Source organism: Cottoperca gobio, chromosome 21 (assembly GCF_900634415.1).
Source record: "Cottoperca gobio chromosome 21, fCotGob3.1, whole genome shotgun sequence".
NCBI lineage: Eukaryota > Metazoa > Chordata > Actinopteri > Perciformes > Bovichtidae > Cottoperca > Cottoperca gobio.
The window spans coordinates 12,931,549-13,003,637 of NC_041375.1; the positions used below are offsets into that span (position 1 = coordinate 12,931,549).

Consider the following 72,089-nt stretch of genomic DNA (forward strand, 5'->3'; position numbering starts at 1 on the left):
AATCATGTTAGCCTATCCTATGCATTTTGTAATATCTGCACATTAACACCGAATTACAGTTTTGTTGTGCTGAATTTGAACTTTATATGGTCACTTGCAATGTTGCAGCAGTTTCAGAACAAATTCAAGGTCTGATTTCTTGCAATCAGTATGTTGCGTCAAACTGCATCATACTTTTTTCCTTGTTTCATGTAATATTATTATTTTTATTATTATTATTATTATTATTATTATTATTATTATTATTATTATTATTATTATTATTATTATTATTGCATTGATAATTTCATACCATTCATTAAGTTGTATCAAAAACTAAATTGATTGCTGGACTAAGTCTGAAACGCGCATGCGCAAATCAGAGGAAATACTCTGCCAGCTCAGCTGACAACAGCAGCAGCTCTGCAGCCAGATGATGATGGCAGACTCTGGAAGTAACGAAGAAGTAGCTGTGATCGGTAACACCGACATCACTTCAACAGAATCCGAGAACAACATTATTAACACGGTCGTACATTTTCTGATTCTTTATGACAAACATTTTGGGAGTTTTACAGCCTGTTTTCACTCGAGAAAACTTTCCCAAACAGGCCTAACGTGAACCTAATGTTAGCTAACCTAAGAGGACTTTACTGACATGAAGCAACAGAGACTTTTCCACTCACCTTTACAAAAAGCTGTTATAATGTGTATAATGTTATCCGGCTTCAAAGCTACATTTAGCTACTAGCTTTGCAAGGTATCGCTAGAGTAAGTGAGCTAAAGTTGCTTTTGCTAACAGTGGCTCGAAGCTACTTTGTAAACTTTACTCCTGACGTTAGCTTGCTAGCTAGCAAGTCTGAAAGCTAAGCCTAAAGTTTAGTTAAGTTTAAATTAGCCATTACTATTTGTGTCCTGCAAGTCCAGTCTTAAACACCGTGGTTTCCCAGTGAGAAAGGACTATTTCCGGATACAAAAGCAATGATTTGTTTAGTACTTCATGGTGGTAGTATTGTCATGTCTTGTGATCTGCACACGCCTGTCATATTCCTTTGGAAAGAAGCAGTGTTACAGTAACGTTACATTTTAATTGCTAAACAGCAGCATGTTCCTTTGTGTCCATCTGTTTCCACGCTTGTCAGTCTGTTTAGAATATAATTGAATACTTTATTGTTAACCAGAGTGGAAATGTATCTCTTGGTCCATGCAGTCCCACACTCAGCACACACCTGTCTGTTAACCTAATTTAATTATTTCTGATGTTCCCTCTTATATATGTCTCATACCTTTTTTTTTTTAATCTTTTACTCTCCCTTTCATTTACTGTATTTTTTTCTCACTCTTACACATTATTTTTCATTGTCTGTGTAGATGGTGGAAAGAGGGACACCTCTGTTGAGAAAAATGGAGATAAATGTGGCGGAGGCAGAGAAAAGAACAGGGAAGAACACGGTTAACATGCAGGAAACCTATACTGTCTACCTCATAGAAATACGGTAGGTGAAAAAACTGCCTGATTCTCTGTTGCCATTTAATGACATTTTGTTGTTTATGAAAAACCTATTGCTACTTTGTGCAATATTTATTCACCCTAATTGCGACATTAGTGTTACAGCTTATGCAAACAACTTAATACAGGTGACGCACACATAACATTAAAAGTACACAGGACAGATTTGCTTTATTTTTCATTATTTATTTCATAGTGTCCTTAGAGTAATTAAATTAAATACTTCCTTGAAGTGATGCAGTTTGGCAGCCTCAAACAGGGCTGGGAGTCTCTGGGTATTATTATTTGATAGGATGTTAATTCTACTGCTGCTGTGATTTGATTGCTGAAAGAGAAATTTGCCTTGTGTGCGTATGCAAACGTTAGTTAAACTAAACAAGATCAGGGAGCAGAATGACTTGCACTGATTACTTCACTACCTTGTCAGACCCCCTACTCTTCCAAATTAATTTGTCTTCATTACTTGACTGTTCAGATGGCACTAAGGGAGCTCTCTGAATTTTAATTAAGTAGTTAATTCCTGAATCTTTTAAAAGGTAATCACAATGCCTACGACAAGATTATTTCCCCCCCACCCCTACTGAGAATAGGCCACTGGCAAAGTCGAAGGTAGAAGTGGTGCGTTGCTCATTTTATCTCAAGTTGCTTTGAACAAGAACAGTAGCTCAAATGTCCTAAAAACGTACTTTATGACACCTGATAAAAACACTGTTTGTTCCCTTCCTCGGTCTGCAGACCAGCTGAAACTGTTCCAGAGGGGGGTACGCCTGCCACACCGGACGCTTTGTGGAGACGCTACAGTGAGTTTGAGTTGCTCAGAACATTCCTCCTGGTCACCTACCCCTACATCATCATCCCTCCACTACCGGAGAAAAGGGTGAGTGACACATGCTATAGGTGGAAGGAGAATTATAGTTAATAAAAAAAACTACTTCATCTGTAGTTAGTTAATGACATTTATTTAGTCTTTCTTTCATAGTTTGCTCTCAGTTTCTATTCATGTTTTCTTTTTTCTCTCCCTGGACTGTGCCTCTTGTAGGCAGAGTTTGTGTGGCACAAGCTGTCAGCAGACAACCTTGACCCAGACTTTGTTGAGCGACGGAGAGTCGGCCTGGAAAACTTCTTGCTGCGTGTTGCATCACATCTTGTCCTTTCCAATGACAAAATCTTCTTCCTCTTTCTGACAGAGGTATGCACTCAACCATTGAATTCTTCTGCCATACATATGGAGATATGCACACTCTTGTAGTCTAACAGGGATTTCAAACTGAAAATAGCACTGTGGCTAAACGATGCACGAGGCTGCACTGGAAGGATATTCTTCTAAATCACTGTTTGTCTGTTAGCATGGAACTGAAAATGACTGTTGCTCTGGTTAACTTCCCCAAGTTTAAAAATCCTTCCGTGCAGAGACTTTCTATTTGATGCAGCTTTAACTGAACTTCCATACTTGTGTCTCTCCCTGTAGCCTGTAGCAACATGCTCGATCCAGCGCAGCCCCTTGTGGTGTTTTGTTGTTGTGCGATTGTCTGCTTGAAAGTGGTTCATAATCTTATCTATCATGTGTCTGTCATCTGTCCTCAGGAGAAGGGATGGAGGGAGGCGGTTTTGGAGACAGGCTTCCAAGATAAGGTACATTATCTCATTCACACTTTAGTCGGATAGTATATTGAATAACTATTTTACAAACATTCCGTCAAGTTCCTCTTTTGCTGGATTGCTTGACTAAGCTTTTTGTTGTGGAATAACATTGTCAGTGTTTCAGTGACTTGTTTTATGATAAACTGGATCATATCAATAGCACCTCTTCATAGATTTTCCTGTATGCAAAATAAAACGCTCTTTACGTGTGTATGATTCTGTTCCTCCCAGGTTGACTCCAGACTAAAGTCTCTGAGTGCCATGTTCAGAGTCAAGAACCCTGACAAGTAGGTGTAAAGCAGACAGTTTACTTTCATTAATTTATCTATGAACAAATTAACCAGGACTTATACAAAGACTAAAACACAAAAGGAATTCAGAATTCAGTTCAAAACGGTTTCAGTTATGATCCATATTTTGTGTTCTCCAGGCGATTCACAGAAATGAAACACTACAGTGATGAACTGAACACTGTCATCTCTCAGTTACTGAGGGTGCGGGCGGTGAGTTTTGGTATATGCAAAACACACACAGACACACACTTATATTTACATGTCTGCTTAGGTTTGGCTATACTGTTGTGTAACATGGGCATCCATATTTAACTAACATTTAGTCTGCCAACTCCTGACAAAAATATTAGGGTCTTTAGTTTGCTAGATTTTTGACTTTCTTCATCAATTACTTGAACTCTTTCATTTTGTCTTCTTGGGAAAGTAGTACACAGGCAGCTTGTGTGAGCTCCTCTTCTGTGAGTGCTGCCTACATTTATTCATGAACCAGTATTATTCTGGATTTATTTTTCTGACTATACATGACATAATAATGATTTCAATGTCTTTATTCTAGAAAGTAGCAGACAGGCTGTATGGAGTTTACAAGGTCCACGGTAACTACGGCAGAGTCTTTAGGTGAGAAACACTTTAATGATACTGTATTAAATTGTTTATATACATCTATGAATATGTATTTATATATATATATATATATATATATATATATATATATATATATATATATATATATATATATATATATATATATATATATTTGTGTGTGTGTATATATGTATGTGTATATATATATATATATATATATTTATATTTATATTTATATTTATATTTATTTATTTTATATAAATATATATTTATATATACATATTTATATACGCACACACGCAGCCTTCCCTCTCTACTGTCGAATTCAAGTTAAGTACCCCCATTGTTGTGTCTCTAGTGAGTGGAGTGCTATTGAAAAAGAGATGGGAGACGGACTACAGAGTGCTGGCCACCACATGGACACGTAAGTACACCAAAGATGCACCCTCTCACAGACTGAAACTATACACTTAAATGTGTTCACTCAGGAAGTGATCGACTAGTCATTAAACTGAGCACATTCTCACACTTAATGCTTTTTTCTCATTGGTTCATTTATAAATGCGACTTGGTTACAGGTATGCTGCATCAATAGATGATATTCTAGAGGAAGAAGAACACTATGCAGACCAGCTGAAAGAATACCTGTTCTACACTGATGCTGTCAGGTAAGTGTTTAATTTAATTTAGCTAATACTCTTATTAGTATAGATCAGGGATGGACAACTTTGAGGATAGGGAGGGCCACTTTGCACATCCACCCCCCCCTGGAAATTGACTCGCTTGCCGCACAAAGTGAGATCGAGGGCCACATGCGAGCCACCAGTTGCCCATCCCTGGTATAGATAGCCTGTCAGCACACTTTATTACCATTTGGTTTGAAGAAATATCACCATACTGTATGTGTTGAAGTTAAAGCATCATCACACAGAAGTATATTAATCCTGTTTGTGAGTAATTATTATCTAGCTATCTCTCACCAACTATTTTGATGATTAGATTTCTTGTGTAATTCATTTTCAAGCAAAAATACCTGAAATGTTTTCTCTGTTTTCTGATGTTTCATATATCAAGGAATGAATTGATAAATCATTAAAATAATCTGAAGATTAATTGGTAATGAAAATAATCGTTATTGCGGCCTTAATTTGATGGACAAATGAAGGATATGCCTCCTGATTCAAGGGTGTTGCTCATTGTTAATGTCTGACAAAGGTAATGTGAGAGGTGTAGAGATGAAACCCTCACTTTTCCACAATCTGTTTTGCTCATAGTTTTAATGTTAATTAAAGCTTTTTTTTAGGTCAAGGTTTACAGTTTGTTAAGTACGCCCACTTGTTGTGCTTCCGCCTCATGTTGCCATTGTTTATTATCTTTTTATTCAATGCAATGCATCATGCAGCAGCGATAATGCAAATAGCAGATGTAAAGCATCCTTCAGCAGACCTGTAGTTGTCAATGAGCACTGATGTTAGGGCTCCTCGATTGGACTGAGATCAGTGTTACATCCTCTTTTATTTTGGTGTTTTGAAGCCAGCCATAACATATTACTTTACTTTTTGTAGTGGTGGAATCGCCATTTCTGTTTGATGTAATATTAGTATAAAGATGCAGCAATGTGATAGGACGACACATTTGGAGTTTAAATGTGATTAACTTTTATTTTTGTTGTATATGTGTTTTTGAATAAAGATCAGTATGTAGGAAACATGAGTTGATCCAGTATGAATTGGAGACGCTAGCTCAGGACCTCGTCTATAAGAAACAGCAGAAAGAAGAGCTGGCTACTGGGGTAATGCACTAACACCATCGCCTATTAGCGCTCACTTTCTCCTACACATTCTAGGACACACACACACACACACACACACACACACACACACACACACACACACAATGACCGTGTCAAGTCAATTGTCAAATTTGCGCACGATTACTTACAAGCAATATAAATGAACAGAATCAGTCATGCATTCAAAAACACTGTTGTGATTGGATGAAAACGTGTGCGTGTGTGTGTGTGGCAGACCGTACGTGTCTTTTCTCTGAAGGGGATGACCAGTAAACTGTTTGGCACAGAGAGCCAGGAGCAGAGGGAGAGCAGGTTGGCAGCCCTGGAGCAGAGTATCCGGGAGGGAGAGGAAACGCTTAAGGAGAAGAACACAGAGTGCCAGTAAGCTCCACACTAATGAGTCAAGCCTCCACATTTTTCCGAATTGTCTTTTGAATTGAATCCACTCTTTGTCTCAGGTGTCTGCTCGTCGCACTCTTTTCCTCTGTCTGGAAACACATTATATCGTCTGGGTTTTTAGTCGCACAATTTCCCGTTAATTTGTGTAATGAATTGTTTCACCCTCAGAGAGAAAGCTATACATGATCATCACAACTTTGTTGCAGCTGCAGGAGAAAATATGCCTGATTACTTTTTTTTCTAGCACAAAGTGGTGGAGGGAGTTACTCCCTTTTTAAAGTTTGATTATAGCTCAGGTATAATACATACATACATACATACATACATAATGTTTTATGTATGATTAAAAAGACATTACTCATTTTGAAACATTGTTTGTTCTAATTCTTCTGCCATGTCTTCTATTTTTCCTGCACCGACTCTTCCACACAATAGCGTGTGTTTGTCTTTGTGATTGTGTCTTCAGACAGTTTGTGGGAACAGCCTGGGAAGACATTGAGCGTTTTAAGGAGCAGAAGGACAAAGATTTGCGTGAAGCACTAATCAGCTATGCCATTATGCAGATCAGCATGTGTAAGAAGGTATGCGACTCCTTTCCACAGTGTGTTTGTTATTGTTTACTTGCCTACTTAAAAATGCCAGCTGTTTTGTGATGTTGATTTTGCAGCAGTTCTGCTCCCCATCTGTTTTTTTGTCATTTAAAATTGTCTTGTTTTTGCTTTCTTTCCCTCAAAACCGCTCTCTTGTTGTCCGTCACACCATCACTGTCTCAGGGAATCCAGGTGTGGTCCAACGCCAAGGAGTGTTTCAACAAAATGTGAGCCAGTCTCCAGCCAATCACCAGAACAATAGTCGATCCGATTGTTCAGAGTGAGACCAACAGCCAAATTCTTAAACTGCAGTCTTATGGAGATGGACCATGGGTGCCTAAATACTGCCCTCACTTTGTTTGCTACACTGAATGATTCTTTTTCATTCTTTTTTTCCTCACACACACATTTTTAATTTAGAATAAGTTTCCATGTCAGTCATTTGGTGTTTTAAATCCAAGTGTCTTAACGCTACAATTCTCTTGCCATTCAGCTGATGTGGCTTTCATACTGCACATGATCCAAATTTCCAAAAACTTCTTCCTCCTTGTTGCACAACTGACAGCATGACCAAGAGGAAAATCCTGCACTAATAATGCATAATAGTTGCACATTGGGAATGGCTGTGCAATGTATTTTGGTTGTAACATTTAGTTAGCCTGACAATAAGGAAACTAGTCATGAGAAGCTGTACATTTCAGTCAGTGGCTCATTTGACTGTTAGGGTTACCTGCCTTTGAGAAATTGAAACAAACTGTTTTGTGCCTTTCCAAGTTTTACTTTTATAGATTATGACACTTTTAAAGACATTAATTGTCACTCCACTAAAGGATTTAACTTTTACTTTAGAAATTAGCCTGTCATCTTGGCTGAAGTCTGCAAATATAAGAATATTCTCTCTGCAAGAGCATCTATAAACTGTGTCCCCAGGCCTCCCTCTTGTGTTAGATCTGTGCATTGAAATGAAAGGGCAGATGTTTGGGAATCAGTCTGAGAATCAGCCTCAATTAAGAGATCTAATCTTTTGTATTTAATAAAAATGTCAGATGGATCAATCGGAAACAAGAAGTCAGAATTGTAAGGAACACGGAACACACTTCAGGAAGTAATTACACATTCGCTTTCTTTTCTTCTTTTTCCTGAAATTCCTTTTGATACACTTCATGCGGAAGTCAGTCTTTATGTTGTTATTGATCGACAACCAACCAAAGTGCCTATGACCAAGTACTAGTCTGTATATTACAGATCACACGGGGAGCACAGGAGAAGGGTTAACAAGCTGTGGGTAGTTTTTGATATTGATATTGATTCTTTTTTTTTCTTTTATGCCAAAAGCAAAGAACCATGAGTAAGATACAGTCATGAAGGCATCACAGTGTTGGTTACAGTGGAGCTTCTTTTTCTTTAAGTCTTTAATGGAGGCTTTTTTTGATGACTGAAACAGGCACCCACACAAACTGCTTTTGTACAACAGGGGAGGGAAAATAATGTATTTTTGCCCTCTGCCGGCTGTCAATGTGCCTCACCCCTTTTTCTGATGTAAAGTTACTGCACTAAATAATAGACGTGAGTTCCAAGCATGCCTCAAGTAAATGTTTAAATAGTGGAAACCTTTAACTACCGAGAAGTCACATTTTGGCTCAATACATATGTTATACACAATACATGTGCTATGGTTGCTTCTTTAACGATATCCACCTGAGCACAGATTTGTGCAAAATGGTCATGTAAAAGTTGTGCAAAAGATTATTTTCCATCAACTAACCCTTTCAGAATAAATCATCAATTTACTTAAATAATCCCAAATTGAGGCTTTGTTTTTGATATGTTTTATAATAAACATGTTTAATGAGAGATTGTTTTTATGCTTATGTAATCATTGTGCTGAGACACTAATAAACATATTTCTTTTTTAAAACTATTTTCGTTGCATTTTTATAATGTGCAAATGAGCTATGATGATATGCGTCGGTGCTAGTTTCACACTATGTACAGATTGCTGAGCCAGGATGCTTGAGGACTTTTCATGTTTGACACTTGGTCACATGGCTTATTGTTTGTTTTTGTGGATAAAAGAAAAGAAACTGGCTTTTAATGATCACGTTCTAAAGGTCAGACTATTGTAATTCATCTGTTTCAAAGTCTCTCTGGGAACCATCACCTTATCATGGTGGAGAGGTTTGTGTGTCCCTATGAACCTGAGAGCTGTGTTGTCTGGAGCCTAGTGCTCCTGGTAGGGTCTCCCAAGGCAAATTGGTCTCAGGTGAGGGGCCAGACTAAGAATGGTTCAAAAACGACTTCATGAAAGAAAGGAAAAGGAAAGGAGAGACCCTGCCCGGAGGAAGCCCGGGGCCCCCGTCTGGAGCGAGGCCCAGAGGGAGGGCCCGACAGTGAGCGCCTGGTGGCCGGGTTTGCCACGGAGCCCGGTCGGGCACAGCCCGAAGAAGCTACGTGGTGCCTCCCATCCATCCATCCTGTGGGCCCACCACTCATGGGAAAAACCGCTGGGGTCGGGTGCGCTGTCACATGGGTGGCAGTGATGGTCAGGGACCTCGACGGACCAGACCCGGGCAGCAGAGGCTGGTTCTGGGGATGTGGAACGTCACCTCTCTGTGGGGGAAGGAGCCGGAACTAGTGCGGGAGGTGGATCGCTACCAGTTGGATCTGGTGGAGCTTACCTCAACGCACAGTCTTGGCTCTGGAACCGTACTCCTGGATAGGGGTTGGACTCTATTCTTCTCCGGAGTTGCCCAAGGTGTGAGGCGTCGAGCCGGGGTGGGGATACTCACTAGCCCCCGGCTGAGCGCCGCTACGTTGGAGTTTATCCCGGTGGATGAGAGGGTCGCCTCCCTACGCCTTCAGGGTTATGGGGGGGAAAACTCTGACTGTTGTTTGTGCCTATGCCCCAAACCACAGTTCTGAGTATTCGGCCTTCTTGGAGTCCCCTACTGGAGCCCTGCAGGGGGCTCCAGTAGGGGACTCCGTAGTCTTGCTGGGAGACTTCAACGCACACGTGGGAAACGATGGAGACACCTGGAGAGGCGTGATTGGGAGGAAGGGCCTCCCTGATCTAAACCCGAACGGTCGTTTGTTGTTGGACTTCTGTGCTAGCCATGGAATGGCCATAACAAACACCATGTTCGAACATAAGGATGCTATAAGTGCACGTGGTACCAGAGCACCCTAGGCCAAAGGTCAATGATCGATTTCGTAATCGTATCATCTGACCTGAGGCCGCATGTTTTGGACACTCGGGTGAAGAGAGGGGCGGAGCTGTCGACTGATCACCATCTGGTGGTGAGTTGGATCAAGGGGTGGGGGAAGACTCTGGACAGACCTGGTAAACCCAAACGGGTAGTGCGGGTGAACTGGGAACGTCTGGAGGAAGCCCCTGTCCTGGGGATCTTTAACTCACACCTCCGGCGGAGCTTTTCATTCCATCCCTGTGGAGGTTGGGGGCATTGAACCTGAGTGGGCGATGTTCAAAACCTCTATTGCTGAAGCTGCGGTGATGAGCTGTGGTCTCAAGGTCTTAGGTGCCTCAAGGGGCGGTAACCCTCGAACACCGTGGTGGACCCCGGTGGTCAGGGAAGCCGTCCGACTGAAGAAGGAGTCCTTCCGGGTTATGTTATCCGGGAGGACTCCGGAAACAGTTGCAGGGTATCGAAGGACTAGAAGGGCGGCAGCTTCTGCCGTGTCAGAGGCAAAGCAGCGGGTGTGGGAGAAGTTCGGAGAAGCTATGGAGAAGGACTTTCGGTCAGGCACCAAGGTGCTTCTGGAAAACCATCCGGCACCTCAGGAGGGGGAAGCGAGGAACCATCCAAGCTGTGTACAGCAAGGGTGGGACCCTGCTGACTTCAACTGAGAAGGTTATCGGCCGGTGGAAGGAGCACTTTGAGGAACTCCTGAATCCGACTAACACGCCCTCTATGGTTGAGGCAGAGCTGGAAGCTGATGGGGGATCATCGTCAATTTCCCTGATGGAAGTCACTGAGGTAGTCAAACAACTCCACAGTGGCAAAGCCGCAGGGGTTGATGAGATCCGTCCAGAAATGCTGAAGGCTTTGGGTGTTGAGGGGCTGTCTTGGTTGACACGCCTCGTCAACATTGCGTGGAAGTCTGGGACAGTGCCTAGGGGTTGGCAGACCGGGGTGGTGGTTCCCCTATTTAAAAAGGGGGACCAGAGAGTGTGTGCCAACTACAGGGGTATCACACTTCTCAGCCTCCCTGGTAAAGTCTACTCCAAGGTACTGGAAAGGAGGGTTCGGCCGGTAGTCGAAACCTCTGATTGAAGAGGAACAATGCGGATTCCGTCCTGGTCGTGGAACAACGGACCAACTCTTCACTCTCGCAAGGATCCTGGAGGGGGCCTGGGAGTACGCCCATCCGGTCTACATGTGTTTTGTGGATCTGGAGAAGGCGTATGACCGGGTCCCCCGGGTGATACTGTGGGAGGTGCTGCGGGAGTATGGGGTGAGGGGGTCACTTTTGAGGGCCATCCAATCCCTGTACGCCCAAAGCGAGAGTTGTGTCCGGATACTCGGCAGTAAGTCGGACTCGTTTCCCGTGAATGTTGGCCTCCGCCAGGGCTGCGCTTTAGCACCAATCCTGTTCGTGATTTTCATGGATAGGATATCGAGGCGTAGTCGTGGAGGAGAGGGGTTGCAGTTCGGTGACCTGAGGATCTCATCGCTGCTCTTTGCAGATGATGTGGTCCTTATGGCATCATCGGTCTGTGACCTTCAACAGTCACTGGATCGGTTCGCAGCCGAGTGTGAAGCGGTTGGGATGAGGATCAGCACCTCCAAATCTGAGGCCATGGCTCTCAGCAGGAAACCGGTGGATTGCCTACTCCGGGTAGGGAATGAGCCATTACCCCAAGTGAAGGAGTTCAAGTACCTCGGGGTCTTGTTCGCGAGTGAGGGGACAATGGAGCGAGAGATTGGCCGGAGAATCGGAGCAGCGGGGGCGGTATTACAGTCACTTTACCGCACCGTTGTGACGAAAAGAGAGCTGAGCCAGAAGGCAAAGAAGGGAAGATTGGGGTTCCTTACTGGAGCTGCTGCCCCCGCGACCCGATTCCGGATAAGCGGTAGACGATGGATGGATGTTTCAAAGTCACACAGCCTCACCCATAGGCAAGGCTTGACTTATTTCCATGACACCTGTGGTTATGGTGTATGAATCAGATGGGCGTAACTGTTTACACTCGTGATGGTGATGCATTTTCACCTGTCTGGTCCCGTCATGCAAGAATTATCCAATGACACAGGAATATTTATCGTTTGTTTCCTAAAAACAGTTAAACAGTAAGAATATGAAGTTACTTATTCCGTAGTACATGCATGTTTAATATCTATATTTTCTTAAACTACATCATTTGCATCATTTGTATAATTTATTTGTATAATATCATTAAAGTGAGGTAGTGGGAAATATTTTGTATTTAAGGTGTTTTTGCAAATAAAATTGTTATTTGATGTTAGACCTTCGCTTAGGTGTCTTATTTTAAGCCATTGGAGAGAGAAAAGGTTATTAAAATGTATTGAAGGAAGTATTTAAAACAACTTGGTTAAACGTGTGTTTTGTCTGGTAATACATGTTTTTAAATGCCTCCCTTAGTTATTTGCGATTACAAAAGGAAAACAGGCTGTGATACAAAGACAATGATATAGAAATATAGAAACCCCTAAGGAAACTCGCCATATGGTTTTTAGAATTAAATTATCTTATCTTGTCAAAATCGCTTTTGAATGTGTGCACACTGCAGCTCGACAAAGTCTTGATCCTTTAATGAGTCAGGCTTTGAACGCCTCATATAGAAAAGGCGTGAACTATACAATTATGGAACAATGGCGCCACCTGTCGATCAATACCAGTAAAAGCATTTCAATTTGGCACCATTAACAAAGTGGTAATGAAAAGGAGAGAGGTAGCCTGAGGAAAAGAACATGATCTTTTCAGATCCACATACTGGTTGGTTTGCATGAGGTCATGTGTGGTTTTTTCAAATAGAAACCTAACATTAATCTAACATTAAAAACACACCAACGCCTTACATTTCCAAATCCAGTAATTCCATGTACTCTTCAGAAACCTGATATTTAATAAACCCAAGTAAATTATAGATATGTGAGGCTGTAGGAAAGTAAAACAGACTACCTATATCTTAGCCAAAGGTTGCTTTATCTCAATGAGGAGAAGCTACTGTTGCTCTCAGAATCTAAAATGACGACAGCTTGAATTAAAAAAAAAAAAAATTATGCGGGTTTTCTGGATAAATTAGCTTTTTCCTGCACTAAGGTGGGTTGATAAAGCTGAGTACCAAATGTGTGGTAACAGTCATTATATCATCGGAATGATAATGATTAAAAAAAACACTACTGATTAGTGGGGAAGTAATGCCATCACAGCACCGTACACAGCCCTTCTGTCTGCCGACCTGCCTGTATTTGGGAGAAGGGACCCGCCCACCTTAATAAAGACTGGACCTTCTCTCTTCCAATCCAGACAAAAGAAGAGGACGACAGATCCGCGGCGGCGCGCACTGAGCAGAGCATCTGAGCACCTTGGAGACTCCACGGGTTTGATCCGACGCGCAAGAACGCACCGGCACATCGACACACACGCCCCCAGGTCCACCTGAAACATCCAAGGCGGTTCATTGTCCTGTTTGAAGGCAGAGGAAAGAGAGTTTGAGACCCGGTTCAATCGCAGCCAGAACACCGTGTTCCCATGATGTCATACCTGTGGATTCTGCTATTAGGAAGCCTGCTGGCTGCAAGCGCCAAGGCACAAGGTAATGATTTATTTTCCAATTAATTTAGCCCAGCCTTCAACTGCATGCCTTTGTTCGCACTATCTATCTATCTATCATATGTCTGTCTATATGTCTGTCTATATGTCTGTTGATCTTCTTCATCAGACTGTCTCTTTTTCCCCCTCATTCACATCTCACCTATTTTTCTCTCCTTTCTGCCAGTCTGCCTTATTACTCGTGTGTGTGTGTGTGTGTGTGTGTGTGTGTGTGTGTGTGTGTGTGTGTGTGTGTGTGTGTGTGTGTGTGTGTGTGTGTGTGTGTGTGTGTGTGTGTGTGTGCGTGTGCAGTTGCCATCTCTTGCCAGCCTGTCTGACTCCCCGTCGGCATGCCAATTCAATTCACCTTTAGCTGTAATCTGTTTGTTTTAATCTGTTCTGACTAAATGAATGAAAGCAGCTCTGCCCTCTTCCGTTCTGTGATTGTTAACGGCTCTGCGGGCCAGACATTATCTGTGAAATAGGTGTGTCATGTAATGTGGCTAGATATTTTTGGACATGAGTTCTTCTTCCTCTTCCTTCTTCTTCAGCTGGCCCATGGGCCCCTGCCCTTCCCTGCGGCGCATGCAATGATTTCAGATTTTTCAAGAGCAATAAAACTCAGAGGGAAAGAAAGGAAGCATTGAGAAAAGCACAGACACTGGGAAAGATGGAGGGGAAATAGGGGAGATTTTGGAAGAAGATACAAATAGAAATGTTGTAGCAGATTAAGAGGGAAAACAGAGGAAGGAAAGAGTGAGAGAGATAGTCAGAGCAACAGTGAGCTTCATCATCATTAGGCAAACAAAATTTCAGTTGAACGTTATGGAGCTTGCATGTGATCTGGTGTAATCTCACTCAACCGGTTCATTTTTTATTAGCAGACAAACCACCAGAGAGAAACCACCAACACACACACACACACACACACACACACACACACACACACACACACACACACACACACACACACACACACACACACATATACATACATACTTTATATTTCCCACACACAATTGTTTTACTTGTTGAACTGTAACCTCACTGGAAAGTCCACTGGGTGCTGTTGTACTGTGATCTCCATGGGTGTATTTGCTCGCTTGCATGCAAGTGGTTCATAGTTACACTGAAAAAAAGATGGGTTGTTAGGTCAGCCGCATGTGCGTACATCTCATGCACGGTGTGTGTAAGCTATAGACGTGAAGGATAGGGAGTGTCTCGGTAACTAGATCCAGCTCCAGCTGTAGACAACACCCAACAACTCAACTAGTTTCAGCGCCTTCCTCTCCCCCAGGGCCCTCAGCATCTGTGTGTGTGTATGTGAGAGAGAGGGAGAGAGAGAGCGATATGACTTTAATGTACAGAACATGTGGCCATATGGTAGTGCTTCGTTAACTTGAGTGTCTGTATGAGTCAGTTATAGAGCATGTGTGTGTTTTAGAGGCAGATGAAAGCAAAAAGAGCAGTGTGGTGTGTGCCAGGTGTATATGTACAGACACGTCTGTGTTTACACCTTCAACTACCATCACATAAATCACTCTTTTGGTGGATAAGTGAAAGACACACACACACACACACACACACACACACACACACACACACACACACACACACACACTCTCTCTCCTTCTCTCTGCTCCCATGGGGGCAGTTTCAAGGTGTGCATGATTGGAGTAAACACAGCACTTTCTGTCCTACAAACACACAATACAGCCATATCTGACAGAACAATGTGCTGTTGTATCACCTGACACATATGCACACACAGTTTGGTGTACTATTACGGAACAAGGCTTGGTTATTGGTGTATATACACGCAATATTACTCTTTCAGCCATACACATGCAATCTTGCACAATCTCACGGCAGGAACCAAAAGGGGGATAAAATGAAGTTTCTCTCCCTTTGGCATTGATAACATTACATAAATAAAAGAGCAGTGGTTTAGAATAAGAATCACTTCTTTGTCCTTTTGTCATTTCCAAAGCAAAAGGTGAATATGACCTTGACATGGGTTTTTCATAATCAGGTTTACCAATAATTATTATCAGGTGCCAATGTAAAGAGTTTTATCATGTGTCACCCTTTGGATATCAAAAGAGCAGCACCAGGTTCAATCATCGTTACTCATCCCACCCCCGAAACTTGTGTGTGATGCCTGTGAATCATGATATAATAGGCTAACATTTTAAGTGCAGTCTTCACGCTGTATTGGCTGTTGTCATAGTAGCTCACCAACATGATGTAACTTGCTGAACGTTCTTGCTTATTTACTATGTACGTGCATGTCCTTTAATTCGTGACACATTTCCCATAAATCCTGTTTTTACCTGTAGCCAGGGACAACTTTGCAAAAGATGATGCCCATATTAGTTGAGTACCCCAAGTGATGTCAAAGTCCCACTTGCTGAAGCATAAAGAACAGGGCAATGGAAAGGGATATTTCAATGTTTCAGCAAAAAGTCAGTTACAGATTAAGCTACACTCTTGATATGTGCAGTACAGCCTATACGGGGAGAACGTCACGCTTAGCTCTTTAAAACGTTGCTTAGCACAAAGACTGGAAAGAGAGGGAAACAGCTAGCCTGGCTCTGTCCCAAGGTAACAAAAGACACCTACCAGCACCTCTAAAACTCATGAGTTATATCTCGTTTGTTTATTTCGTACAAGAAAACAGACAATTTGATGTTTTACAGGGCTTTATGTGCTGGATTATTTTCTGGCCAGGACCAGTGACTTCCAATAACTCACAGTAACGACAGGAAGTTACTGTGCCTGGCCAAGAAATAGTCTGGCACATAACCCCAAATATGTGATATAAAATGTTGATTAGTGAGTTTAAGAGGTTACCTTCGGACAGAGCCAGGCTACCTGTATCCTCCTATTTTCAGTGTTTATGCTAAGCTAAGATATTAGCTTTAGCATATTTACCATACGGACATGAGAGTGGTTTCAATCTGCTTTACAACTTTTAGCAAATAAGTGTATTTTACAAAATGTTTGAACCATTTATTTAACACTTAACAACTTTTGCTTTATCAGCTCAGCCTATTAATTTGATAATGAATATGTTAATGGTAATGCCGATTGACACTGTTGGAGAGGTGTAAGTTTAACTATATGTTTAATATAGAATAGATTGTACATGTATCAGGGCTAGGCAATATATAATATTGATATGAAACGTATATAATCTTAGATTTTGGATATCATAACATCCAATATGGCATACTTGTCTTTACCTGGTTTAACATGTATAGATGTACCTGATAAAGTACATTATCAACCAGTTTTCCAAAAGAACACAATGTAATCAACAGTATAATGCTTTCCCACATGCGTAAACTGGTTTGACTTAAGATTCCGTCTCTGGAGTCCTTTCTTGCAGTTTTAACACTGCGCATGCTGTTCAGTCTCATACAATAGCGTGCAGCCATGTCAAAGACACAGATGACTCATCAGCCTCAAGGGAAAGCAGTGGCAGAGTAACAAAGGGAGTTAAGAGTTGGGAGAGGGAAAGAGAGAGGCAAGGGGGGAGATAGTCTTAAAGTCAAAAAGAAAGGAAGGGAAGGAGGGAGAGAGGTTTGGATGTGCAACAATTTGTTTCACTGCCTTACTAACACAAAACAGGACAACACTTACTCAAAGTGAGAGAGTGAATGTGAAGTTGCCTTTACGTGTGTGTGAACATGTGGTTGTTTGTATGTTTGGATTTAAAAGGGGAGAAGAAGGTGTTTTTTATGAGTTTGCATTCACAGACCCACGTGCCGTGTGTGTGTTTGTGTTTTGTGTGTGTGTGTGTGTGTGTGTGTGTGTGTGTGTGTGTGTGTGTGTGTGTGTGTGTGTGTGTGTGTGCACATGCGTGTTGGTGGGTGGGGGGATGTTTGGGAGTGTATTTGTAGCGGAGGTAGTTAGAGGAGGAAGTGGCAAACTGATAGATGGGAACAGAATGTTCTATGGAGTGGCAAGAGAAAGAGAGAGAGAGTTTGTATGGGGGGCAGTTCCTCTCACACACATCACATGTTACATGAGAGCCAAATACTTCACACACACGTGCATGTAGGCACAATACCCTGGGAAAATGTGCCCGCTCATTTCCACATTTACTGTAAGTGAAAACATAAATACTCATAATCCTTACACACACATCAACAGAGGTCCTGGTCTTACAAATGAACAATAAAATGTCAGCAGAAAGTTAACTTGCCCTGTTATTTATGTTTTACCACAAGCCCTCTCTACACTGGCGAGACAACTGGCATCTCAAATCAGTTCAACAAGCTGAATGTCGTGCCACGCTGCATCTTTGATAACACCTGTTTGATTAAGACAGTCATTTCGAAGGAAGTCGTGAAGATAGTGAAACAGAAACCCCCACACAACACAAATACATTTACTCACACATGCAGTCCTGTTTATTGAGCTCGTAATGCTGTTTGGTTCTTAATAAACCATTGATTGGCACTGTTTATTGTTTACCATGGGTGTGAAGCTCGTACAGTGACATTTACTGGAGGAACGGGGATTGAAAGAAATAAAGAGCGCTTGTTTTTTATTAGTGACCATGCATCTGTGCATGTCTCATATTTATGTTGATGTGCATGAGTGCATGCACATGTGTGTTTAGCATTTCTTGATCGCACTTACTTGTTTGAGTTTAGATCTGTTTTTATGTGTGTGAAGGGAACCAGGGTGTCACCAGCATTGAACGCCTCCAGAATTTACGGTGTGATAGAAATCTTTCAGATGTTTTAATGCCGTTCTCCCTCAAGGCTCCACTGACTCCGATACAATCTCACTTGGCAAACGCAGTGATCCTTTAACTGTTTAGAAAAGATGAAGAATTGTTTTCTGTGAGCATATTAAGGAGGAGAGTTGTGATACAGACCAGCAAAACCTACATTCATAATTCTTCTAGTTTTCTAGGAGTGTTTTGGCACCCGCCCTGCCTTCCTGGACATTTCTGTCCACTTCCAATCCATGCTAAATGCAGTTTTACCAGCATAAAGCATTTCTAAACTATTTGTAGATGGTTATATCTCTTATTTAATGGTTGGTACTCGATGAACCAGCATCAGGGTTGTGCTGAAATCAGCGGAGAAAATAAGTTTCAGTTTTGCTGTTTCAGCTTCTCACATGCAACAGAGGAATCTCACAGCACTGCCTCAAACACACACAAACGCCATGCTCATCTCACACACAGAATGACAAAGACATGTGCTTTGTATTTTCTCATTAGTACAGAGTTGCAATGCCAGTGAAGAGGTTTGAGTCTTCATATGATGTTGAGGCAGGTGAGATGTGACCGATGGGTCTGTCATCCAGTTGTGGCTGGAGAGTTCACATCAGGAACCAATCAGAGCAGTGTGTGTCGGTGGTGATAGTCATGTTAGAGAATGTGTTGAATCCACAACATCTTAACAACCATTCAGACAGATGGTTTTAAATAGTAACAGATGGATTAAAGCATGCTGTTTTTAATTACCAACGGTCACACTAATCACAGCCTTGTGTTTTTTTGGTTCTAAATTAAGGTTTAGATTTATAATATTTCCGCTTATAGAGTGAGATTACACCAGATCACTGTTTGCGAACAGTAGAGGTTGTTAGTCAATTCAGTCATTCATAGGGATGTTTTGGTGTCAAGTTGCAAGCCTTCAAAGGCAGAAAAAACTCTCTTTGAGACACTTAGATATATTTTGGGTTGCCATGTTTGCCTCCTTTCTTCTTTAAAAAAAGAAAAAGATACTTGCACCAGCAGTCAGTCATGTGATGTGTTTATTGAAGCACCAGAGCACTTTGCCACACTTTTTGAAATTGATATGTCCCTGTAGTCACTACTTCACTGGATGTGTTCTCTTTTTTTCATTATTCTGTTACTTTCTTTCTTTCTTTCTGTGTAGATGTAGACCCAGCAGAGGACGCAGCAGCTTCTGTAACTACGGCCCCTGAAGTAGACGCAGCACCAGAGGCTAAGGAAGAACCTGCCGCTGACGAGAAAACTGACAATGCACCCGAGGTAAAGAATACAAATATTTTACTTTATAGGTTTATAGGTAAGTGTCCTGGTAAATCACAAACCTCAAAGAAACCAATGTTGGTTCCATCATCGATATACCTGCTTGAAAAACAGATACCTAAAAAAAAAACAGGTCCGGCTAATGTACGGGTGAATATCGTATATGCAAATATAGTTCTAAAAGGTTATTTCTAAACCTGTCATCGCTCCAAACTATGACAACCTCTTATCTTGCCTAGGGCAAGAGCACAACTGAAAGGGTTGGCCCCTGAAAACGCAACCTGCATTCAGTCAAGCTCACAGGATAAAATCTAGTTCTAAATCCTCAGGCAGTTATTTGATAATCGGAGGCGTATCAAATAGCTAAAATGGTGTCATGTAAGTTTATGATGTAACAAAATGTTATTGGCTTAAAATGTAATGCCAGCTCCGTGTCAGATTGTCTTTTGTTTTGTTTTGTGTTGTGTTGTTAGATGTTGAAGCGCACACAAATATATGCTGTGATCTTAAAAAGCCCAACCACCTTAGGGCCTTCTTTAAATATATAGATATTTCTTTCCTCTGGATCATTATGTAAATGTTATTTCAAGAGATGTATATCTCAGATGTATATATCTGTGTTGAATATAGGAAACACCAGCATTGACAGTCGATCCTGAGCCCGTTGATGAGAATCGAGCCGATGAATTTGAAATTGACGAAGCAGTGACTCCTGCTCCAGGAGACACAGAGGCGGAAGCACCTGCGACAACACAAGGTCAATAACAGATTTTCAAATATGCACATTGAAACAAAGTATAAACTTTTGGGTTGCTTTATTCAGATGATTATTCTGACACAAATACAAACCATGTCCTCACTTTTTCATATTTTAAACTAATCCTACACGGCAAAAAGTAGAATCCACACACTGTTCCTTGCTCCTTACATGAGAGCCACACACACACACACACACACACACACACACACACACACACACACACACACACACATACACACACACACACGCACACAATCATCATACTCACACATCAACGGACTTCCTGGTCTGACAAATTAAGAATAAAATGTCAGCAGAAAGTTAGTACTTTTGTCAGATTATGTTTTGTTTTATATATATAATATATATTATATATTATATATAATAAGCCTGATTACTTGCGAGACACAATGTTGAATGTTATGCCATGAAGACAGTGATTTTCAAGGAAGTGACTCAGAAACACACACATCACCACACTTGCACATACATGTATATGCAGTCCTGTTTATCCAGCTTGGAATGCTGTTTGATTCTTAATTAACCACAAACCAGAATCCGCACATTGTTCTTTGCTCCCACAAGGACAATGTTGCATTGTTGCTGTTGTGTGCAGATTCTACTCTTTGCCCTGATATGTCCTGCTTCTCCTCCACTTTAAAGCTACACTTTCATACCAGCAGGGCTAATATTAGTTATACTGAGAAGCAACAGCGATTGTAGTATAAAGAACAAGTGTAGTCCGTCTAATTTATTGATTAAGAATGAGGCCAATCTCAAATCAGATGTCTCATGCTATTCGCTACTACTACTATTCATCTTGTCACTGTGCAAGTGTGGCAAAATACTTTTTCAACATGCCTGGTTTTGATTGCAACAATCATTAAAGAAATGCAGCAAAACGAGCCTTCACAGCCTATGTCCTAACTCTTGGATGATAAAAAGACATCAGTGATCTAATAGATGCCCTCCACTCGGTTTTTCTCTCCTGTCCAGAGCCTGCAGCTGAGCCAGAGGTTAAGGATCCTAATGCTGAGGAAGCTACTGGAGAGGAGGAAACTACCCCAAGCACTGTTGCACCACCAGCTCAGGAGGAGGTCAGTAGCAGTGTTAGAAAGTCTTATTCAAACCTACTCTGACAAATATACTGTCGTCTAACCAAGTTCTGCATTCCAATTATATATAGTTGCTGACTTTCTACATGTTGATAATTGTTATATTTGTAATAGATTGAACCTGAAGCCACACCAGCAGCAGATGTAGATGTAGCAGATAATAAGGAAAACCCAACAGATCCTGCTGCTGACGCACAAACAACAAACACCCCCGTCCACGTCCCTACAAGTAAGAATATAAATCTGTACAAACCTTCATGTTCTGCCTCTTGAATATATATAATAAGCAGGATTACATGATTTAAATTCCATGAATTCATCATATTTTTTATATTACTCTGTCATTGCCAGATATACGTATATACAGTGTAGACAGATAGATGGATGGATGGATGGACGGACAGACAGACAGACAGACAGACAGACAGACAGACAGACAGACAGACAGACAGACAGACAGACAGACAGACAGACAGACAGACAGACAGACAGATAGATAGATAGATAGATAGATATATGAACAATTACATTTTTAGAAGAGAAAACAGCTTCTCTGCTTCTGTAATTGTTTTAAAGATCAAAATAACAGAAGAGTGTTCCACAGTTGTACTGTTGATAAAGATGTCACATTTGTGTGATGATTTGAGATGTTCGCATCAAAGCATGATTCTGTTCTTTGTCTTTGCCAACAGTTGAAGTGAATGCTATTGTTCCTGTGGTACAAGGAGGTTAAAAAAAAAAAAGTTTCATTTCATTCTTCTCTCCTCTTTCATTTGAGCAATTTCCAAAGCCACATTATCTAAACCTCAACCTTTCTGGAGTCAAGTCTCACACAGCTAAACAAATTGCTAAGGCACACTACAAATAATTCCTTACGAGTATGACTCAGAAGCTCTTTTCATCATACAAGAGCTCTTCACAACATAATTAAAACCAGCCTATTTCAGTAACTACAGTAACAATGAACCCACAAAGAAGCTGACCTGTTTACTTGATGCTTGCGACAGTTGGAAATATTGAAAGTCACCAGTATAGTATTAGTAAGTTAGAAGTGTTTGAAGAGACAACTTCTGAATCCCAACTCTATATGGATTGTATTTAAGCTAAACTGACTGATAACTTCTCTTGTGCATTTCCTTCAAACTCTGAACCTACTACAATATGTCAAACATATAAGCTATCTCCTGTGTCATCATTGGACCCCAGGAATACCCATGAAATTGTTGTTGTTATAGTCATTTTCTGTTATAAAATGTCCATGACCTGCTTTCATGATATATCACGTATCATTTTATTGCAACTCCCCCTTTTCTGAACACAGTAATGGAAAACAGATGTGCTTTACTAACAAAAAGCACAAAACACTCAGGAGTGTTATGAGGTGGGATTTTGGTCCACACAATTTTACCTCCTAAATTTAATTAGGGGTGGGATGTTTTGAGTAAGGAAACCTCAAAGTGTCACCCTTTATTATTTAACTTTGCCTATAATGCTGTTCCATTTCAGCATTTCCTGTCCTAAGTAGTGTTGTTGTTCGTGCTTACCTGCTTTATAGCAGGACGTAACTTCTTTCCGTCACTCAAGGATAGTCATTTTATGTTTGGCTGGTCATTATCTCTCTTAGTCAAGCTAACGACAAAGAAAGGGCAAACAGGAAATAGTTGCTATGGAAGGTTTCTTCCATGTGCTAAGGGGAACAATATTGCGAGAAAAAGAGTGTTGAATGTTATGCCATGAAAACAATGATTTTCAAGGAAGTTGTAAAAATGGTGACTCAGAAACACACACATCACCACACTTGCACATACATGTACATGCAGTCCTGTTTATCCAGCTTGGAATGCTGTTTGATTCTTAATTAACCACAAACCAGAATCCGCACATTGTTCTTTGTTCCCACAAGGACTTTCCATGCACTGGTGCTGTTGTGTGCAGATTCTACTCTTTGCCCTGATATGTCCTGCTTCTCCTCCACTTTAAAGCTACACTTTCATACCAGCAGGGCTAATATTAGTTATACTGAGAAGCAACAGCGTTTGTAGTATAAAGAACAAATGTAGTCCGTCTAATTTATTGATTAAGAATGAGGCCAATCTCAAATCAGATGTCTCATGCTATTCGCTACTACTACTATTCATCTTGTCACTGTGCAAGTGTGGCAAAATACTTTTTCAACATGCCTGGTTTTGATTGCAACAATCATTAAAGAAATGCAGCAAAACGAGCCTTCACAGCCTATGTCCTAACTCTTGGATGATAAAAAGACATCAGTGATCTAATAGATGCCCTCCACTCGGTTTTTCTCTCCTGTCCAGAGCCTGCAGCTGAGCCAGAGGTTAAGGATCCTAATGCTGAGGAAGCTACTGGAGAGGAGGAAACTACCCCAAGCACTGTTGCACCACCAGCTCAGGAGGAGGTCAGTAGCAGTGTTAGAAAGTCTTATTCAAACCTACTCTGACAAATATACTGTCGTCTAACCAAGTTCTGCATTCCAATTATATATAGTTGCTGACTTTCTACATGTTGATAATTGTTATATTTGTAATAGATTGAACCTGAAGCCACACCAGCAGCAGATGTAGATGTAGCAGATAATAAGGAAAACCCAACAGATCCTGCTGCTGACGCACAAACAACAAACACCCCCGTCCACGTCCACGTCCCTACAAGTAAGAATATAAATCTGTACAAACCTTCATGTTCTGCCTCTTGAATATATATAATAAGCAGGATTACATGATTTAAATTCCATGAATTCATCATATTTTTTATATTACTCTGTCATTGCCAGATATACGTATATACAGTGTAGACAGATAGATGGATGGATGGATGGATGGATGGATGGATGGATGGATGGATGGATGGGTAGATAGATAGAGATATAGACAGACAGATAGATAGATAGATAGATAGATAGATAGATAGATAGATAGATGGATGGATGGATGGATGGATAGATAGATAGATAGATAGATAGATAGATAGATAGATAGATAGATAGATAGATAGATAGATAGATAGATAGATAGATAGTTATATGAACAATTACATTTTTAGAAGAGAAAACAGCTTCTCTGCTTCTGTAATTGTTTTAAAGATCAAAATAACAGAAGAGTGTTCCACAGTTGTACTGTTGATAAAGATGTCACATTTGTGTGATGATTTGAGATGTTCGCATCAAAGCATGATTCTGTTCTTTGTCTTTGCCAACAGTTGAAGTGAATGCTATTGTTCCTGTGGTGGAAGGAGGTAAAAAAGAAATAAATAATGTTTCATTTCATTCTTCTCTCCTCTTTCATTTGAGCAATTTCCAAAGCCACATTATCTAAACCTCAACCTTTCTGGAGCCAAGTCTCACACAGCTAAACAAATTGCTAAGGCACACTACAAATAATTCCTTACGAGTATGACTCAGAAGCTCTTTTCATCATACAAGAGCTCTTCACAACATAATTAAAACCAGCCTATTTCAGTAACTACAGTAACAATGAACCCACAAAGAAGCTGACCTCAAGTAAACAGGTTGAAATATTGAAAGTCACCATATAGTATTAGTAAGTTAGAAGTGTTTGAAGAGACAACTTCTGAATCCCAACTCTATATGGATTGTATTTAAGCTAAACTGACTGATAACTTCTCTTGTGCATTTCCTTCAAACTCTGAACCTACTACAATATGTCAAACATATAAGCTATCTCCTGTGTCATCATTGGACCCCAGGAATACCCATGAAATTGTTGTTGTTATAGTCATTTTCTGTTATAAAATGTCCATGACCTGCTTTCATGATATATCACGTATCATTTTATTGCAACTCCCCCTTTTCTGAACACAGTAATGGAAAACAGATGTGCTTTACTAACAAAAAGCACAAAACACTCAGGAGTGTTATGAGGTGGGATTTTGGTCCACACAATTTTACCTCCTAAATTTAATTAGGGGTGGGATGTTTTGAGTAAGGAAACCTCAAAGTGTCATCCTTTATTATTTAACTTTGCCTATAATGCTATTCTATTGTCCATTCTCTCTCCGCTCATTTCAGCATTTCCTGTCCTAAGTAGTGTTGTTGTTCGTGCTTACCTGCTTTATAGCAGGACGTCCTTCTTTCCGTCACTCAAGGATAGTCATTTTATGTTTGGCTGGTCTCTCTTAGTCAAGCTAACGACAAAGAAAGGGGAAACAGGAAATAGTTGCTATGGAAGGTTTCTAAGGGGAACAATATGGCGAGGAAAAGAGTTGAGAAACAGAAAGCAGGATTAAGAAAGGAGAGAAAAGATATGAGAACAGGTGGGGGGGGGGTTAAAAGAAGAGAGGAAGCTCAGGAGATTTTAGAGTAAAGTAAAACTTAGCGAAACATATGGTTTCATAACTTACCGTTTATGTGCAACAAGTGGTGCTTAACAACGAGAGCACAATTCTTACTCACTATGATTTAATGTCAGGATTGTTTTGTGTGAACGAATAGGTCACTGGATAATGACGCCCCTGAGGTTATATACTATATCCCTGCCAAGCATAAAACTGTTTTGTACACTGAGTCCCATATGTTGTATAACTCTATTGGGTTTTCCCCCAAGTATTATAGAGTCAGGGAAAGGTGTTGTTCCTGACAGATAATATCCTCTAATCTAATTCAACACTAGTTCACCAGATCACTGTCACACCCTTGGAGCAGGTAGTGTTTCAGAGTTCTTATGCAGGACACCTCTGCAGGGTATTCACTATAGGGGCCATGAGGGACTGAAGTGGAGAGTGCTTCCATGATGGCTGATATTTTCATTGAATAGTTCAACATGCAACAGTGTAGTATTGTGTGTTGAAGAAATGACATGTTTTTGGCGAACATCTGGAAAATATCCCTCATGGGCGTGGTGCTGAAAAGTGAATTTCCCTATGGGGATTGATATTGCATTTCTGTCACCAATGATATCTTAATTGTTTTTTCAGATGTAAGCTTTAACTTGGATGACGCTCTGGATTCAAACCAAGCAGCAGACAACTCAGGAAAAAGCCGCAGTTTTGAATCTGGGGGTAAGTAACTACTTACAAAGATTACTGGTGATATCATCATTGTAAGCAATAACTAACATGTATGTATGTAGGGGTACAGACAAGGAGGGTACACAGTTGGCAATAAAAATAGGCACTGGTGAAGAGAGAGTTCGGTTTTGTTGGCGTTGTGCAGTCTTTCCTTGTTGAGTTGAAATAAATAGATCGGCCAAGTTAGAAAATATTTAATGCTGTGTAATGTAATTCAGACTTCTGATAAATACAGAGAGTAGCCATTATAAATACCCATAATGCATTCAAGCACACGAGACATACCACACCTATTGCAAATAAAATAAAATATTAGTAAGAGAATACATTATGTATTTAAGCATATATACAGCTAATAAATCAAGGCTACATTATATATATATATATATATATATATATATATATATATATATATATATATATTTATATATATTTATATATATATATATATATATAGCCTTGATTTATATATATATATATATATATATATATATATATATATATATATATATATATATATATATATATATATATATATATATATAAAAATCAAGGCTATATATATATATATATATATATATATATATATATATAGCCTTGATTTTTATATATATATATATATATATATATATATATATATATATAATAGGTACATAAGCACCCATTGGATTGTGCACTGGGTTGTGCGTTTTCTTTATTGTTTCTTATCTTTCCTGCTTATCATATCTCACTTTTACCTTTTGTATCACTCTGCATTGAGATTAACCCCGCAGTAACGATGTCTATGGGATCAGCAGCATCTCCACTATAACACCAAACCTTCTCTAACATGGAGGGTTTAATACTTTAAGCTAACCTAAACTTCTGGTTTATAATCACATGTGAACAGGGAGTGAATGGGACATTTGATAATGTATGTGATTTCTGTGTAAAAGCTAAAATAAGCGACTTAATACATTTAGAAATGACAACATCTTATCATTCTTTGGAGAGTTTTAAAGTTGTACTTTCTGTTCTCCTTTCTTTGTAGCAAAACAGCTTATTGAACCCATAGACATTTTAACATTAAGCTAAAATTATAAGTTTATTTATACAACACCTTTCAAAAACAAAGCAACAAAGTACTTTACATGGTTGAAAAAGGAATAAAAACATTTCAGGACTGCAATGAAATACAATCAGTTAAAGTTGAAATATATAATGCATAATATAATATCATTCCTGGGTCGAGAAAGTTTAATCACCAGCCACAGAGCAATTTGACAGCAACACTTTAACGTTGATCGTTCTCCTTTATGCTCCATCTGAAAGCTGATTCATCTATGTTGGTATAATCATTTCATCCATTGAAAAGGTTAGTGCTCTGTTATTAGCGGCTTTGTCAAGTTGAAGCAGGTAGAGGGCAGCCATGATGTTACAGGCGCAAAGAGGCAGGCAGCGCTGAAGGAGATAACGTGGTTGTTTTACATAATGGAATAGATCAAAGCTTTCGAGAGAAAGACATAGACGCTGTTTGTCTCCCTCAGATATGTTATCTCTGATGTTATAAAGGCATCTCCGTGAGTTTACAGAAGGGATATTTCATGTGTGTGTGTGTGTGTGTGTGTGTGTGTGTGTGTGTGTGTGTGTGTGTGTGTGTGTGTGTGTGTTTACAGACCGGTTAGGACAGAAACTCTAAACCTCTTAATGCCTCCGAGGTATAAACTACCACAAAGACAATAATCGTGCTCCGCCCTTTTTCCTTCTCTGCTTTCGGTGCCTTACATGCACCATTAACACATTTAAACTTGAAATGATTTTGCCTTTTCTCCCCATCCTCCTTTAATCACTTTTCTTTCTTTCTTTCTTTTAGCACATGCTGCAGGCGCCAAAGGAGATGGTAAGACCTTTTATGTGTTCATGGTCCAAAAATATGCGTAATAACAATAAAATAATCACATCACACCAACTTGAGTCCAAATCGTACAAATCCCAGTCAGATGTGTAGCTTTGTAGCCCCAGCAGCAACAGTAGGGCGTATGTAGTTCTGGAAACTGGTAAAACACACAGGATATTACTGGCATGCCACTGACAATATAAAGTGGATACAAGTCCCAACGGAAAATGCCTCTCCCCTATTGTTATAGTTCAAACAATGTTGGAAACTGTTCTTCTGTATTTTACCTTGAATTCTCAAGTGTAGTCACGCCACATCTGTTGGAAGTGCTACTTCTGAAGCTCGGAACTAACTTCTGTTCCTGAAAACAGACACAGTAGAATGACAGGTGCATGTCTGGGTCTGTTTAAATAAACAGTCACTTGTGCCACATTATAATATATTATACACATTATGTAATTCCCATAGTGTTTAAGCCGTTTGTAAACGGTGTAGTTGCTAACTGCATGTGTGTGTTCTCTGTTCTTAACAGAAGCCAAACCTGAAGCACAAGGTGAGTTTTGCCTTTCCTCTCTTTTTTTGTTTTGAATACAGTAACCCACCCACCCATGCACTGCCCCAAACATACCTGCAGCATAAGCATTCCCTTGTTGTCTCGTGTCATGCATTGAGCCTTGAGCAGGTGTGTTGCTGCTGAAGCTGCTGCATGACATTTTCCAAACATTTTGTTTTAAACTTAATGTGTCCTTTGAACTTCAATAAGTATCTTTGTATATCAATTGGAGGAAAATTGGGTGGTTGTACCATCAATTGGCAGAATTTATCCAAATGACTGAAAGCTTGAAGTCACCAGTGGTGAAATGTGTAATGGTATTTGTGTTACAACTTTTTTAAAAGGCTAGGAGGGCTTCAAGATAGGGATTAATTAGCTTTATGAGCTTCAGAACACCTCTTGCCAATTTTAACTGTTACTACTGCATCTGTTTAAGTATAGTAATAGATTTTTAATCTATTTATACAACACTTTTCAAAGTTACTAAATATAAATGGCAGACAAACAATGATCCAAACTATTTAATACAAAATAATTAAAATAATCAATACACTAAGAGTGAAGAGAATGCCTTGGTATATAAATGGGTGAACTAGTTTGTCTTGTTCATCACCTTTAAAGATATAACTTTTCCTTTGACCTCTGACCTACGCTAATGTGATAGGGGTTGTGGCTGCTGACCACAAACGGTTCCCATAGACTTGTGTTTCCATAGTGTGTGTGTATGTGTGTGCGTGTGTGTGTGTGTGTGTGTGTGTGTGTGTGTGTTCATGGGTCTTTTCACACCATAAAAACGGTTGTGTCCTTGGTGTGTGTTCTGCATTTGTACTTATGCATGTTCATACATGTCTGTGTCTGCACACTTTTACTTCCTTGTACTGCCTCACTGCCTTCTCCCGTTTTATTCCACTTGATTTAATCTGGAGTTGAGAAATGTATCTCACGGGCTCACGCTAGTTCTCTGACTCATTCCCTTCCCTTGTTGTTCATACCTTTTATGACATTTTTCTTTTGTACTTATTTTGTGCTGGTTCACTCCAACATCCTTTCTCCCCTCCATCTTTCTCTCTATTGCCACTTCAGTTTATCCTGCCGTTATTACTCTCAGTTGACTGAAGGCACTGCCTTATGCTCTAGTCTGTAATCTTCACTTCTACCTTCCTCATTTAATTCAGAAGACTTTAGAAGCATAATATAGTCATTAAATAGTAGCCTGCACCTACATCAAACCTTGAATACTGCACAAAGTACAAAGACGCCTGCTATTTGGTGTATAAAATCTTTATTTTATCAGTAAGAGGAACTACTTATTATATATTGTATATACAGTATGTAAGTTATGTATAGCTTACTGTAATTACATCTGTTTACATTCAAACTGAGTAATAGTGTGATATCCGCACTAGTATCAGCATCTTGTGTTACATTATACAAGTACGCTATACTATAATTTGATGATTACGCCTCATTACTTTTACTTCAATAAATAATGCAGGTATTATACTTGTAGTGGTGTATTTTTAAACTTCAACTAGGATATATAAAAGAAAAATTCATGGTCATCCTGGCTTTGTAAGGTTTTTATGGGTGTGTTTGTTCGCATGCCTTGAAGAGACTATGAGAGGTATTTACTGTATGCTATGACACAGCATGAAAACTATTCAGGTCTGTGTAAGCATCGTAACTGGGTTACAGGTGCAGACAGTTTTATACTGTAACTGTGAATGCTTTCAAGAGTCTTAATTGTTAGGTAGGCAAGTGATATGGGATCAGGAAATGATGCGACAAGATGATGCATCTCTTACATCTCATGTCATTCAGTCTCACTGCTGAATTGCCCTTTAAGGTTTCAACTGCGAAATGGCACCCGGTTAATACTGAACATTACAATCTCTTTAAGTAGCTGTTACACTGACAAATATCAACCCAGGACATTCACAGTTATATCATAAAACATGCATGAATGATATTGAAAAAGTTACCTTTTTCAGGACTGACGATTTTTGTGTTTGTTTGTTTCCTACAGAGTCCAGCTCCGGGTCTGTAGTAGGCATCCTCTGTGCAGTTGCTGTGGCTGTAGTAGGAGCAATCGTTGGATACTTCACCTATCAGCATAAGAAGCTGTGCTTCAAAAACAGACAAGGTAATTATAATTAACTAACGAAAAAACATTAAAAATATATATATATATGATGCCTGACTGGTGTACACAAGGGTTTGATATTTGCTTGATCACAGCACTTATACAAGTAATTCTTTTAGATTCTAGTTTCTTAACCCTTCGATACACTACAAGCTATGCAAACCCTTTCTAAGGTACAACATGGGTCCAACATGATGATGTTATTTCATGCATGGCTCAGTGTTTCTTTGCTATTTTTTTGGAAATCAATTTATTTAATCATTTAATATTCCAAGTATTCATTAAATATCTTGTTTTGGATTACCACAAATCATTATTCACTTAATTTATGAACTAAAATAGTTTTTGTATTACTACATCAGATTTACACACACGGGTCACAATTTACAATTAAAAGTCACTCGGGTCACTTTGGACCCATGTTGTGCATCAAAGGGTTAAACAATAACCTGCAGGAGGTCTCCCTTTTTTGTGCAGGAGACCATATTGTTCTGGACCATAGCAGAATCTCAGCCTTTAATCAAGCTACCAGCCTCTTTAGTAACACTTTTCTTTAGCCAGGTTCAAGTGCGATATGGGTGTGGTGTGTACGTGCGTGCGTGTGACTTTTGATCTGAATATCACAAGTTCTGGAGGTCGGCAGACTTTCTTTGAGTCATAGCAGACTCAGCTTTATTCCTTACAGAGTGTTTTCAATTACAGTCAACTCACACACATCCTGCATACCAATACTACCAATTCAGCAAAGTTTTAATTTACAGTCAACATGAGCAATAGGCCATTCAGCTTAAGCAATGTAGGGCAAAAGTCAGATTCAGAATAAGAATTATACTGTGACTATTACTAGCTAGTATTTATCAAATGTTCTAAATTTGAATGATATATTTAGTATTCATGAATACGAAAGATTCTCCCTCAGTAGAACAGAAGGATTTAAAATAGCAATGTAATCAGCAGATACAGGGCCAGAGCTGCGCCATTGAAAATAAATAGAAAGGCTTGACTGCACACAAACGAGTAGTTTTCAGCTTTAACACCAGAAAATATCAAAAATTGGGTTGTTGATATTAGACAATTAGAGCAGAGAAATATTAACATCCCTCCCGGGTGCTTTTACTCCCACATTAAATGTATGGTTAGTTAACTAAATGCTTGTGAAATAGAAACTGACATGTGATGCCTTGTGTGCATTGCTCTGTCTATCTGACTCTGTCGATGTATGTAAATAGAAGCGGATCCAGAAGCTGCACGCAAAGCTGATACCACAGAGGTGCAGTCAGATCCCCAGGGTAAGACCCAGACACACACACACACACACACACACACACACACACACACACACACACACACACACACACACACACACACACACACACAATTTTAAGAAGATACAAACACACAGATCAATCACATAAAGTCCTCTGAAATGTTTACGTTATTTTTTCCCCCTTCTGCAGTCCTTAGCAACCTGCTAAACTCCGCCTAGATCAGCAATGATCACATGACAGCCTGGACCAACCACCGGCAAACAAAGCGGCAACAATCTCACTGTCAGGCTCTACCTTCTGCAGAGCTAAATTACTGTGAGGCCCCACTGTAGGGCTCTGTGTGTGTGTGTGCGTGTGTGTGTGCGTGTGTGCGTCCGTCTGCACTTGTGTGTTCAGTCTTGTGTGTGTGCATATATGTTGGGAGTAAATATATGTGAATCTTGGGGGTTTAATGATTGTTAAAACATAGGAATTAAATTAAAACTTGGACTAACTTTCCACTTTAAACCAAATCCAAACATTTTTTCAAAGAGTGGACATGAAAGAGATTCAATCTCAAATTAACCATCAAATGGCTAAATTATAGAAATACCTTTTTTTTATATGGATACTATCTAGTTCTAGTAATTCAATGTGAAAATAAACCAGTGACAGTTATTGATGTTGTAGAGGTTTAACTTTGTACTGAATTCTTAAAAGTAGATTTTGTTTTCTGCTAATTCTGTCATTGTTTGAGCCATCAATATGGTTTTGAAAATCCACTGGCAACAGTCACTTAAGTAAAACATATTTTTCTTTGTGTAATTGTCTGCAGTAAAAATGCAGACTAGATGGTGGCTTCAATAACTACCACTGTATTTACTGGTCAGGAAGAATAGTTTAGGACTATAATCCTAGGATTCATGGTCCTATGTGTGTTTGGCCACTGATGTCACTGTATGTGTGTGTTTGTGTTTGTGTTTGTGTGTGTGTGTCTTTTTTTAGTTGGTGAAGGGGCTTAGTTTTAAATCCTGTTGGGGGACTGACCACTTCTCCTCACTCAGTTCAATAAATCAGAGTAAAATTTCCAATTAAACACAAAAAAATCCAAATGATACAAAAATATATTTTAAATTGATTAAACTATTAAAATGCACATAAATATTTTGACAATCTTATATGAACATTTAAAATGATATATATACATTTTAAAAATGTGCTGAAGTGAGTTGAAGTGAAGTCCAGCCCAATCCAGTTTCTGTCAATGGATGAATGATCACCTGACATGGACAAATTCAAAGCGGTCATGTAGTAACGTATTAGACATTGTTCTGATGTAGTATGTGTCCGTCTAGTTGTGATGCAGTAATTTCTCCTCTATAGTGCCTTTCACTGACACAGCCTGGCTTGACCAATCTACCGACACACAGGGAAAAGAACAATAAAAGTGAAAACAGGCAAAATAGTAGTTGAATGTATCAAAAACATACTAGACAATTGACGAATGTATGATCTTAATTGATTCATAATCATTTTAGTGGTTGAAAAGCCTCACCCTGAACTGCTTGTGTATGTGAAACTGTTACATTATTGTAACAGCTGCTGTATATCTGTTTGCAGTTTTATTTTATTTAACTAATATTGCATTCCAAACTCTTTAAACAGCCTCACATTTCAGCAGTAAAATCCTCATTGTGTGTCTCTTTATTTGAGCAAGCCAGTTGCTGTCACAGTATTTTTGTATCATTCATATTTCCATGTTAAAAACACCATTCACCTGTGATTTTTTATATGAATTTTACATTTAGCAGCAGTCAACTTGTTTGCTGTGGTATTTTGTGATTATTATAGTGAAATAGGCCCAGAAACAGCACTACAGCATTAAAAAAGAAAAGCCTAACATTTCTTTTTTTGCGGCTGTAGCACAACACATATTAACTTCTGAATGTCTTTTTGTTGCCTTGCAGTTTTGTACTTGCTCTGCTCCTTTTAAACCTTGACATAGGGTTATAAAGTTTGTATAGTGCTGCAGCAGTTTATGTAAAGTGTGTTACTTGTAAAGCACCATATAGCTGCAATACAGGACAGAGACTGTTGCTAACAGCCTAGCCTCAAGATGAGAAATATAATAGTCTGTGATGTCACTTATCGACTAATCCTACTGTGTAAACTGTGGGCTGGACGCAGGGCCAAAGATCTGTTTATAATGCCTTTATCTTGTAATCTGTGATAGACTGAGTTTCTCTTGACACATTGGAACCAAGTGGATAGTGTGTCTGAAATCTCTTACTGCATCTGCTACAATGGCATGGAGTGATATTGCACAAAATGCTCAATAAATAACAGTACAAGCTTTCAGATATAGTCACTGATGCCTTCAAAACAAAACATCCTCCTTTTTAATGCAGTACTCACCTCCTCCTTTGTGCACTCCAATAAGTGCTATAGGAATCAAACATTATGGTCTACTTTACATTAAGCTCCAAGCTGTCACATTCCTTGTAAGCAAACTATTGAAGCATTGCATCCAAACCAGAATGTAAAGCCAGGGACATTGTAGACTTATTGGGTCCTGAAGTGCACTTTCCAGATAATGCTAAGGCATCAATCGTGGCACAAAGACAGTGCTGACCAGTCCTGCCTTATAACGCTTCTTGACTATTCCAGAGAGGAAAACGAACAAAATGTCATCATCAGAAAGTAAACAAGCAGAGATGTTTTGCAGGTGATTTTAATAGCACAATCTCTATGGGAGAAGCACTTTCCTATCCTGTATACATCTTGATTTGATAAACATATTTAGACAATTCATTTTTGATTTAGACTAGTGTCTCCTTTTTATTTAAATACTCAGTTTTTATTTTGTGTAGGAACTTTTTCTTTCTTTTTTGTCATCTGGCACTTGTGTTGTTCTTCTGGAATTGTGTAAATAATGTTTGAGGAGTCAATTAAACCGTTTTCGTGGGAGTTGGAGTTTCATTTCCCTGATAACTATTTGTGTCTGGTATGTGTGCATGTAACACAGTAGGCCATAAGGACTGATGTCAGGGTCACTGATAAAGCTCCGATAAAGGCTGTATTTTTACAGTTAGGATATAAACAATGCTTACATAATTTATCATTTTGATTGAGAAACACCTTAATGTAAAGAGAGACAGAGCTACACGCAACTGCACACATGCAGTTGCGTGTAGCTCTGTCTCTCTCTCTCCCTCTCGCTGTCTTTGTAACTTATCTTAGTGCCTGCAAGCTGTTTGAAAGTTAAGAAAGCTCAGGGAGAACAAAAAGCAAAGAGGCATCATGAGACATGACCTGAAATGCTTGATATGTTAGTTATTCATAAAAGTTAATATGTAAACAGTTTTTGGCTTTGGTAAGTGATTGATGGTGACAGGTCCATTAAGATACACACCTGAGGCCCTCAGGAGTAAGCATAGATTCTTCTTGCCTTACATATACACCCATAATACCAGTTTATACCACCCGCCATTACACCCACACCAACAGTAAACAATCTAATTAAACCCTGCACCACGAGCAGCTGCGATGACTTGATATACTCAGTAATTGAGTTAATTTGATTTAAAGTAAATTAGACTTAGTTATCTTTCATGGTTAAAACAATAAATCTTGGCGGTGTTAGTGTCAACAAGGTATTATGTTCATTCACTAAACCAAAATTCCAGTGTATTGTATTTCCATTTCAAGTAAAAGTGGTGTAGCTGTAGGGAATAGTTCCAGAGTGACAAAATATACACTTAGTGTAATATGACAGCAGAAGTTTAATGTTGTAGACGGTCAAAGTGGCATCCATGTCCTTCTACTATTCCCATACTGTTGGGTTGTTTAAACCAATTGTCCCCGACCGGGGATCAGGAAGTCTCACAGGGTCACAAGATCTATCTTATGACCCTGTGGGGTTTCCCGAAGAGTCACGAGATGATTAACAAGACAAGAAAGAAGAAGACAAAACATCACTGCAATGTTTTAATACACTTGGTTTAGTTTTGCGGACTCTTTGCTTTTTCTTTTGAGAGTTTTAGAGCTCTACAATGTATGAAATGACCCAATATAAGAAGGAAACATCTACCTTTGGTTAAACTGCCCACAATGTACAGACAACCTTTGTTCAGGGTCCTGAGTATGCATTGCCTGGCTAAGGCAAAAAGGGTTGGTGATCAGTGGTTTAAACTACAGAAATGCACAAAGTGTCATGTTTTATGATATTACAAGTTCAATGTATGAAATGACCCAATATAAGAAGGAAACATCTACCTTTGGTTAAACTGCCCACAATGTACAGACAACCTTTGTTCAGGGTCCTGAGTATGCATTGCCTGGCTAAGGCAAAAAGGGTTGGTGATCAGTGGTTTAAACTACAGAAATGCACAAAGTGTCATGTTTTATGATATTACAAGTTAGTGGAGTAATTTCCCTTTAAAAAGTGGAGAAGAAGCTAAATTGCACAAAAAGAAAATCCTGAGTAAGTTACAAACACATCAAAACTGTACTTAAGCAAAGTACTTAAACCAACTTTTTAAATATGATTTGGATACAATACATTAACAGGATAGCGGAAGAGTGCATGTTTAGAATACAATTTGATTCAATTTAATTATAATTATAATTTAAAAAATCACTAAGAAACTATAGCAGAGGATGAATGAGGAAAGAGACTTGTGAGTCATGATATGAGTCATAACAAGTTCACCTGAAGAGACCTTTATTCTTCCCACACTGTTTCATTGGAAGACGTGTAGGTACCTGAAGAGGTCAAAGTAGGTAGGCCTAAGTGTTACAGAGTTACAAGAAAAGCGCTATAGAAGTCTAATGTATTATTATTATTATTATTATTATTATTATTATTATTATTATTATTAATAATAAAGTATTCAGTTCACAAGAAAAAGGGGAAGGAAATGGAGATTAACACATTTTGTGTTGTTGTTTTGTGTTGTGATTTTTCTTCTTTCTTATCTCTAATTATTTGGTTTCAATTCGGGAACCACTATTCTAAAATAGAACTCTTTTTTGTGCGCGTTTACATTTTACACATTACGGCAAATGTGGGTGTGCGCTCATAAAATAGTGAATACGGTAGAGTCCGTATAGCTGCGACGCTTCCTGTGGCTTCAGGAAATGTATCACATTCTTGTAGTTTTGTGAATCAGTGCATTGTGCAGGTATGAGGTGAGTTCAAATGGCACGTTTACCTTTGCCTTTTTAAAACAACAACACGTGCAATTCATTTGAACTGAACTACCGTAAAATAGCTGAATGAACTAATATAAAACTAAATAATGCGTCAAACTAATGTCGCATCTAATGTCTACGGTTTTCCGTTTCACATTTTCTTTAGTAAACACGTGTATGTTCCTAAACAGTGCAAAGTGTTCTCTGCTGCCACATATTGGCCGCATAGGACCGAGTTTCAGGGAAATCATTCATTGTTGCTGTAAGAGGTAAACGTCCATATTGTGAAGTTCATGTAAGACAACTTAACCACAGCATTTAGTTAATTGAGACTTCGTGGCATTGTGCCTTCGTGATAAACGAATGGGTTCAGTGAAAGAGAACACGTTTGACCAACTAGAGGAAATACGAGTGAAAACAAGCTGGTGGTCTGCTTTAATTGGAAAATCACAATTTACCAGAGTTCAAAGTTAAATGCTTTGTCTGACCAACAATCCAAATATATGCAGTTAACAGTGATACAAAGCTGGAAATCATCAAGTGTTCGAGACAGAGCATGTTCGACGTTAGAACAAATTATTTAGAGGAGTTTATAAATCGTTGCCGATTAATTTTTTGACTCGACTAATTGTCTCAGTGGTACGTTATCAAATAAAATTGCCCAAATCACTTTTAATCTATCACCCTAAGGTCCCTCCTGTTGGCACATTTTCTTTTCTACCTGCTCCTGGCAGCAGGGGAGAAGGTAGACAGGAAGCCCAACTTTGTTCTGATGATGGTGGACGACCTCGGCATTGGTGACGTAGGATGCTACGGTAATGACACCATCAGGTCAGTTCAAACTGTTTGTGTTACACACCTGTTTATTGTTCTCTTTTGCTCACCCAATGTCTGTCTGTACTCTCTTTATTATCTTACTTGATTTATCACCATCCCTGCCTTTTACAGTTTCCCCTCGGGGACAATAAACTACATCTTATCTTATCCTATCTTGTTGCATCATGTCTGCGGTATATCAATGTCTGTTTGTTGTCTCACTCTGATGTGCCGTCTGGAATTTAATATGTATTTATTTCAATATTTAATTGTCTCTGTTCTACCTGCTAACTATACCTACTCACACATATTCTGTCCCTGCAGGACTCCCAACATAGACAGACTTGCTTCTGAAGGCGTAAAGTTGACTCAGCACATTGCAGCTGCTCCTCTCTGCACCCCGAGCCGGGCTGCTTTTATGACAGGGCGCTATGCACTACGCTCAGGTAACAGATAGTCTGGGAGCATCCTGGTCATATTTATACAGCAATGTTCGACAGTATGTACACATATGCCGTATGTGTTTGTTGACTAGGACTGGCTAGCACTGGCCGTGTGCAGGTACTGCTGTTCCTTGGCGGTTCAGGGGGGCTGCCACCCAGTGAGACCACCTTTGCTAAGAGGCTGCAGCAACAAGGATACACCACCGGCTTAGTGGGTGAGAGAACTTAATTTAATCAATTGTTCTTTGGCCCTAATTGTGAAATTTAGATTTAGAGTTATGGACAATTCAGGAGGTCAAATGTTCATCATCATGTAGGTGTTTGAAGCTGTGTCAGCTGTTCAGAATGGCATTTGCATGTTTACACACAACTAGGTGCATGTGTATAGACTATAGACAGAATCGGAGTTTCGGGCTTCCGGTGGAATCGCAATGCATGCTGGTGTGGCAAGACTAGAAAAGTGAGCACCAACTCTACAAGGGCCGCCATATTGGATTTCTTCTCTACATGTTTACATTGTATTTAGCTTATTCTTCAAGCGTGTTGTAAACAAACCTACTACTCTACAATGAGTTCTGAACTCCTTTCTTATGATGAGGTTCAGATGTGGAAAGTCGAAGCTTTGAAAGAATTTTGCCGCAAGCGGAATTTAAAGGTTTCAGGAACAAAACCCGAGCTTATTGCCAGGGTGTTTGCTGCATTTTGCGGCGTTTCAGTGCCTGATCCCTTGACATTGCAGGATGGCTGGGTCAATGAAAACCACAGCATGACTTCTTGGCCGCCGATATACCTCAGCGATATAACATTATTTGTAATGTCTGACCACCCAGGGAACGATGTCGAGTTTCATAAACAAACTTTGAACGAATAGAAAGAAGGCAAATCATTTAGACTGTTTGACTCTGACTGGTTGAAACAAATATCTTTCAGTCCTCTCGCAGATTCTGAGTATTGCTTTTTGAAAGCAAAATGTACTCATTCAATGAAAGTTTCCCATACTGCCACATTCGGCATGGATCTGCGCAGTCAAGAAAACTGGCGATATCATAAGTGCTTATTGCAGTTGTGTTGCAGGGTAAGCTATTATAAATATATACCTGTGTTTGTTAATTATTATACAACTCAATATATAGAAAGTACATTTGTCAATATATAAATCAAGTAGATAGACTACATACCCCAGGTCGAGTTCAGGATCAGGGAATTCATTTGTTGGTTTTCCTCGCATGAAATGCTCACTACAAATCCGCGAAGATTTCTTGGGCTCCCAAGACTTCCCATTGTAATCCTGTCTCTTTACAGCTTTGGTCCATGCTCGCCTTCTATCATTGTTCTTTAGTGCTGTTGGAAATGGAAATAGTTCGAACGGGGGCTTGCAGTGGCAATTTTTGCAATTGTGAAGCTCACAATGAGATTCTGCCCATTTATTTAGCTTTCTCCCACTGTTTGAACATCCTTTCACCACACAATGTCGGTGTCCAAATCCCATAACTAGAAGAGCGATGATTACACACTAAAATCTAGCCAAATACAATGTAAACACGTAGAGAAGAAATCCAATATGGTGGCCCTTGTAGAGTTAGTGCTCACGTTTCTATGCTTGCCACACCAGCATGCATTGCGATTCCACCGGAAGCTCGAAACTCTGTGTGTGTGTGTGTGTGTGTGTGTGTGTGTGTGTGTGTGTGTGTGTGTGTGTGTGTGTGTGTGTGTGTGTGAGAGAGAAAAACACTTCTATTCTCTTCTCACTTGCACATAAGGAGGCAATTTGAGATGCTGTTAGGTGCATCAATATTTGACACTAAACATTGCCAGGCCAGCTGTGTGGTTTGGCATATACACTGTTTTGTGCAAGTAGGAGAAGGATACCCAGATGTATGTAGGATGATGAAATGAAACAAAGTGAAAGGATGGTGTGTGTTCACATTGCTGTCTCTCCTCTTTATTTTGTGTGCCATCTCTTTCTCTCCCTCTGTGTCTATGCAGGTAAGTGGCACTTGGGTGTGAACTGTGAACAGAGAGGGGACCACTGTCACCACCCAAACCAGCATGGCTTCAGCTATTTCTACGGCCTGCCCTTCACCCTGTTCAATGACTGTGTGCCCGGAGAGGGGAGTGACGTCTTTGCAGACCTCCAGCACGCACTCCGAAATCTGACCATGTTGCTTGGAGTTGGACTTTTTACACTGGTGGGGGATATTCTCAGTTGGTTAGTTTAGCTTTCTCTCTTATGTCACAAAGTTACATCTGAAAAAGACAAAGAGAGGCACATAATATGAGAAGAAATATGGCTGAGCTAGAAATGAATAATGAAAAAAACCAAACAAATAAAATGAAGAGGAAGAAATTGGAAAACAAAGAGTTGCTGTGCCGTTCACCCCGAAGCAAAATAACGTATGCGTAATCACTTAGACATGAACCACAGGGTTGAAAAATAGATTGGAAACAAAAGCTGCAATTGTGAAATTCACAGACACGCCTGTTAGAAACCCGTTTTAACGGGAAAGCAAAGTGAAACTCGGTGAGGATGGTATGTAGCTGTAAGATGAATGGGAAGCAGCTGTGCCACAGGTAGAGCAAACGGCTTAAATAGAGGAAAACTGAACAAGTACAAAAACAAAACTAATTTAGAAAGCACAGCAGGAAGACAGAAGTCTATAAAACTATTTTCAGATCTAAATTTAAAACGATTAACGTTTTTGGTAAAGGTTAGTGCTGCCATCTAGTGGCAAAACCATGAAACTGCAGCAACAGCCCTGCAATAAATCCTGCAATAGTGGAGATAACCATGTTAAATATTAGTTGAGTCATCAGAGAGATGTTAATTTATTTTTAATGTTTTAGTTTGTGGTAGTGTTTGTTCAAATTATAAGTGGACATTTTTGCATAAATAATGTGTTTCTAAACGTTTATATAGGGTTTTAAATACATTAAAGTGTCTGAACCCAGGCAGTTTTATTCATACTGTATGTGTACTAATTGCAGTGGTTTCAGTTAGGGTGTGTGCGTTTCTAAGTGCACGTGGTGTGTGCATGTGTTATGTGTTTTCAGGTGTGTGTCCATGTGTGTGGCCTCCTTGAAGTCAGCCTGTGGATATTGGTACCACTTTTCTTTCTCAGTAGCCTAGCAACCGCTGTGTGGTACATACCCTTTAAATTCCTGCCGACTTGGAACTGCATCATTATGAGGAACCAAGAAGTGATCGAACAGCCAATGACGGTGGATACACTGCCCCAGAGGCTGCTGGGAGAAGCACAGCACTTTATAAAGAGGTATGCATTTGTTTTCTTAACAAATCTTCGGAAATTCCATAAAACCCTGACCATCTACTGCGCCAGGATAGTGTATGTGGGATTGACTCAAAATAAACTACAGTACCCATGTTCATCCTTCTGAAAAAACAAGTCAATATGTGGCCTGTTGTTGTTTTTGGACATCAGTGGAGGTGCTTGGCTACACAGGCAACACTAGGATTTATTGACAATGAGGAAAATACAAAGTAGTGCCTTATTCTTTATCATATTTGAAATAAAAAACGTCTCTCCTTTTCTCTTCAGGAATGTTGATCGTCCATTCCTTCTCTTCTTCTCATTAGCTCATATCCACACGCCACTCTTCAAAACCCCCGCCTTTGCTGGCAAAAGTCGCCATGGTCGCTACGGTGATAACCTAGAAGAAGTGGACTGGATGATCGGTGAGTATATTGGCATTCATTGTTAAACATTATATACTGGCTTCTAGTGTGAGGGCGGTAAACCGGTCTGATTGGCCGTTAACCACCCATTTCACGAAGGCACAAACATCCCATCATCACTGTGTTCTATATGTTAACCAATAGAAAAGAACACAATATGAAACGTAAGCCAGAATTGTCCTTTTAACCGTAGTAATCCTACTATAAGTTTATGGAGTTTGAACTATCTATCAAACCATCTCTAATGCTTCATTAATATGTTTTCTAGGTCAAATTACAGAGACGGTGGACTCCCTCGGCCTCGCCAACAATACTCTGATGTACTTTACATCAGACCACGGTGGACACCTCGAGGATGATGATTCCGTCATCGGCCAGAAAGGAGGCTGGAACGGCATCTATAAAGGTAGACGTCATCTTACAATCTTTTGTTATTCACTTTAACTGCAATCTTTGACGTTATTTTGATATTTGAACACTAAAAAAATCTATAAACAGTTGATAAAACACTGTTAACAGCATTGGAAGTTGTATTTTAATGATTGATTTAGTACTCCACTTTAAATAATAAATAAAATAATCTCCAGGTGCCAAAAGCATTGGTCATTATAATAATTTAGAATATTAGTCTATATCTTGGTTAATGACCATTATACAAAGTGTAGCTCTTTCTCTCTGCATTTAGTGCAAAAATAGAGATATTTTTGTTGTGTAATTTCTCCTAATTACTCCCCTATAGGTGGGAAAGCTATGGGAGGCTGGGAGGGGGGGATCAGGGTGCCCGGTATTTTCCGCTGGCCTGGCAGACTGGCAGCTGGAAGAGTAGTGGACGAACCCACTAGCCTCATGGACCTGTATCCAACACTGAAATATTTGGCCATGGACAAACAATCAGACCGGTAAACATTATGGCTGCTTTCTTTATATTGTGTGTTCTGAGTCATATTCTTGAAAAGCTTCTGTATTTGTGGAATACAATAGTGAAACCATTGTTTACAGTTACAAAAATAAATGAGAAAAGGACCACACAATTAATCTGAACATGAGCATAATCATTTTGGTGGTGATTACAGTGTGGATCCAAAAGTACCTCATTATCTGTAAACGGCCGTGGCAGGACATGGATTTCTACCATCTACTACTTTTCTTTTATCATAACTTTTTTGCATATTGTTGATCCTGACATAAGAGTCTTCTGTTCTCAAGATGATTACTTTTCCTCATATGATAGTTATGATATGGTAATTACAATGTGAGCTTTCTGTGACTATTTCTGCATGTAATGTTGTGGTAATGTTCTCTGCATTGATTTTAAAGCACATTTGGACTTTATTTTTTTTATCCTAATCCTAATCCTTCTCTGTCTTTCTCTTACCTCTCTTCCAGACTGTCAGATGGCCATAACCTCATGCCACTGTTGGAGGGGAAGGTAGAGCGATCAGAGCATGAATTCATGTTCCACTACTGTGGAGTCTCCCTGAATGCAGTACGCTGGCACCCAGCTGGAAGTAAGTTCACAGCGATGCATTCAATAATCTAGCAGACTGATGATGTTCTGATGTTTGCCACCTGTGTTGATGTGAAACTGAAATCATAGTGATAATATAATACACTATAAATGTGCCACCTTTTTATGTGGATGAAATGTAGTCAATTGAAGCAATAGATTCCTTCATTGTGTGCTTATTGACAGTTCTCAGCAGTGCCTACATGTACCAGGATGCATTGCATGCTTTCTCTGTCAATATAGCACGCACTGAAGAATTTATTGCTTCCAATCGACTATATTTACCATCAACACCGATTGATTGAACGTCCACATTTTGCCGTATTTTCCCCTTTAAGACTAGCTTGGGAACTGCGTGCATTATAATATGTACATGTCTGAATGAGTTCAGCATTAAGGAGAAACTTAAGTTCTGTAGGTGTGGTCTCTGATTTTTTTTTGCTTTTGTAAAACAACAGCAACAACGTCCTTCATTTCCAGAACATGTAGGTAAACATATGTCATGACTGAGACTGGGGACAGAAGCACTGCCTTCTTATAGCTTGTTGTAATGTTACGTTAGATGACTTTACTATTTCTCAACAAATCATGGTTATTTTTAAAAATGACAACCAGTTACAAATGAAAACTGTTTCCCAGCCCAATCATAACGAAAATGGAAAATTAGAAAGGATTTATTGAGCTTAAACCTGTAACAGTGTGCACCGTAAACATGTTCCTGTTCAAATCTTTTGCTCTTTGGCTGGTGTGTGTTTCCATACAGGTGACTCCGTCTTCAAGGTGCACTATTTCACTCCCAACTTTTCTCCCCCGGGAGCCGGTGGATGCTACGACACTAAGATCTGCCTCTGTCATGGAGAACACGTGACGCACCACAACCCACCGCTGCTGTACGACCTTTTCCACGATCCCTCAGAGTCCCGCCCACTGACACCTGATACTGAGCCACGATATGCAGAAATCCTCGAGCAGACCGCCAAAACGGTGGAGAGACATCGAAATACCCTCACAAACGAGCAGGCGTCTGATGAAGATCATTCACAATCCAATGCAGAAGCGCACAGCATTCAAAGTCAAATGTCATGGGACAAGATTTTGTGGAGACCTTGGCTTCAGCCCTGCTGTGGGACTTTTCCATTCTGTGGCTGCAAAGAGGACACAACACATATTTAGACATGACGCTGCTCTAGAATCTAGGGCAGGGTTTTCACGGTGCAATCAGGAGCTTTTACTATTCCGAGGTTCCAGAGCGTTTCAAGGATGTGACATGGAAAGGTTTGGCTTTTAGACTTGTTGATGTGTTAAAACTCAGGCCATGCTTTTTTGGATTTCCAACAAGTCACTACTTGCTAGAAGCTTTGTTTTAATCTAGCATTTTAATTGATTTTACAATGCAGTTAATTGTACTTTTAAGTAAATTAGAAATGGGACAAAAAGTCCATTTCGTTTTGTAAAAGGAACAATAACAAATTGAAACTAAACTTAGAAAAAACTAAATTATGAATACTGATGGAATTAAATAAGAATGAATCAATGCATTGATTGCATATACATGTGGTAAGTGCATTATAACTGTACATACTTGCAATAGAGCCAACATAAGTGTTTTGTTTGCATTTGTGTCTTTGCTGAAGGATCTGTTCAGATGGTGCTGTTATTTCTTACGATAAGTAAGAAACATAAAACCAGTGGTTTAAGTTTGTGACACAATAAGAGGTTATTAAAAAAAATCTATATCTATAACTGCATTTCTGTCTCATTGAATTTAAATGTAATTGTAGGTATTTCCCCCTGAATTTTATGACACCCTTTGTTTCTGTTCCACTCTGCAGCCGGATCGTGAGATTATCAGAAAATAGATGTAATATCCCTCAAGAAGGTAGTTTAGACTGTGTGCCATTAGGGGGCAGAGTCACACTGTGTTTGGGTGATAGTTAGCTGGTGAGAGAGAATATTATATAGGATTATATGTATTTTTAGAGCAAAAAAAAATAGGTTACATCCTCTTCAATACACACATACATGAGCACTATGTAAAGCACATGACTATTTGATATTGCTGTAAAAGTATAATATCAAAAACAAACTTAGTAGACAATACCCAGAAATGATCTTTTAAACACATTTTATTAGCCATTGATCTGCACCATTTTCCTCATGCTTACTTCTTTCCCCTCCTTCTCTTGATTCTCCTTAACATTCTCCTTTGTCCCTTCTCCCTTACCTTGCTCTTAATCCAAATTGTTTTCGTGACAATTTGATACTTTTTGATCTCAGAAAGGGACTTTTCCTTTCTCACTCCCCTTTGGGAATGTCAAAGCACAAGGTCAGCTGCTGAACAGCATCGCTCAAAGACACTGAGGCAGGGTGGCTGTTGTCCACCAGGCTGTCCTAGTTTAACCACCAGGACACCCTATGGCTCCACAGATCTTCAGCAATAAAATACTCTAAAGACTGCGTCAACTTCTCTATCATCAGTGTCATTATCGTTGATTAACATCATCAGCGCGCGCACTCGTCTCCCTCCAGCAGTGGCTGGCTGTCAAAACATCAAAGTTAGCCAGCCTACAATCGTTCTCCTTCCTTCCCTTCTTTCTATATCCTCTTCCTCCATCTCCCACTCCTTGTTGTCCTCCTCCTCTCCCTCCAGAAACATCACCGGCATCTGCAAGTGAGGAAGCGAATGTCACTATTATCATCACTATAATTGTTGCCATCACAGTCATAGTATTTACTTCTCTCCCTCCAGCAGAGCACCATACATCAAACACTCAGCAAGTTCATTACACTAGCCACTCCATTATATATATGACAGTAAATCATGCAGTGGACCATACATAACGACATTTGGCTGTGCGTCAAAGTTAATGATAGCTATGGGATAGAATGTTACTGGCTGTACAAGCATGTCACACACGCACACACACACACGTAACCACACCGAAATATGCATGTGTGTGCACGGACGTTAATGCACACACATGCTCGTGCACACACATGCACACGATATATCATGTTGTTTTGAACAGATCAGTGGCTTTCTGTAAAGGTCAGTTTCAGGAGACGCCATAAAACATTTTTACGACCCTCTGTTTGACACACATAAACACACATACAGCTTGAAAGCTTCGCCGCTTGAACACACTGGAAATAGCTCTCTTGTATTAAGCATGTTACCCAAACAGTAACGGCTAAGGGGCTGTTGTGACAATTTATTTTAATTAGTTGAGTGTTTGTACCTACAGTTTGGGTGATGCTAAGAATAGAGGTCGTTATAGAGCAGAGAATGTTTTTTAAATTACCATCGCCAGTCAACTGTTGCAGAATATCTTTGTTGTGTCTAATCTTTTTTCCATATTGACAATTAGTTTTCACTGCCATTGACTGAAAATGTCAAACCTAGGAGAGTTCTTTTGTGTTCAATACTTGAAGTTTGAATGATAAAAAAACATTCTGATGCTGCATTTAAATGTCAAACCCACACACACACCCACACACACTCACACACACACACACAGTCACCACAATTGTTCTATCTGTCAATTTGTATACAGTTTTTGAATGACAGCAGTAAGTATTGTAACCCAACATTCTCTCTGCACTGATAACTTCTGCTGCTTCACTTTTTTGCATTTGTACCTCAAGACACTCCAGCTTAAAAATAAACTATGCAAAGAATAGTTGATATTTGATTCTTTTTGAGAGTTAAATGAGAAGATTGTTACCACTCTCATGTCTGTGCTTTGTGAAGCTGGAGCTGGGAAGCAATTAGCCTAGCTTAGCATAAAGAATACTAGCAGGGGGAAACAGCTAGCCTGGAACTTTAGCTTTAATGTTAGGATCACCAATTATCAATAGATCCTTTATGTCTCTAAAACCACATTTTTTGATCATAGAAATAACATGTAGCTAGAGTTTCACCGATAAATGAAAAATATGAATTTTTCGCAGTTTGCAGCTGGTCATAACTGAAAATAATCAATTGGTGAAATATTCAGTTTTAAACTCACCTAACAACCTCGAGAGCACACGCTGTTCCTTTTTTTTTTTATCCCCATGCAGTAGTGTCACAATGAGAAGACTCACAAGATAATTGGAGAACTACAAACGCAGGAGCTGGGAAGAAAACTAAAGTCTATTTATATACATATAAATGAGGGCAGAGTCTCCATGGCCAGTTAGTAGCCATATTATTAAGGTTATGTTCGGCTGAGGTTTTCTTAAAACCACAACTGACCTCTGTGGTATAGCCATCACGTACCATTACAATCTACAGTCCATGCCCAACGCAGTGTGTACTCTTTGCCCTCTTATGTCTTTTTTTATTTCCTCAAAATGAAAGCTAACATCGTCTGCAGTGGGTGGAAAGGCCCGGGGGGGGGGGCACATGACTTGGAAAATACACAGCACAATGTAAGAAAGTTGATGATGAAGGAATAGTTTGGATTGTACACAGTCACTGTATTACCTACAGTAATTGATCGTCGACACGCCCCCAGTTTTGAGAAACAGACAGGAGTTGCGGCACGGAATCTAAGCAATGTCCTGCTGTGGACGGGGGCAGCAGCACAACTTTTTTTTAGAAACCTAAAAGAAGGCCCATCTAAAAATATCAATATCAGTTTAAGTGTATGCTATAAATATTTTCACCGCTTTAACTTAGCCCTCTCTGACGGGGAGCTGAAGCCGTTATGCATGCTCTCTTCAAAGCCACCAGACTCCACTGACACGAACATTGATTTTACAGAAGACGTACAGGAAGTTGCTGGTGGTCCTCGATAGGTTAGTTTGTTTTGTGTTATTGTGTGACTTTGGTGTTTTAAAAGGTTACATTCTTAAGCAAGGACAACAATCTAAATATAGCATGCAGTTAAAACTGATAATTATTTTTTTAAGTGAACCTTTTAAGGTTGCTAAAATATGTTCAGCTGCTGCCCTCGTCCACAGCAATACATTCAACTTACATCTGTCCTTACTTAGTTATCTTTCCTTACCAACCAGTCCAAGACCAATATTGCTCCATTATCTATTTACCCAAATATCTGTTTTTTGTTCTGGGCACAGTAATATACTTAGTCTCAACTACTGTACCACAATAGATTGTTGTGGAAAAGAACCATTACATAACTATTACATTAGGAAACACGGAAAGTGTGCGTGATGGAGAGCGAGAGAGAGAGAGAGAGAGAGAGAGAGAGAGAGAGAGAGAGAGAGAGAGAGAGAGAGAGAGACTCAGGTTTGTCAATAAATGTGGCTTTTAAAGAACAGGACAGAGGTGTTTATGCTGCTATTAGTGCTAATTAGATTTGTGTGTATGTGTGCACTATAACAGTATATGTCTTTATGTGTAGAGACACAGAGAAGAGAAGAGAATGTATTTGTGTAGCTGCATGTGTATTTATATCATGGATGCAGTAGAGGCAGATTTCCGTGCATGTACGTATTAGTTTGTGAGATTATATATGTGCATGTTTCCAGCAGCACTGGGCCAAATTGTTACTGTGTGAGATAGGCTCCAGGGGATGAAATGTTGTCTCTGCTGGGGAACTTTGCACACACACACACACACACACACACACACACACACACACACACACACACACACACACACACACACACACACACACACACACACACATACACACACTCACACACACACACACTAACTCAAACTGACTCTAAGCCTTTCTCAATCTCTGCATTTCTGCACTCTGCTCTTCTATCTAAATGTAGATCTTACTCTGATTCCTGAGACATACGGGGAAGTTGTACTGCACTAGACCCTGTTGTGTTATCGTGCATTTGTGTGTTAAGTGTGGTACTGTGTCTGTGGTGTAAGTATATTTCATGTTGTGTACCATATGGTCAATATTACCCCTCACAGGGGACAGAGCTTCAGGCCGGGAACAGGGCATTCAGACTGGCTTGTCGGCACATGCGCACACACATTTACATGCGTACTGTACAAACAACATGCACAAGCACATGTGCGTCCTCCACACACATTTTCTCACTAATAGTGACAAAGAAAACACTTTCATTTCATCACTACGCACACAGACACACAAATACACTCGTGCACATTCACAGTAACAAACCGACACACCACCCCCCACAAGCTTTAACATTCAGCCCCTCTTTGCTGACAGGAAGTGCTTAGTGAGGTGCGGTTTGATAAGGAACAGATAGCTAAATAACTACACTAATGGGTACAATTGTAGCCTATTACACACACATATATAGGGATCTACGTCTCTCTTCCTGTCCTCTTAAACTGACAGAATTTGGCTCCGACTCTCTCATCTGTTTTTCAAATTAGCCCTCGAGAGCAACAGCTTTCAGGCGTTATTTTAATGCCCAAGCACGCATTGATTCAGGGGCGAAAAAAAAGACTAACTGCAGCAAAAAGCTAAATTACTCCCGGTTAGTAGGACGATTCAGAGTGGTGTGTGTAATTTAGGAGAATTACAGGTTTTTAAAGTGAGACCCACTCCCACATCTGACACCTCGACCTACATACACACACACACACACAAGTACACACACGTTGCAGTTTATTTCAACTCAGACTGCAGATCTCACAGCGTTAGTCACCGTGTATGCTAGGCCTCCTGAACTATAAACTATATACATGGCCTGCATATGTTCACTCGTTTTATGGAGTGGTTACAAAACCACTAAGTAAGATCCAACAGTTTCAGGGTTTTCATTTTGTTGTCCTCAAATTTCTTTTTCGAGGCACTCAGTTTAGTCAGACATGAATTAAGTCAAAGAATAGAACATGGTTGGTGAAACTCTCATGTTGCAATGTAATGGTACTTAAGAGATGAAAAACAAAATCCAATGTGCTTTCCATGTTTTAAGTCTGAAAATGTGCCAGAGCAAGGAAGGGACAAGAAGAAACATTACTGACCAGCTACGTCACCATGGGAATTTCACTCCAGGAAATACATACAGTAATACACGGAAACGTGTGACAAATTGTGATTAAGGAAATGCGGTTAAGAGTCAGGGCGCAAAGGCTCACTTAAGGAAGACAGAATACATTTTAATTATAGAAATTAAACAAAGAGGGGGAACTGAAAGTATTGCAAACTGATTAGCATTTCAAAGCAATTTATTTGAGTTGAATTATGATGGTAAACCAATTCTTTACTGCAAAAACCTCAAGAGGGGGAAGTTGCCTCCTCAACAGATTCAAATACAATTCAATACAACAGAATATTGAAAAACTAACAACAAAAAAGCATATTGCTAAGCAAAAGCACCCAATTCCTAACACATTGTTTAAAACATAGACCTTTTGTGCCAACAATATGTAAATGGAGCTGAAACCAGTTTGAAGCATTCACAACTATAGGACCAGATATTCCCTCTATAACTCATCATGACAGGGACTAAGCTGGTGAGGAGCAGAGCGATAGGACAAGGAGCAGGAATTAATAATGGAAACATGATGCGATGGTCAGTGAGGGAGGGAGGGGTGATGTGTGATGGAACGAATGATAGTGAGAATAGAGGTCGGAGAATGGAAGCATAGCAACAGGAGAAGTGCGCCGGGTGTGACCGACATTATACAGTCTTTTTTCCCCTCTTACATAGTTACAGGAGAGAAAAAGAGTGAGAGAGAGAAAGAGAGAGAGAGAGAGGGAGAGAGGGGGGGGGGAGCAGGAGGGAAAGGGAGGGAGCAAAATGATTCTTGTCATACTGTTTCATACGGTATGAGAGGCATATTGACAGATAAATGAACAGGTGGTGGAAATGAGAAAAACACTCACACTGTAATGATTGCGGAAGAAAATAGAAGGAGACAGGCTGAAGTATGGGTGAGAAGAACAATAATTGCAAGAAACTGATCAAAACCTTAAGGGCCTGACTCTCAGGGTGGAGGATACAAAGTCTAAATAAGAAAATCTAATGGCAAGCAGGGAGAAGATGGTGCTTTTGGAAAGATAGACTGAGAAAAGTGTCAATATTACAATGCCCCTGTGCACACAGTGAGGTACAGAAAAGAAGGTTTATTTTTCTATTTTGGCGTGGAAGAACTTGTCTGGCAATGCCCTGACCTTATCGAAGACCTTTGGGATTAATAGGTGCACCGAGTCCAATCTCGGCCCAACATAAATGTCCCGACAAATCTCTGCAGCCTAGTTCCAAAAACGGAAAGCCTTCCCAGATGACTGGAGGCTGTTATGGCAGCATAGTTATGCCCATGGTTTCAGAATGAGACGTTCAAAAAATATCGGTTTAATATTTGTGGGTCCATTTACTTTTGGTCTGTAGTGTAGCTGTGTGGGTCATTCTGTATAGGGGAAATAAAAGGACAAGAGAAGGGATGGATGATTGCAGAGGGACATCTCATCTTGAAAGAAAAATAGATTGAAGAAGTAAGAGAGAGAAGTGGCATTCTTGAGAGATGGCTGAAGACTGATAGAAGTATTTGTCATCACTGGAGAGATGAGAAGAGGAGAGGGAGATGAACAGAGGGATGAGAGAGAGAAAGAGAGAGAAAGAGAGGGAGAGAGAGAGAGAGAGAGAGAGAGAGAGAGAGAGAGAGAGAGAGAGAGAGGAGAAGGGACATGAAGAGAGATGGAGAGGAGTTCAGGGGCCATAATAATGACAAAATGACAAGAGGATGATCGAAGCATGGGTCATGTTTACCCATAGGAAAGGGAGAGTGAGAGAGATGGCGAAGAGTCTGGAGGCGGAGAGGCGACAGCAGGCTGAAGGGTCACTCTGTTTACGGGGAGAAGGAGAGATTGAGGGATATTGATGTGAGGAGGGAGGAGAGAAATGAAGAGAGACAGCTCGGGATGGAGAGAGGGCCTCTGGCTCTGAAAAAAGAATGGGATGATGAAGCGAACAAGGGACAGAAATGTTAAGAGCCTGAGAGGGGGAAAACAGTCACAGAGGGAAGAGACATTGAGGGGAAAGCAGGGAGAGAGAAGCTGATATCCAATTAGAAAATGAAGTCCATCTCAGAGAGGCAGTCCTTTGATGTTCAGGAAAGATGCAGGAAACACGAGTGCAGCAAACGTACTATTTTTTATCCAGATGAGGAAGTCTGCAGGGATTGAAAGAAGAGACGGAGAAACATGATTGATTTATCTGTGTGTTAGAAGGGAAAGGTACAGACAGAAGGAGATAAATTGTTACAAAGTTAAAGAGGGCTCTGGAGTTGTATAAAGAAAGAGATGAAGGCATCATCTGCAAATATTCTGTCAGATCTGTGTCTCGACTGTGAATGAGGAGACGACCAAGATCGAGGCTCTCCAGAAAAAATAACTAAATGTCAGTAACTGGATGTGGAGACAAAGCAACACTTTTTTTGTGGAGGCATAAGAACCAAATTTGTTATCAAAATAAAACTCAAATACAGGAATCAAAATGAAACAAAATTCAATACTAAGGCTACTTGGGTTAAAATTTACAGAGCCATTGAAGCAGCATATAAGTCAGAGCATAGGCACCACAATGGAAATAAGCCTTAGGGCTTTATTGTGTTATCCTGACTTTTCTTTTTACGTAAGCACTCTGGCCTTGGCTGAGCAGGTCTTAAAAAAAAGAAAAGAAATGATCTAATAAAATCAATCAATCAATGAATGTCAGAGCCTGAGGGAAATTGTTGAAGTAGATTTCCACAGTTTTCGCCCTGGGATGCTAAAATTTGGCATGGAGGTCAAGTGTGTGTGAGCGTGTGTGTATGTGTGAATGCATGAACAAATGGATGCATGTGCGTATGGGATCGCAGCTATAGCTAATTTGCGCTTGTTTGTTTGTTACTATATCTACAGTGTAAACTTTAAGGCAACATGCTTTAGCAATATTGCACTTAATTATGGTCACGCCAGAAAACGTTGTATCAGAGTGATGACGTGTTCTTTGCGGAAAGAGAGAGAGTGACTGAGTCAGAATCACATGAGTGAGTGAGACGACGGTGCAGAAAATGCTGAGTCACTCCGTTGGGGGGGGGGAAATGGAGGTAATGAGCGAGGGCGAGGCAGCCAGTAGTGGGTGAGAAGAGATTAAGGGGACGAAGGGCAGAGCGCGGAAAACGATGGAGCAAGAGAGAGAAAATGGGAATGGGAAAATGAGGAAAAACAGAGAGAAGGATAATAGAGAGATAAAATGAAGGGAGTGGTGGGAGTGAGGTCATGCTTTTGTGATCATTAAAGATACAGTATGTAGGTCATCCCTTTTATTTTGGCTTAACACCTGTTTCTTACTGACATGTTGGTGCCTTCAGTGTGTGTGCGTGTGCGTGCGTGCGTGCGTGTGTGCGCGTGTGTGCGTGCGTGTGTGTGTGTGTGTGTGGTCCTCCAAAACAACAAAATACCTTGTTTGTCATCTTCTTGTCCATTGCAAAACCTTTACAAATTACAGTTTGGTTACATTTTGGCACAAAATCGTATTCATGACTACAGAGAGGGAATGTAGCAGAATAAAGAGTAAACTAGCAGCAGTGACAGCAGTGAGCTTCACTGAACAACTCTCAAGGAGGGACTTCTACGTTTTTTGTATTAGCTTTACTTCAGTGTTACCCCCTCTTGTCACATATGACTTCTTCCCAGGCTAATTCAAATGGTTTCTTGGTCAAAATAAACAAATAGTATTATCAGAGAAATGAGCTTAACATATTTCATCCGTGTTAAAGTTACAACATAGTCTTGTAGTTATGATACCCGACAGCATTGGAGAAATATAAACCCAGTAGTTGGGTGATGTCTCTGTGATATGTCTTCCTCATTCAAACCAGCTAAACTCCAACAGGTGGATTGTGGCAATGATGCTCACTCATTTAACTGTTGGTGACATGAAAAATGATTCAGGGGAAAGCAACAATCAACCCCAAACATACCATAAAACACCATTTGAAGTTTTCACAGTTAAATGAAAAGGTATTTCCAGATCTGTTATTTTTACTTTCTCCCCTGAATGACCTCCACCCCTGTGTTTTCCAATGCTCTATAAAAAACAGGGAAGATAAAACGTTGTGATTATTTTTCCCAATTTCTCTCCCTCTGTTATTATATTTGGTAAACTAAATTAGCATTAAATTGTATCAGCTGTCAATATTTCATGTGTTTGACAAAACACTTTAGGTGTTTTTATATATTTTAAATGCAATTCATCACTGACTCACATTAAGCAGAAAACTGCTGCTGCTGCTGCTTTCTGTGGGCTCAGACGCATTAAGGTACATATGTTGCATCTCTGTCTGACCAAACTGTGATGTCAACACAGTTGTTTTTGCCATTACAAGCTCATTACAAACAGCTGCATCATTGCATCTCTGGGCTGTGGGGTGTGTAATGCAATATTACTTAAATACAAAATAATCTGAAGGCTATAGACATACAGAAAAGTATGCTTTGTGGTATTTTGCAATGTGGTCTTATTGACAAAATGTCAGATAACAGTATCGCTGAGCGAAACATTTATCTGTAGTCAGCACATTATGTATTATAACAATTCTTCATTCACCAGGTCTTCCTGATTTCAATCAGAAAAGCTTGTTTTGGCAGCTAATGAGGACTTTGTTTTCATAATCATTTGATAAATACTTAATACATTCTTTTTTTTTTAATACCAAGATCAAGGCTTTTCAACATCATATACATGCAATACAAATAAATCTAATGTGATCAAAAGAAGACAATGTTCATGCATTTTATACAAGGGTAAAATCAGGTTCATAAACATAATGTAACAACTTCGGTCACGGAAGGAAGACTCAAATGCACGACGCCAGAAACAGATGTAAAGCGTAAACTCAAAACCCTCACGAGGAAGATATACAAAGAAATCCAAAACTATTGCTGACACGCTGGTTCAATACACTGGGACATAAGAAGATGAACTGGCACAAAACAAGGGGCGACAGCACTATTTATACATAAGGTGAGTGGGCACAGGTGGAAACAATCAGGGGCGGGGCAGACGCTAATGATGGCGGGAAACCACACAAAGGCAGGAAGTAAAGGGATCTGGAATGAGGGACAAGAGGTAGGTACAAAATAAAACAGGAAGTGAAATGACAGACGGTGACTGACAAGACTGGACGTAAGACACGATGACTACATTATGAAAACTTTACCAAACTCGACGAGACATGACACATAATGTACTCTTCATATGTTCAGCGCATCAAGTACTGACACGTTGTTAGAAACTAAAATTCTAAAAAGTCTACGTTTAATTTAATACACACAAATCTTTCCACACACATATATATATATATATATATATATATATATATATACCCCTTTTCTGGTAATTTGACTAGTCCTGGGAGAGACCTTCCGCCTCTTTTAGTTTTGTTTTTCACCTCCTACAAAGTCCCAGCACAACTCAATAAAGTAACACAGTACTCTTTTTAAACTCTTTTTATCACCTGAGCACACACTCCCACTCACTTCAGTGCCATGCACAAAATAATAGATATAAAGGAAATGCATGCTTGAATTTCATTTTTCATTTTTTAGCTGAAAATAATTGACAGTCTATGCAACGGACCACATAACTGGAGTAGAGTGAAGGCCTTTTTTGCCATTGTTCAATTGTCACAACAACAGATTGCAGAAACAGCCTTGGGAATAATTCTGAACAATAGAGCTCTTTGCAACTGTGTCGCAACTAAGAGGTGTGACATAACTTAGAAAAAATCCATCATGCTCTTTCTGTTTCTAACTGTTACTGTCTTACTGTTGGGATACTGGTGGTGTAATCTGCCTTACTTCAAGACCAATATTTCTGCTAAAAAACACATGGAAGTAGATTTGATGTTGGGAAGCACTGTCCAGTGTTCGGGCTGGATTCTATGTCTTAAGGCAGGGGTATACGTTTGGAAGTTTCCCAACTTGAAATGATTAGGATCGCTTGATCTTTTCAGCACATGAAGTCGGCAGCAGCCCATGAATCTGAATCAGTTTGGTAAGTAGAGTTGGCAGGAAGACTCCTCTGTTTGTCTGTCTGTCTAAACATGAGCCGAGCGCTTCAAGGGATATTTCTCTCCTCCTTCTTCTTTGTCTTTTTGGGTCTGACTGTCTTTATCCCCTCCCTCATCCCTCATCCCTCGTCCCTCATCCCTCATCCCTCTTCCTCGCTTTAATGTTCTTACTTTGTTGATTTCTCCCTGATGTTCATTTATTCGTTTGTGATTTAGTTCAGTGATCTTTTCTTAAGTCAATTTTTACTTTTGTTCCAAAGCTTCTCTCTGTCCTCTATCCCCCCCCTCACTCTCTCTCTCTCTCTCTCTCTCTCTCTCTCTCTCTCTCTCTCTCTCTCTCTCTCTCTCTCTCTCTCTCTCATACACACACACACACCCACACCCACACACCCCCACACATATATATGTGTGTGTATTTATCTCTTCTATTTTATACTCTATAGCATGTTTATTATCTTGTATTTTAACATACATTGTTGTTTTTATTATTATCTATTATTGTTTTTTTTTTCCATCTCGTCACCATTGTAATTAAGGATGCCTCCTTAATGGTTTTTCTTGGTTAAATAAATAAATAATTACATATATGTGTGAGATGCTGTAACACAGGGGTCTTTTCAGGCCAAGGACCCCCAAACTGGTGTAGCATGGAGTAGGGACCCCATACTGCAGCGGTATTCAAACGAGGGGGGTTGCTGTCAGAGTTCTGTGCGAGGGCGGGGTGCTGTCGGAGTTTTATGCGACGGGGGGGGTGCTGTTGGAGTTTTATGCGACGGGGGGGTGCTGTCTGAGTTCTGTGCGAGGGGGGAGAGGCTATCCGACCTATGCTCTAACACATAGGTCTTCAACAGGGGGGTCGCACATTTTTTTATTGATAAAGCAAATATTATTTATAAAAAATAAAAAAATTCAGAAAGAATACATTTTTCATAAATTATTATTATAATTTTTTGCACATCCATCCCCCCTCCCGTCACACACAACTAGGACAGCCTCTCCCCCCTCGCACAGAACTCCGACAGCACCCTCCCTCGCACAAAACTCAGACAACACAGCACCCCCCCTTGCACAGAACTCTGACAGCACCCCCCCTTCGTCTGAATACCGCTGCAGTAGGTGGTCCCTGCTCCATGCTACACCAGTTTGGGGGTCCTTGGCCTGAAAAACGTTGAAGACCCCTGCTCTAACAGATAACAGATCTTATTTGCAACATAATACACAATCCCTGTAGTTAAGGTTAGAATAAGTTATTTAATTTGAATTTATGGAAAGGTTTAGCTCATGATTACAGTTTGGCAGCAAATCATACTCATAAGCTGAGCATTTCTGAGTACATATGGTTTGAATTAGATCTGTATAAAAGTTTAACTTACATTTTTATTTATATAACATAGATTTGGGTTAGGGTCTGGAGTGAGAAAGATGAGACATTCTGACATCATTTAACACCTCCACTTGCACACCATAATCATCAACATCATCTTTTGCCCTTTCACATATTCACATTTTGGACACAAACATGTGGCTCTTTCACACACGACATCACACTAATTGTACACACACACAAACATCACCCACCAGTTGTGAGTCAAAACCCCTCAGGTTTGCTGACTCAAAAACCTCTCCTGTTAAATCTCTGATGGCATTTCCTGCACCCCCTCAAGCCTGTCATGCACACACACATTCACGTACACACACCAACACACACACTCACACACACACACACACACACACACACACACACACACACACACACACACACACACACACACACACACACACATAGAGTCCATTGCAAATGTAGATGTGCCCAGATTTATCTCCTTATGCACACAATCTCAGAATGACATGCACACACACAATAAAGCATGCTTGAATACATCCTCACACTTATGTATTAGGCACACACAGACGAGAACACTTATGTGAATTCATGCATAAACAAAAACGCTTGCACACACAACTATGCGCACAGACACATTGATATAATCACGTGTTTGACTTCCCCAGTGCAGTGGGCAAGACTTTCACTAACGAGGTCAACAGTGTATTTTTCAATCTAACGTAGAGCTAGTGCTTTTTAATTTTCTAAATGTTTTCAGCCATGCTTCAGTAACGGTGGGTGTAGCTCTAGGGATGATGATGTTAGTATGTGGGTCCTCCATTTTGGTCCTGAATAAAATCATCTAAAAGACTACAGTATTGAAAAGATTTTCAAAGAATTTTGTATGGATTTTGTACATTTTCTTCCACTATGAGGTCGATAATTTTGGTTTGTAGAGAAATGTCTCAACGACTATCAGATAGATTGCTTTAAAATTTGTTTCAGACATTCATGTCGCCCTCAGGATGAATAGTAACTTTGATCATCACTTAACTTTTTGTCATGTCCCATCAGATTATTTAATGTTATGTCATGTATTTATGTTATAGTTTAGTTCATGTTCAGTGTTTAATATCTCTCAGGTCACGTTATGTTAAAGAGCCTACAAAATGATATTTTGTCAGTGTTATTGGCCTTGGTATATGATAGAGGTTGCATTTCTATTGTGAAATGTGCCATATATATTTTTTTATTATTGATGTATTCTTAATAAATCACGATCATAACAGCATAAAAATGACTTCCGCTAACAACAATCGGTCGCTGCGCCGGGAACATCCACTTCGGCAATGTTCGGGCGATGACGTCACAAGTAGAACACAGCCGCCAGTGTTTGTCTGCGTTGAAGCGTCCAGCAAAGACTGCTGTCAATTATTATGAGAAAGAATGGACAACAATAGATCGGCAAGAATAATTGGCAAGCGATGTGTTGTATGGGGATGTGGGGCCGTCTCCAAATCTAGCTTTCTGTGGTCAAAAGATGATAAAATGTCGCGTTTATGGACAAGACAAGTGCGTCGATGAAACCGACGATTTGTGGGCAGCACTGTGAGAGATCGTGTTTCGAACAATCAACTATGCTCGCCAAGGAAATGAGATTAAAAAATAATTTAAAACTGAACGCAGAAGCTGTGCCTACAATACTGCTGAGACCCCAGCCAGCTACCAAAGAGACAACGAAATGCATTCGCCAAAAGGGAGAGAGCAAAGATACGCCGTGCTACTTGTTGTTTACTTTATTTATTGTTACAAGCATAAAGCCATAATCGGTCTAGGCCTACTGTATGTAACGAGTTTACCCCAGGCCCTAGCCAATATCTGTGTGTTATTGTTTGTAGTATTAATAACTTTAGCTAATTACACTTCATTAGCTTAATTAAGTATAGATTCAATGTTTATAACAGGCTTCCCCATTTTATTCTGTAGTTTGAGCAAAAGCTTGAGTCTATTTAACTTTTAGCTATCACACTATTATTACATAGGTATTGGAACATTGTTGAATGAAGCCACTGACAGAACTGAGGATACCTGTATGATCAGCGACCATCTATTGGACATCCAGACTGGGAAGGAAGCTGTGTGTACACCAGTAAGTATATAGACTGTACGTCATCTGTACATTACAGTTGTAGTACCAGTAGACCTGCACATGACGTGTTAAAAATATAGCATATTTAGCATCACCACATGCATGTACATAATTCATATATTTAATTGTTTGATTTGATATCATTGCTCTCTCAATCAATTCAACCACATCTTTTATTATGAATGTTATTAGATATTTTCTTTACGCAGACATGTATAAACTGTCATGATCGTGATTTTTGTATATCCTGTTTTATTTTGAAGTGTTCACTCCCCCTTTGAAGTGTTCCCCCTTATGTCATGTCTAGTTGTACTTCCTGTCTGTGTGTTTTCCCTCTGTGATTGTTGATTTGTTCCTCCTGTGTCCGTTCACCTTGCCCTTGTGTTTTAGCTTCTCTCCCCAGCTGTGTCTCGTTCCCCTCGTTTAGTGTCTGTGTGTATATATCCCTGTCTTTTCGAGTGTTCCTTGTCAGTTCGTCATCTTAGTGTCATCCTTGCAGATGTCTCCTCGTGCTTCCTCGTGCTTCCTCGTGCTTCCTCGTGCTTCCTCGTGCTTCCTCGTGCTTCCTCGTGCTTCCTCGTGCTTCCCGGTTTGTGTTTTACTTTTTGCCTTAGTTTGTGATTTCGTAAGCTTTTTGGAATAAAGCCCTCTTTTTGTTAATCTCCTCTTCTGCCGTCTTGCATTTAAGTCCTCACCTTTTCCCCACCGTGACATAAACATGCAATACAATTTCAAGCTGTTTTGAAAGATTTATCAGTAATGTTGTGTTTTGTACATTTCAGACATGTCAGAATGAAATTGCTATGCAGACGGATCCCCCTCCACGGATACACTACAAGTCCATGCAGGCGCGACCACGTGTCAGGTCAGCTGGACTGCAAGTTCCAATTCAGGTCGGTTGTTCCAAAGGTCAGCATCATAATATTTCAATATTAATATGTAAGATACAGATGCACATACATACACACACAAAATATATATATATATGTATATATGTATATATGTATATATATATATATATATATATATATATATATATATATATATATATATAGATATATATATATATATATATATATATATATAGATATATATATATATATATATATATATATATATATATATATATATATATATATATATATATATATATATATATATATATATATATATATATATATATATATATATATATATATATATATATAATATTTTGTGTATGTATGTGCATCTGTATCTTACATATTAATATTGAAATATTATGATGCTGACCTTTGGAACAACCGACCTGAATTGGAACTTATATGTATATATATATATGTGTATATGCATATACATGTATATATACATATACATATATATGTGTATATATACATATACATATATATGTGTCCCAGATCCACTCAGTAGTCGGTGGCAAGAACCAAACAAGAGGGATGCTGTTGTGCTGTATAGAAGTAGATTCAATCACTGAACTGACAATTTAATTTGAATCCTGGGTGATCTGTTATGCAGGTTGTTTGCACCATGTGCCTCATATTCATTGAATTCCTCTATGGCATCCTTTTCTTGGCAGCAGCTCTTCAATTGCTTCCATAATTGTACGGTTTTCACATGTACACCTAAATGTACAAAAAAAGAGTGGTAAGGACACAATATGCAATATCCAGAAAAAATGCCAATATTAACGTCATCTTAATTTCATACTATTTATAGGCCTATGTTTCATGACCGGCTCGTTAGCAGCTCATAAGCCTGTTATAGTCGTATGGAGGTCGGATCTACCTAGTAGCAACTTTTTACCCGTTTCACGTAATTCTCGTAAAGTTACGACATCATAACTTCCATGAAAATGTGGTAAGTGTTCCGGCTACTATAGGCAGCCGTAAGACGGTCAGTAGGCAGACTATACTTTATAAAACTGCGCTCTCCTCCGGTCTGTTTGTTAGCTAATAGCAAATGCTTTGTATACAGCTCGTAATATAAGACGTTTCACATCAGACACAACGATGGAACCTCAACCGCAGAAACTTCGAGAAATAATCAAGTTAACAAGCTTTACAGAAGTCGATGTGTCCAAGTAGAGAAATAATTGAATATTTAGCTATCGAGCAATTTGCGGACAACTAGTCGGGTTCCATAACAATTCAAGGAAACCAAGCTATCTACTCGATATAGGATAGCTTGCGATCTATTTACGATCGAGGATAATGTTACGTTTTATTATGATGTATTTACTATTTATTGAGAAGTTCTATGAATTATAGTCTGTCTATGTATATACCTGTCTGTGTTCTGTTGCCGTACAGGATCTCTGCCAAATCCAGGATCACCGTCACCATTATCCGCATGTTCGCTCCCGTCTGTGTCTCCATTTTGAATACTGTGTCTCGAGCTGCTCTGTTTCCACCACGTTAAACTCGCCCGCATGATCTGATTCCACGACACCGGCATCCTCTTAAATAAACTCCTCTTCTTGAAGGTGGAACGAGTCTATTGACTACTCACTGTTACTCGATTCTGTTGAAATATCCGAGCCAGAGTCCGACATCGCCACATCTGCCATGCTGTCTGTGTATTCAACTGGTGGACTGTATTCTACTTGTGACGTCAGAACACGGCGTCGGCTGTTTCCGGTAGCACCGATGTCAACATCGGTGGTCGACATACTAAATCGTGATTTATTAAATACTGTGGGCATAGTGTCATAAATAACACATTATGTTGCACCACAAATAGCATTTACTATCATCAGTAGAATTTCATGTTTATCATTTCGTAGGCCCTTTAAGTCCCGTCACTCTTGTCTAGTGTCGTCTTGCACTTCCTGTTTTGTTTTGAAACTCACCTTTCCCTCTCGTTCCAGGTCACTTAACTTCCTGCCTTTGTGTGTTTTCCCGCTTCTGTGATCGTCTGCCCCACCCCTGATTGTTGTCACGTCAAATCAAATTTATTTATATAGCCCAATATCACAAATTATACATTTGTCTCAGTGTGCTTTACAGATTTATGTCCTTAAGGCATGCTTGAAGTTTAGCCAATTGATTGGTTTCGTCTGTTTTAATTGATAGATATAATTGGGTATCATCTGCATAACAATGAAAGTTTATAGAGTGGTTTCTTATATTGCCCAAATATGACCCGTGTCCCCTTACCTCATGTATAAATAGTCCTGTCTCCACTTGTCTTGTGTCAGTCCGTCTTGTTAATCTAGTCAAGTGTCTTGTAAGATTAATCAAGTGTATGGTTGTTAATGGGTAAACTTTGTATTAAAATATATTTTTGTTTGTACGTCAGTCACATTGTTGAGTCTTTTGTATTTTGGATCTTCAGTTTTTTTGTGCCGTGGTCCGTGACACTTTTCACCACAATCAGGTCAAACTTTCAATGTGTCCAATACTTGATGACCAAATACCTACAAAACTAATGATATCTCAATCAGCCTCAGCTGTACTTTGCTTTTAGTGCTAATTAAAAAATGCTACCATGCAAAATTAAGATGTTGAAGAAAATACCTGCAAATCTAGCAAAAGCAGCATGTTAGCAGCACAGTAGCGGCTTATGTCCTGTATCTGGGTCCACACGGACAGGATGCATTAACACACAATATTGAGTGTAGGCAACCATGTTTTGGCAGCGCTCAGAACTCAACAACTCAACTCAACTCAACTGTAGCGCATTAAACAAGAAAATAGACACATTATTCTTCTGATTGCAGTTATGTATGTAGATCTGAGAGAATCGTGAACTTTTACACGGTCTGTGTAGACAGATCTATTGATTAAAACAGGAGTGTACTTGTTCTGTCGGACATTTGTGAGACTTTAGTGTGACTTTGTGAGGGGAAGGCCATGGGACCATACGGTCAGGGCTGTAGCCAGGATTTTAGAAATACCGAGGTTACGAGTCTAAGTCACCACAACACACCCCCCCCTTAGAAATCTTTAAAAAGCAGGTCTTTAAAATGTTTTACTTATTGGATTTTTCAGTCTTTATTAAAGTTAATTCCATTTTTCAAACTGTCTCTAAATTGTATTTCCCAGCATAAAGGTCTAAACACTATAATCCCGTTTTTGAATTCTTATCCACATTCCCTGAAGTAAATTCTGGTGAATCTTTTATTTATTGGCCTGAAAGTAGTCAAATCCAAATATGAGTCTACTTATATTACCATCAAAAAACCTACCATGTGTACATCCACACAGGTTGCCGCAATCCCCAAATTCCCAGATAAATAGTGAGGATATTACTCAATGTCCTCAATGGTTTGCATCTGTCTAAAGAAGTTGAATTTTTAAATTATCTGATTAAATACCGACCATATGTAATCTTTTAAGTACAGTTTTATAAAACCTCTAAACTTAGAGATGAAAACCTACTGAGAACATGACCTTGGTGTCCTCAATCGTAACTAAAGCCGAAAGCCAAAGAGTGTTTTTGTGTCAGAGATTAAATGAATTCCTTTGCACATAATCGGGAAAGGATCTCATATGTACAGAAGTTTGTTTTTGGTTTGGTTGTATATCATATAATAATATACACTTAGCAAACTTGGTCAAATATACATTAAAGAAACACAGATAACCAAAACAAAAATGAATCCAAGATCAATGCAGTATGGGACATGGATATGCCAGGATCCTGCTATTCATAACATTTTGCGCTCATACACAGATCCACATGCAGCCGTATCCACCCTCATACACAAACACAATCACAAACCCCTAATCTGCATTTTTAATCATGTCCAGAAAATGTTACTGACAAGAGGTTACTTTCCGTATTTATGTTTCGCCCAACCTATTTCAGACTAATTAAAACTGTTGGCCAAGATAATCTTACTTGTACTTTTAGCAATATGCACACATAAAGTGCAGACAGACTGTACACTGCTAATCATACTATGGCTTCAGCTCTAAACAGTTAAACAGCCTTTACTATATTCTATGTACCATTAAATTACATAAATTACTACTTTTCTTAAAAGTCACTGTAGAAGAGACTGTTAGCTCAGTGCCAATTATGTAAAAATATTGTAACATTTAAGATAGAACAGACTCAAGGGGCTGAGGGTATATTTAGTATATATGATGCTCTCCATAAGTCATTGTGCAGAGAGGAGAATCACTTCACTGACTAATGTAGGCTGCATCAGAAACTAGGGAATATGAAGACATCAGCATAACAGAGGTTTGATATTTCACTGTATTTATTGTGAGTTTGAAATGGCAGTCTGTGTCTTTCCATTCCCTCTTCTTTCTCTTCTTTCTCTCTTATTCCTTCCTTCTGTTTCCCTCCCTTTTATTGCCTCATGCCCCCAAAGAAGATAAAAATTTAAATGACATTAGTGAGACCTCCTTTCTTGTCTCTCAGAGGAGAAGAGCATAATTACTGTGTCGGGGCTTTTGCAAGAGGTCCTTGGTTCTTATTGTGTTTTAAGAAACCTAATTTTCACAGCTGCACCGCCACACTTTAGAAAAAGTGAAAAGGGTACAGTTGTGTTTTCATTCAATCTTATACAGTTCATTTATAGAGAGGATTATAGGAAGTGTTTGACATGTAGCAGCACAAATGAAGATACCTTTTATAAAGAGCCACCTTTAGAAAACGCTTTCTGAATAAGTGTCCTGAAGTAACAGGTAAAAAGACAACCTGTCAAGACTTAAAAGGTTCAATGTGTAATTTCAGAGATAGCTGCTCCAGAGAAGTAGTGGGCAGTATTTCACCTCTAATTTGGGTCCATACAATCTCTAATGTTCATATTTTAGTTGTACTAGTTTGGCTAATGTTAACGGGGGCTGTAGTCCTTGTAACGTTACTTTAGTTTGTTTGTTGGACTAAATTCATAGAGGCAGAAACTAGAAAACAACACCCGCCGTTGTCTTCCGGGTGGCGGCGCAGCCCTCAGTGGGGAATCGAGAGGTCGACCGAACCGGCACTCTGCAGCCTTAGTTTAGTTTTTCACCTCCTACAAAGTCCCAGCACAACTCAATAAAGAAACACAGTAGTTTATTTTTTATCACCTGAGCCCACACTCCCACTCACTTCAGTGCCATGCACAAAATAATAGATATAAAGGGAATGCATGACTGAATTTAATTTTTCATTCTTTAGCTGAAAATAATTGACAGTCTATGCAACGGACCACAAAACTGGAGTAGAGTGAAGGCCTTTTTTGCCATTGTTCAATTGTCACAACAACAGATTGCAGAAACAGCCTTGGGAATAATTCTGAACAATAGAGCTCTTTGCAACTGTGTCGCAACTAAGAGGTGTGACACTAGAAATAAGCCATCATGCTCTTTCTGTTTCTTAAGAGTATCTCATTATTACAATGGATGCATCAAAATATGCATCACAATAACTTAACAAAAAAAGCCACACTGTTGGGATACTGGTGGTGTAATCTGCCTTACTTCAAGACCAATATTTCTGCTAAAAAACACATGGAAGTAGATTTGATGTTGGGAAGCACTGTCAAGTGTTCGGGCTGGATTCTATGTCTTAAGGCAGGGGTATACGTTTGGAAGTTTCCCAACTTGAAATGATTAGGATCGCTTGATCTTTTCAGCACATGAAGTCGGCAGCAGCCCGTGAATCTGAATCAGTTTGGTAAGTAGAGTTGGCAGGAAGACTCCTCTGTTTGTCTGTCTGTCTAAACATGAGCCGAGCGCTTCAAGGGATATTTCTCTCCTCCTTCTTCTTTGTCTTTTTGGGTCTGACTGTCTTTATCCCCTCCCTCATCCCTCATCCCTCGTCCCTCATCCCTCATCCCTCTTCCTCGCTTTAATGTTCTTACTTTCTTGATTTCTCCCTGATGTTCATTTATTTGTTTGTAAATTTGTTCAGTGATATTTTCTTAAGTCGATTCTTACTTTTGTTCCAAAACTTCTCTCTGTCCTCTATCCCCTCTCTCTCTCTCTCCCTCTCTCCCTCTCTCTCTTTCTCTCTCACACACACACACACGCACACACACACACACACACACACATATATATATATATATATATATATATATATATGTATATGTGTGTGTGTGTGTGTGTGTGTGTATCTCTTCGATTTATTCTCCATAGTATGATTATTATCCTGTATTTTAACGTTTAGCTATCATACATTGTTGTTTTGTCCTGAAGACAAATGTTTACCTGTCCTTCTTTAAAAGAAAACCTGTCAAGACTTTTATGGTTAAATGTGTAATTCCGAGCCAGCTGCTCCAGAGAAATAGGGTGCAATATTTCACCTCTAAACTTGGTCCATACAATCTCTAATGTTTATATTTTACTTGCAGTAGTTTGGCATATCTATTGTATTCTAATGTATTCTTTATATTTGACGCAGGATGTGTTTGGACCCAAATGCAGCACACAGGAAACCTGGAACAATTGATAATGACGTTTAGTATCAGAGCTCGGCAGGTACAGGGCAGGACAGATAATGAGCACAGGTAAGTACAAAAGCCAAGCAGAGAAACCAGTAGGGGACAGGTAGAGGATCGGGAATCGGAAGAGACGGGCAGGTCGAAGGCAGACAGGGTCAGCAGGAAAACAGTCCGGAGAGTAGAAAACGGCCTGAGGTGGTGGGGGTGGTTTTCTTGTTTCTGCCACTTTGAATGTAGTCCAATAAACAAACTATAAAACAGACACAGAACATGGCTGTAATATTTACAAGAGAGTCGGGCAGCTGTCTTCTCCCTCTGTACTGAGGGCAGATTGGAATAACAGTGACTCACTATCGCCTCTAGAGGATTAAGTGGTATTACAGACTGGACGGAGCGCAGCTAGCTGTTAGCATGCTAACTTCAGTAGATTTCTCTGCAACACAACACACAGACGTCTTTGACATTAACGTCAACACTGTTACCTCTTCACATTCTGTTGATAATGTTACTTCATTGTTTTAATGTTTTAAGTTTAAATGTTGCCATATCTTACATATTGAACCTTTAAAACAATTATTTAATTTCATGACACCTGAATATATTTGTTTTCCAGCAGTCTGGTGTTTCTGCAAGAGAAAGTTCAAAAGCCAGATCTGGAGACAGGAGGTTTCTGCACGAAAATGGGACATTGAAACCGCAACCACAGTCTCTGATACGAGCCTTCTGCCTCCCTGGGACTTTGTCTTATTATGGCTTCCTGATACTAACCAGCTCATGGTGTCTTTTATTGCTCCCACATCGGGCTTTCTCTTTCATCTTTATTGTGGTTTATCTCCTTGTAGATATCATTTTCTTAGTCTTTCTCTTATCTGTCTGTTTTTATCTCTGGCTCTTTCCATCTCTCTCACTCTCTCTTTCTCTCTGTCTCACATAAACACACATAAACACACACACACATACACACACACACACACACACACACACACACACATACACACACACACACACACACACACACACACACACACACACACACACACACACACACACACGCACATAAACAAATTGGGTGCAGAAATATTCTCCCTAATGAGTTACAACAATATCTAGAACCAGATCACACACATGAAAACACATACACCTACATTTACAGCACGCACACACACACACACACACACACACACACACACACACACCACACACACACAGACATGCCCTCAGAGTTCTGCAGCTTATGATAATGTCTGTCTTTTCCAATTAGGCACATCTATCTCTGTAATGTTTTCCACACTCATTGCACTCTTTTTCCTCTTTATTCTGTCCCCCCCCCCCCTTGTCTCTTATTCATTATTTCTCTTTCTAAGCCCCACTATCAGCCTGTAACCTGTCCCTGACACTAAACAGATGTCTCTCCATCCCCTACTTCCTTACCTCTATCTCTTCCTGCTCTTCCGCCTCTCTCACTTCGTCTTCACCTAAGTTCAGTCCTCAGCTTTATGTTTTCTGCCTCTGCTCTTTTCGTGCTGCCTTCTTCTCTGTCCTTGATGTCTCGCAGTGTACATGATCACATTGTTCTCTTTCTCTGTTCGATTGGATAACATTATCACTGTAATGATTTCCAGAGGACCAAGTGCTCAGGGGATCATTTTCTGACTGTCTTTGTCAGCAATGTCATTCATGCACAAACAAACACTTGCGTAAATCCATGCCGTTAGTTTATCACCTAAAGCTGCTGTTGTAACTGTGGTTCTACACTGAGTCTTGACCCTTCTCCCTTTACCCTTTCTCTCTGGGAGTGTGCATTTCATTCATTTAAACATTGATTCATCAGAGATCCACCTACGTTATAGAATGTGTTACCCTTCGTTTCTGTTTCTTTGCTTTAGAGAGAAGAGCACATACCTCAGCTTAACATACCTACCCAACCATCTGTCCATATCCATAATCCTTCCATTTAGATTCTTCCAACATTATTGTTTTCTGCTCAAGAATCATCTGCCCACCCACTTAAAAGTCTCTTAAATCAGCTGCAGTGCATTGGTAATCCTCTTCATACTTGTTTTTTATTCATGCATTACTTTATTCCCCTTTTTTCCGACCCTGTTATCCTCCACTAATCTTTCCCATCCCAGATCACCTAAGGCGAGCTCACCTGCTACATAGTAGAGAGAGTCTCATTATCTCTGCCACCTGATGAGTGTCAGTGTGCATGAGCAGTTGTGTGTCTCATTCAGTTGTTGTAGCGTTTTTGGGTGGGAAGGGGGCCAGGGGCATTTGTGCAAAGTGCATTGTCTGTGTTTGTGTGGGTGTGTGTGTGTGTGTGTGTGTGTGTGTGTTCCGCTTGTCATCCCAAAAAAACAGAGGTCGTCTCACAGCTGCTCTACAATTTATGCCTATAATTACAGGGAGAAAAATGTTGCGCTAAACCAGTTTTATCCATCTGTGTGCTTATGAATGTTTCTGCGGGTGTTGGACATATTTTCACAATATGACACTTTCAATTACTAAATCAGCCGTTCTATAGCCATGAATCAAGCCAGAATTCGTTGCAAGCTTGTTTTGGCTTCTTTCTCCCTCAACACAGGCACATTTGTTTGTTTTAATGGGCCCGGGTCCCAGTGTGACACTGAATTTATTCAAACTGGTGAAAGTTTAAGGTTTTCTCTTCTAAAACTTGTATGACGACAATAGAAACACTCCCTTCTGAAATATTCCCAGGCACCTATGCCTTATTCACTTGTTTTATTGAAGGGAAACTTTGTTGAGGTCTTTTATAGGACTGGGATTTCCCAAATCCACCTGGAAATCACTCAGTGAGCAGAGCATCAACACGAGCTCCCTTCATTGATTCACACCTGGTTACCAGATTGTCTTCCTCATCATTTAACAGGTAACTAAATGATGAATGGCCAAAAAATGCTTCTTAAGCTCAGCTTTCTGGGCTTTGACGTGCATTTCCCAAAGTTTTGGTTTGAATGTTTATTTAACTGTATGTTGTTTTGATCTTTTGTGCTGAATCAATCAATAACAATACAACAAAGCTTGTCACATCAAATATGGTTATAATTTCAGCAAACATACCACATAAAGTATATAACAATGTAATTGGTAGTTTTTCAAACACAGTTTGTACTTGAACTTATCCAGAAAAACATTCAGTGGAGCTAAACATCTGTTCCTCAGTAGTGGAGGTTATACAGCCATATGAAGCCATTGTATGAAGTAATATATGAAGCCATTATCTCTTCCAGGAACCATGCATAACTCCAAACATTAATGTAGACCAACTGGATGAATCTGCAAATGGAGTATGCAGTGTTTTGAATTTCAAGTTGTATGCTAAGAGTACATGCATACATTGTATACATTTTAAATAAAAGGTCTTGAATAGAGCAGCTTTAGGACTTTAGTTCAACCACCCACAAGTTATTAATTGTCCAATAATGCATTAAATGACACTACAAGTGGGGAGGTGTGATGGTACATTTTAAAAGCTTGTTTCCTTTGGAGGAAAATATTTGTGTAGACTTTGTAAGTTTAACAGACTTTAATGTTGCTGTCAATTAAATAATGCAGTTAATTCTGAGTTGCTCTTTGGGGACAAAACATAACAGTGATGCTTGTATTACAGAATTTGCTTTCGGCAGCCCTCTGTTGAGCAGATGCATCATAGTCTGCTATGTCTCTGAGCTCTTTTTGTCAGGTTTTTGTTTCTATTTCTCCATTGGCCAGCAAAGCAATGCAGCAATAATGAATTAATATAATGAATTAAGCAACCCATTTCAAGTTTGGTGCTTGAGTGAAGCTAAGCTGTTGGGACCTTGGTATGTCTTTGTCAAAAATATAGACTGAGAATACTCTGTAGCTGTGTATATCTCAATATAGTCATACAAACACAGTATTTTCATGTGCTGCCAACCACCCATGTGATGAAGTTTAGGCTTTTCTTCATCTGTGATCCATGGTTAACTTTGACTTTTTATTTCTGCATCTTAGCAAGGCAAAACTATTTCACTGTAACTGGGCCTCTGTGTGTGTGTGTGTGTGTGTGTGTGTGTGTGTGTGTGTGTGTGTGTGTGTGTGTGTGTGTGTACGTGTGCGTATGTCCTGCAGTGATCCAGTTTCCAGTCCCAGTTAAAGTAGGCCAGCCAGTTAGCCCATGAGTCAGCCTTTTCTCCTGAGAAAGGAGACTCCCTGACATGACAGCATCGTTAACAGCTGACCGACACACCCGACCAGGCAGACACTCCACACACACATTGTTGTATTAACTTACACAAGAACTCACAC

At 39.7% G+C, this 72,089-nt stretch overlaps 3 protein-coding genes across 4 annotated transcripts; all 3 read left to right on the forward strand.

The window, feature by feature from the left end:
- The first annotated feature begins 369 nt into the window (after nt 1-369).
- Nucleotides 370-8,710, forward strand: LOC115026760 (sorting nexin-4-like). The gene is made up of 14 exons (XM_029459712.1): nt 370-508; nt 1,351-1,475; nt 2,225-2,366; nt 2,529-2,678; nt 3,074-3,121; nt 3,362-3,417; nt 3,561-3,633; nt 3,980-4,041; nt 4,367-4,432; nt 4,587-4,676; nt 5,701-5,800; nt 6,036-6,181; nt 6,666-6,780; nt 6,973-8,710. The coding sequence occupies exons 1-14, from the start codon at nt 413-415 to the stop codon at nt 7,018-7,020; spliced, it is 1,317 nt and encodes a 438-aa protein (XP_029315572.1). The 5' UTR covers nt 370-412; the 3' UTR covers nt 7,021-8,710.
- A 4,576-nt stretch (nt 8,711-13,286) lies between these two features.
- LOC115026074 (fibrous sheath CABYR-binding protein) lies at nt 13,287-35,310 on the forward strand. Its single transcript, XM_029458672.1, has 14 exons — nt 13,287-13,588; nt 19,491-19,606; nt 20,237-20,363; nt 21,363-21,463; nt 21,596-21,710; nt 23,797-23,897; nt 24,030-24,150; nt 24,698-24,733; nt 26,432-26,515; nt 28,377-28,403; nt 28,933-28,953; nt 30,980-31,096; nt 32,326-32,385; nt 32,554-35,310. The coding sequence occupies exons 1-14, from the start codon at nt 13,525-13,527 to the stop codon at nt 32,580-32,582; spliced, it is 1,119 nt and encodes a 372-aa protein (XP_029314532.1). The 5' UTR covers nt 13,287-13,524; the 3' UTR covers nt 32,583-35,310.
- Nucleotides 35,311-37,387: 2,077 nt separating this feature from the next.
- On the forward strand, nt 37,388-45,739 carry arsh (arylsulfatase H). Of its 2 annotated transcripts, none has more exons than XM_029458671.1 (11): nt 37,388-37,533; nt 38,227-38,367; nt 38,677-38,798; nt 38,888-39,010; nt 40,782-40,984; nt 41,847-42,067; nt 42,353-42,489; nt 42,758-42,895; nt 43,229-43,388; nt 43,876-43,997; nt 44,760-45,739. In XM_029458671.1, exons 1-11 carry the CDS (start codon nt 37,529-37,531, stop codon nt 45,167-45,169), a joined length of 1,782 nt encoding a protein of 593 aa, XP_029314531.1. In that variant the 5' UTR covers nt 37,388-37,528; the 3' UTR covers nt 45,170-45,739. The 2 variants fall into 2 exon arrangements, with proteins under 2 accessions (XP_029314531.1, XP_029314530.1); XM_029458670.1 differs by lacking the exon at nt 37,388-37,533 and adding an exon at nt 37,586-37,805.
- The last annotated feature ends 26,350 nt before the right edge of the window (nt 45,740-72,089 follow it).

Excerpts from the sequence above, each read along its gene's own strand:
- arsh (XM_029458670.1), top strand. The coding sequence starts at position 37,657 with ATGTCGCATCTAATGTCTACGGTTTTCCGTTTCACATTTTCTTTAGTA. Across the intron at positions 38,368-38,676 it reads TACGGTAATGACACCATCAG|GACTCCCAACATAGACAGAC; the intron begins GTCAGTTCAAAC and ends CTGTCCCTGCAG. Across the intron at positions 42,068-42,352 it reads GCACAGCACTTTATAAAGAG|GAATGTTGATCGTCCATTCC; the intron begins GTATGCATTTGT and ends TTTTCTCTTCAG.
- LOC115026760 (XM_029459712.1), top strand. The coding sequence starts at position 413 with ATGATGATGGCAGACTCTGGAAGTAACGAAGAAGTAGCTGTGATCGGT. Across the intron at positions 3,418-3,560 it reads AGAGTCAAGAACCCTGACAA|GCGATTCACAGAAATGAAAC; the intron begins GTAGGTGTAAAG and ends TGTGTTCTCCAG. Across the intron at positions 4,677-5,700 it reads TTCTACACTGATGCTGTCAG|ATCAGTATGTAGGAAACATG; the intron begins GTAAGTGTTTAA and ends TTTTGAATAAAG.
- LOC115026074 (XM_029458672.1), top strand. The coding sequence starts at position 13,525 with ATGATGTCATACCTGTGGATTCTGCTATTAGGAAGCCTGCTGGCTGCA. Across the intron at positions 19,607-20,236 it reads AAACTGACAATGCACCCGAG|GAAACACCAGCATTGACAGT; the intron begins GTAAAGAATACA and ends TGTTGAATATAG. Across the intron at positions 31,097-32,325 it reads GTGCTTCAAAAACAGACAAG|AAGCGGATCCAGAAGCTGCA; the intron begins GTAATTATAATT and ends GTATGTAAATAG.